The sequence below is a fragment of the Chenopodium album genome, chromosome 15 (genome assembly GCF_948465745.1).
Source record: "Chenopodium album chromosome 15, dcCheAlbu1.1, whole genome shotgun sequence".
Classification (NCBI taxonomy): Eukaryota; Viridiplantae; Streptophyta; class Magnoliopsida; order Caryophyllales; family Amaranthaceae; genus Chenopodium; species Chenopodium album.
In genome coordinates, this window is record NC_137848.1 from 45,468,667 (window position 1) to 45,529,614 (window position 60,948).

Genomic DNA, 60,948 nt, shown 5'->3' on the forward strand with positions numbered 1-60,948 from the left:
TCGAAGAATTTTTTTGAAAACCGTTAGATTTAATGGTTTCTTGACAGTAGGTGGTAAAAAACAATTTTTAGAAATTTTTTTGGTGGTAAAATAAAACTTTAAAAGTTTTGGTGGTAAAAAACAATTTCTTAATTTTTTTTTGGCGGTAAAAGTAAAAAAATCCTATAAAATATTCAAAAGTTGCACATAATATTTAACAAAGGTAGTAGAATGAGAAGAGGAAGAAATGAAGAATGTAATACCGTTCTTCACCAATGTATGTCACAAGTAATGAAAGGGGAATCATTATCATTCAACTCAAGAACTAACAAAGAAATGTATTAAAACCTCCAAGCAGTACTAAAAATATATAACCATGACCGCTAAAACTTAACGTAAGTGTCTCGTTTTTACAATTGTAAATTGAGCTCGGAATTGGCAAAAACTTAATGTAAGTGCCTCGTTTAGGAAAAAATAGTTGCCCACAAATCAATACATTTTTGTTACGCAAAACGAGGCACTTGCGTCATTTTTTTGCCAATTCCGAGCTTAATTCGGTTCTTTAAGACCTAAAATGGCACATAAAACCTTAAACGAACATTTTTTAACACGCAAACCGATGAAAAAATTAAATTAGGTTGCAATTTACAATTTATAGCAACTTTTGGGCTGCAATTCGCAATTTTTTTTTAAACGGAATTTTCACTATATACCACTGAGTTTTCAATTATACCATCGAAAACTTTCTAATTCACCCTATACCACTGAGTTTCACAAAAATGTCACAACATGCCCTTTTCCTTAACTCCGTTAGTCATTCTTAGTTAATTAAGCCACGTGGCAGCCTCTAATTGGCTCTTATTTTAATTAATTAATTAAGAAAACCTTTTTACAAATATTATTAAAAAAAGAAAACCACCACCATTTACTGCCCAGCCACCATCCCGACCACCCATAACCGCCACTTAGCCTTACCCATCGTCGCCGGCTCCAAACTGCTCTCCCTACCGCACCGGCACCGCACAACCTCTCTTCCCTACGCCGGTGCCCGCGTCCACCCCTAAACCACCATACCCAACTCGAATTCCCCCTCCTTTCCCGGCGAACGAACAAGCAGCCAACCAAAATACCTTTGCCGAAAATCACCATGCCGAAAACCATCATGCCGAAACCTAACGCCGACGGCCCAGATCCCCAACCCTCACGTTGCCGCCGCCCGATTTAGCTGCAAACAACCAACCCAAAACCCAAAATCGAAACCCCAGCTTTTGATTTTGAGGTTTTAGGGTTTTGGGGTGGTGGATTAAGGGGGGAAAGGGGTGGAGTTGGAAGAGGGAGGGGTGACGGCACGGGGAAATGGTTTGGGCGCCAACGATTTGTGCGTCGGTGGTTAAGGAGTGAGAGTTTTAAGGGAGACAGAGGATTTTAAGGTGGTAGGAATGTAGGATAGTGGTGGTGGCTGGTTAGTCGGATTCCACGCCGGCGGGTGGTGTCAGAACAGGGTGGCGGTTGGCTGGGTGGACGTAGGTGGTTGTTTTTTTGTTTTGTTTTGTTTTTAATTTTTTGTTAATTAAATTTAACAATTTTAAAAGGGAACCAATTATATATTGCCAAGAGGCCTTATTAGCCTTAATGACTAACGGTGTTAACATCCGTTAGTCATTAATGACATGTTGTGACATTTTCATAAAATTGAATTGTATATGGTGAATTAGAAAGTTTTCGATGACATATGGTGAATTACGTGAAATCTCAGTGGCATGTGGTGAAAAAATTGTTTTTTAAATGACTGTAATTTGCAAAATACTAACTTTAAATGGCTACAATTTGCAAATTTTCTCATATAATATGTGAAGTAACACTCAATTAATAATACGGATTATTAAATATGGCTATTAAGAATAGGAAAATTTGATTTAAATAATCCAACCTTTAACCGATTTATTTTTATTAATCCAACCTTTTGATTATTGTACAATAATCCAAGCTTTACGCCCCATCTTTTTCTATTAGGCCAAACCGGTCACCAACCTACAACAATAGGTTACCTTGCCACGTGTCATATTTTGATTTGTCTAATTTTTTTTTTCAACCTTTTTTTTTATTTTCCCTTCCCCTTCCTTCATTTCCTCCATAACTCCCGACCACCAACACCACAGCAGCCAGCCTCCCTCAAACCACCACCGGAAGACTCACCACCAGCAACAACGCCTCTATTCCATCACCCTTTCTTCCCTAATTCCTCACCGTCAACCTCCAGTTGCCCACATTTCCGGCCAGTCTCCCTTTATCTAACCCAAGAAACTCAGAAAAACACTCACCTCCGTCGAAATCCACCCACCTGCGCGAAACCCAGTCGAAACTCGAAACTTAGAAAACACTCACGTCCGTCGAAACGAAACCCAGAAAACCCACCCGCCCACTCTCGAAATTCAAAATCGCCGCCAATTGAGGAGCATTTCTCCAATTATAAGGCAGCCATTAAAATTAAGGCTACCCGTTTCAGCAACGTTCAAACAATGGTGAAGATCGAAAATGTGGGTGGATCTCTGTTTATTATTATCCTGGTCAAATTAATTTCTCAAATATATAAATTGGGGATTGAAAAAGATGAAGGGGGAGAAGAAAAGAGGGGGATGAGAGAGAAAGAGAAAGTGAGTAACTAATTAACTATGGGTTGGTGGAAGAGTGTCGGCTCAGTTTAGTTTTGTGAGGAAAATGAAAGAAGAGATGGTGACGTGAGGGGAGGGGAGGGGGAAGGGCGGCAGAGGGTTGGAGGGGAAGGAGGAGAGAGAAAGGGGTTTTTTAATTTAATTTTTCCTTTATTTTTCTAGTTTCATATGAAGAAAAAAAAAAAACCTTACCTGTTATACAGGTAACTGGTCATTTTAGCCTAATAGAAAAGGATAGGATGTAAAGTTGGGATTATTGTAGAATAATTAAAAGGTTGGATTAATAAAATTAAATCAGTTAAAGGTTGGATTATTTAAATCAAATTTTCTTTAAGAATAAGGAACAAACACTATTTTTTTTTTTTTTACAAGAAAGGAACAAACATATTAATGTCACAAAATCATAAGATCACCTCCATAATAAAACGTAGATTATATTAATACTAGTACTTGTAGACCGACATGCACCTAATATATTCTTATTCATCTGACATAGATAAGAGAATCTCCTCATAATTCAATAAAAATCCAGTAACCCCCAACAAAATTACACTCTACTTTTTGTTATAGATCTACTAACACTTTTTTTTCTTTTTTTGAGGTTCTGCTAAAGTGCTCAACAGTCAGTCAACGGCGGTGGTGGGGACAGAAAGTGACCAAATAGTTAGCCCTAGTGCAAGTAGCAATACTGGTGGGGTCATCATACGCGTAGGAGTAAGCGCGTGGGCAAGCTGTCTTGAATATTTTGGAGTACACTGTTGGCTTACAAGCTTGAGGACTACCAAATGTGCCTGTGCAACAATACCTTGGGGAGTTGAAGGCTGAACAAGCACTCTTGCAAGCTACTACACCCCCTCGGGCGCCTCGGACTTGGAGTCCGGTCGGGCACATTGTGTTTAAGTCGCTTATGCACCCTGCTGGCGCACATTGTCCCGATGCCCCTTTGAATGGTACCATTGAGATTGCGAGGTTGTAACCATCCACTAAACTTACGTCATAAAAGTCCTGTATGTTTCAATCAAATATTAATATTAACGCGTCAATAATGTAACTTTCATAGTAATAGACAAGGGTTCAAATGTACACTTATTACAAGAGCATGAATGCATCTAAAATGAGTCTGTCTCAATTAATTCTTAGGGTTGGATGGTATAATTATGAATAAATTCAGGCCATTAAAGGTAAAACCTTAACATGTTCACATGACCAACTCTTTAATCCTATTTCTGTAAATGAAAATAAGACCAAGAATGCCAATATATTAGGTGGCGTACTTCAACTCACATTCAATGCAAAAGGACTTTAGTACTCCCGTATCAGTACCTCATGAAGACATACTTCAACTCTTCAACTGAAGTTAACTAAATTAACACATCCAAATTTTTGGAGTTTTGTTCTGGTAATAATTCCAAAGTATAATCATCCTTTTCATATAATTTTGACATTAGTACTATAATATTTTTAAAGTGTGATATATTTCGTAATAGTTACTGGAGTACTACACTAATTAAGGTATGTATGTCAATTAGTTTAGTTGGTTAAAATTTTAGTAGTGATGAAATACTCCCTTCGTTACATATTATTCGCAACAAAAGAATATTTTATGTCTCATAAATAATACCTCTTTGTTGCGAGTGATAAGTAATGGAGGGAGTATATAATATACAAGTATAAAATAGTGACTACACTAAATCAAAATATAGATGTCAACTAATTTAGTTGGCTAGAGAGATTAGCGCAAAACTTCAACAATAATTAATAATTAATTGACAGAAACTACTAATATAAAAGCACAATACCTGCTCTTGTCCAAGAGTAATCTCAGCTAAGGTAGCAGGAGGAGCACCACCAGCACCAGCACAGTAAAGGGTGCCACCACAGTCACCAGTAGCGCACGTACCGTGACCACTAGCATCAAAGTGGCATCCGTGGCGGCCCCAAAGCCGACCGGACCACCCGGCCGGAAGATTAAGGACGTAAAATTTGTTAGGAAGCAGCTGAAATCCACCACGAGCTAGGATTTCTTTGCCAGCACTTGGCTGAATCCCTGGCCACACTGTGTACCTACATTTGTTCACTAGCACCATTTTTGCTCCATTTACTTCCCCTGTTCACATTTCCAACCAAAATATAAGGTTATTAATCCATCTTAAAATGAATTAATTAATTGTTGTATTGCTATTTTAAATATATTATCCGTTTCTAAGTTAAAGTTCATCTTATTTGGATGGTGATTGTGTTCCAAAAAAGTCAATACATAAAAGAAATTTTAGAGACGGAAGAGTATGATATACTCGTATCTAAGAACAATAATTTCAAACATAGTATTATGTCTCCAAATCTAAGAACTTATAATTAACATATATCACGGTTTAACAAAGTTATAAAAGTTTATACAACATACTCTATAGGTCCCATATTTATAAATTGATTTGACTTTTAAGGTTAATAGCTTAAAAAAAAAGACCAATTTTCTTTAAATATACAGTTAATCTTAGTAATGTTCGAACTAAAAGTAACAAATCTCAAGACTACACTAAAGTATTAATTCATCAAACAATGAAACTTAAAATTGTCATTTAGATTTATTAAAATATATTCACAAGCATGTGAAAGTAATACAGAGTAATCCTGTTGAAAAATAGCTTTAACTACAAATGTGACAACTAAATCCGAACAAAAACACACAAAATTCTATAGTTAAAACTGATATAAAAATGTCATTTACATGTAGTACCCTGTATGTTTTGATATTTGAAAATAATAGTCATGTTAATAGTATACTTAGGGGTCGTTTGGTTAACATAGGAAGTGAAAATTCCCATGAATTTCTAATATATGGGAAATAAATTCCATAATCAAATTCACGGGAATTTCTCAAAGTTGTTTGGTTAGTAATGAGGGAAGTTAATTCCCATAGGAATTTCAACTTACCTAGGGGGAATAGGTAATTAAATTCCTACATTTTGTGGGAATTGGAAATTCCTAGGAAGTTCTACTTCCTCCATTGCACCAAATTTCATTCAACCAAACAACTTACTCATTTTGCAATTCCTAGGAATTTCCAATTCCCATGATTTTGTATGTAAACCAAACAACACCTTAGTAACATTTAAATTACAGAGAGCCTATTATGTAGGCTCGGGTCATGTGCTCCTTTAATCAACAAATGAGATATTAAAGGAGCAAATGAACCCTGTACGGTACACCGGATGTATATAACAAATTCTATAAACTACAAATTTGACAACAAAATCCGAATGAAGCACACAAATTCTAAGGTGAGTGAAACCTAAGCATAAAATAGACATTTATCTGTATTTAAATTACACAATTAAATACTAACAACATACTTGTAGAAAATAAGGAAGATTAAGGCATTACATGAGTGCAATATGCATAATATGCATCAGAAAGTGTAAAATTTATTACCTGGAAGAGAGGTAAAAAAGAGGCAAAAGAGGAGAGAGAAAAGGAGGTTGAAAATGGGAGCCATAGCTGAGGCAGAGTTGGTGAGTGACTCAGTGAGTTAAAGAGAGCGAGTTTGAGTGGAAGTACTGAGCAAGAGAAGTGGAAATATATTGCATCTTATTAGCCACAACTCACAAGCATTATATAGAAACAAAGAGTACGACCCAATTGAGTACACAACTTAGAAAAACAAAAAGAAAAAAAATGAAAAAAAAAAGGGAGAAATTTAATAATGGTTAAAAAATGGAAAAAGAACTAGAGTAACGGCAATATTTTTTTTGAAAAAATGTTGGGAAGTGAGGATATTTGTGCCTGAAAACATGTACTGTAGTCTGCCGATCAAGAACTCAGAACTTTGCATGAAATTGTGTGCTTTATTGACATTATATACATGTAGCATATTGTATTATTGTACACTAATTGGCTTTTTGATTGTAATTTCCCATGATAATTGTTTAAGTATTTTTCCAAATTTTAAGTAAGATACATTAGAATTTTTTTAATCTCAACTAGTTAAATCTGCACTCATATACTCATACATACAAACAAGAGGGGAGATTTCCGTTTAAAAACTAAGCTTCAAAGCTTTCATACTTTACCAATTAGTGATAAAAGGAGTAACCCTTTTAGGTTCCATACTTTTCGTTAGTATAGTATATCTTATTTTAATATCATGTACAAATTGATCACAGGTCATCAGAATCACACAATCAATTGCTACGAACTGAATTGAGCAACATGTACACCTCCCAAAACTTAAAAAAATCGTATATGAACAAACAAGCAAACAAACATGTTATTATCCAATACGAGTAGGGATGTCAATGGGGCGGGGCGGGGCGGATGTTGCCTTCCCATCCCCATCCCCACCTAACATTTTCATCCCCATCCCCATCCCCATCCCCGCGGCGGGTCTAATATTCATCCCCATTCCCGCCCCGGCGGGTACAACTCCAAAACCATCCCCGCCCCACCCCCCTTTTGGATATCCATCCCCGCCTAATCCCCACCAAATACCCGCCTAGTCCCCACCCAAGACCCACCAATTTTCCGTGTCTCAAATATACAATCTTACATAATTAATACGGATTATAATATTAAAAGAAAAATTCTTAGTATTACACACATTTTTGTTTATAATATAAGTGTAGTACAAAATATTATAATTAATATTTATTTCACGTAATTATTTTATAAAATAATATAAAAGTATATAGATGTGGGTATGAGGTGGGGATGGGGCGGGTACGAAGTGGGGCGGGTGGGGCGGGGCGGGGATGGGGCGGGTACAACTTAAAATCTACCCCCGCCCCATCACCCATGGCGGGTATCGTTTTCATCCCCATCCCCGCCCCACCACCCGCCAAACCGAAACCCATCCCCGCCCCACTGGGGCGGGGATGGAGCGGGTCTCCTACTTGACCCCGTCCCACTGACATCCCTAAATACGAGAAACAAATTATTGTGTGGAAATTAATCATCCTAACATAAGCCAAGAAGTTTTCAACCACTCCATATAATCGTCAAAGTAGCCATCTATGCAATTGACATGTGCGAAAATTTCAAAAATTACTTATGTTTTGCCACTCATTTACAATGAGAAAATGAGGGGAGAGGGGGAGTTGAAGGCAATTGATCACCCTATATCCTTACAAAATGAGATAATTGTGTATTACTACATACGTGGTGGAGGATGGAAGGTTGTGAAAAGTACTCCGAATGAAGAATTTCGGGAATTAATGAAATTAGTTTTTAAAAACGGAGGGAGTATCATGTGACTAGTCACATACTTGTATAAGCTTATTGATGAAGAATGTAAATCGAAAAAATCAGCTTTTTTTGGGTGTGTCATCCTCTGCAATTACTCCTCTTTTCGACGATTTTCAGCAAGTGTTATAACAATCAGTTGGACGAAGTTGAAACAAATTGATAGATTTCCATCTCCACTTGGAAGTAGGATTGAGGTGGAAGTCACTAAATATTTAGATAGTTCATCCTAAATGAAGCAGTGGGAATAATGTAGCTAGAATCCTTGAAGAAAAGGGACAAGGTTCCAATTTTCTCAATAAAGTTACAATATATGTCCATCAACACGGTACGGTCCGTTTGATAAGTCCCTAATTCATAACGATAATGATTATGAAAATAAAGTTCTACATATATTTGTATGATAAATTGAATTCCATTCATATTGTAATAATAATAAAGCAAACAAAGCAACTTTGGTGAAGTCGGGTGAAATTTACGGTGTGACTTTGAGGTAACGAGTTTGAGTATCATCAACTACATTTGTTTTGGATCAAAATAGAGAGATTCTCTTATTTCTCTCATAGGTTAACCTGTGAGAGGAGTCGGTTTACTAAGATCCTTCATCTTACATTTTAAAAAAAAAGTCTCATGGTAATAATAGTTTATCCAACATCTATATACTATACTAAAATAGGGTACATTAGCTCTACGGCTGCCACGTGACTCTGTCTTAGTTTTTTAATTTTTTTTTTTAAAAGAATAAATAAAAATCATACTAATAAACCGTCTATGTGTAATTGTATTTATTATGGTAAGATTGATCATCAAATAATATTATTCATATTATATTTTTATATAGTTTAGCGAAGTATATGTAAAGAATATTTTTCTTTACTAAAACAATAAATTACTATCCGCCCACTTTGGACATAACATCAAAGTATTTATCTTATATTCTTATATATAGTTTTATGTTTAAATTTCTTAACAAAATTGATCATCAAATAATATTATTCCTATTATATTCTTATATAATTTAGCATAGTATATTTAAAGAATATTTTTTTTTTTACTAAAACAATAAATTTACTATCTGCCCACTTTGGACATAACATCAAAGTATTTATCTTGTATTCTAATATAGTTTTATGTTTAAATTTCTTAACATAAATGATCATCAAATAATATTGTCATGTTAGGTATAATATTGCTCATGCGTATGTCCAAATGAATCATATTATAGTACCCATGCAATTATCTACTCAATATATAAATATTTGAAAATATATTGATTTTATCTTAGCATCAACAATTTCCTTTGTAACTTCTATATACTTACGTGTATTGATTTTATATTATAGGGTGACAAAATTCAAGCCAATATCAAGATGTCTCTCATAAAAGATATGGAGTGATACATATAATTCATAGAAAAGATATATTTATCTTATATTTTACCACTATATATATAAAATCTATGCATTAAAAATCTGTTACAGTTTGGTAAAAGATTGACAAGTGATATTTTTTCCTATAATGATAGTTAGTAATAGATTTTGGAAAAAAAAAAAATCTTTAAGTTAGAGGGTAAAATTTTGGAAAAAACAATTGACAAGCCTGAACATCAGTCCGAGATTAAAATTTTGGAAAAAAACAATTGCAAAGCCTAAACATCAGTCCGAGGTTAAAATTTTGGGAAAAAAAAACTTCGTACTAAGCTTTAAGTTAGAGGCTTTGTAGATTTTTAGTTGTAGAAGGAGCAATAGGTGTGTGGTGATGATCAGGTGAATTCATCATGTAATAAAATTAAGGTAGTAAGTGATGGGATAAAAAATCCTATTTCAAAAAATTTCATGTTAAACTTTAAGTGTTTTTAGAGGTCATTGAGGAGAAAATGGATATGAAATTATTTGTGATATATGAAGTAGAATATATAAAGATCATACTGTTATTATAATGGTAAACTTTTCCAAATATATACTTCGTATTAAGTTAGAGGACAGAGATAGCCAATTAAAAGGCAACTTTTTATATGCGGCTGGCCACATCGTGTGAAAGGGGTTAGTCGAGTTACTTGATCAACAATTACTTAAGGGGTTCAGTCAGGGGTTAATTAAATACCCGATCATGGGTTGATTAAGAGCTTACTCGATCAGGGGTTACTCAAGGGGTTATTCGGTCAGGGTTTACTTGAGGAATTCGGTTAGGGGTTACTAGAGGGGTTCGGTCAAGGGTTAGTTACTCGGTCATGGGTTACTTAAGGGGTTACTCGGTCAGGTTTTACTTGAGGGGTTACTCGGTCAGGGGTTACTGAAGGGGTTACTCGGTCATGGGTCACTCGAGTTACTCTCTCAGGATTTAATTTAGGGGGTGTTTGGTATGGGCTTTTCATAGGGAAGGAAATGGAAACAGATTATCGTTTTCGTTTGAATTCGTTTGGTTAATCACTAAAGTAACACAATCCGTTTCTTGGTGGTAACCCATTCCACCACTTCGTTTCCGGTGTAAAAACTGGGGAAACAAATCACGTTAATTTCCTGTAACCTCAAAAAAAAAAATTCTTCCCTCTTCTCTCTCTTCTCATTCCCTAATTCTCCAAAAAATCCCAAATTGATCGATCGAATCTCCAGATTTCGCTCAATTAGATCAATTTTCCTACCTCAAATTTCCTGATATCAACTATCTCAACAAACAGGTTTGTTATCTATCAATTTTTTTGTTAACAAAACCCTAGATCTTGAATTTGTGTTGAAATTTTGTTGAATTTGTATAATTTCGATTTTGATTGTTTGTATTTTTTTTTTTTATCTTGAAATACATGGATTGTTATTTAATTTGCATATTTTCGATTTCATAATTACTTGTCACTTCTCTTGTTCAAAAAAGTTGGTCAAAAAAGGTGGTTTATACCAATTTTGCCTTGATCTTATCCACTAAAACAAGAAGAAAAGCAACGTTTCGAAATTAACTCCACGAATCAATCTCACAATTAATTTTCTTAAACTCAAAAACATATATTATATTAATGAAAATAATCATATTTATAGGCATACAATCCCATGCCCGATAGGATAACTATAACTAAAAAGATAAAATTAAATCCTAACAAACTCTAATAATATTAAACCAACTACTAATCGGGATAAATAAGGAAAAATAAATCCTAAACAAAATAAATCTAGACCAAGATCCTTGATCCGCATCACCTTCCAAATATCTCTCCATTATTGTTGGAGAGATCAAATTTTTACAACTTAATCCTTCCCTTTCTCTCCCCTTCATTTTCCTTCCCTTCTCATTTTTTATACAAATGAAAGATAATTCATCCCTTCATTTCCCTTTCCTTCATTTCTTTCCTTCCATTTCCTTCAATCCAGACTAAGTGTTACTATACATTACCACGCAGTTGTCTACAAATATACTGTGAGAGTGAATGCCTATGAGTGAATTTGATCTCGCAACTTTATTAAACCTTTAGTGCATGCTTAGTATGAATATTGGAATGGAAATGAAATGAAAACAATTACACTATGTTTGGATAACAATAGTGAAGGGAAAGAGAGGGGAAGGAAAAAGATGAAAGGGAAAGGGAGATGAGGGGAAGGAGAAAGAGACCTTCCATTTTCCTTCTAAATCTCTACAACAAGGAAGTGGTTTGATTTATTAAAAGTGGAAGGAAAATGGATTCTTCCAATTCCCTCCCCTTCCCTCCTTGCATTAGATATCCAAACAAGGGAGGATGCATCCCTTCATTTCTCTTTTCTTCCTTTCCCTCCATTACTCTCTATCCAAACATAACGTTAGAGAAAATGAGTATTATAAAGTGGAATGGAAATGAAATGGAAACAATTAGTGAAAATGAGTATGATAGAGTGTGAGTAATTGTTTATCTCACATTAGAAAAAGGAAGCAAAGAGCTTTTAGTTTATAAACCAAGGGGGTTAATCCCTCTATTACCAATTGATTTTTGAATGGAACCTCGTTGTGGGCTTCTCAACTTCTCTTTGTTGTATTCTTCCCGTCTATTATATAAAGGCCTTATGGCGATAAGCCGATAAGGCCATTTGTGAGTGTCACCTTCTAGGATTCAGGAACAATTGAACATCTAGATTATCTATTCCATGATCCATATATAGTAAAAATTTTGATTTTGAAATAGCATTGTACGTACTCCGTAGTAGGACTGACCGTAAGCAGGGGCGGAGCCAAAGGGGGTTGGTGAGGGCCTTGGCCTCCCCTTTGGCTCAAGATAATAATTAAATTTGCTCAAAATTGTCATAAATTTTGGTGTAGAGGAGTTGGTTTTTTCCATGTGATAGTATGCAAGATGTCAAGAGATCAAATCTTGTAGCTAACAATTTTTTTTTTTTTTAAAGTAAATGTAATCAATTCAATAGTTGCGAAATTATATATACGTAGGTATAATCTTGGCCCCCCTCACTTGGCAATTCCGGCTCCGCCACAGCGTAGGAGTATCTATTCACATGATTTGTTCCTAAAAGCATTAGTCACACGTGGGTGAGACTTAACTAGACATTCGAAATTAGGATATGACTCATGTAGAGTCATGTTGCTTCTCTATGCCATTGTGCAACTACATTGTGGAAGTTGAACATTTTGGCATTTTTTACTTTTACTTTTATTTTTTGTAAGGATATTGGCATTTGTTTGTTCTTCATAATTAATAATAAGCGCAACTTGGTTTCAAAAAAAAAAAGCACTGTTACAAAATATATTCAATGTGGGTGTTCATTATCATTTGTAACTCCCTAGTATTATGCCACCCATTGTAACCCCTATATGTAATTACCTCTATTGTAACCCCCACTTAAATGAAATCTTAATTTCCATGAAGGTTACATACTTACATTATGTATATATATATAGCATGGGCAAATCAAAGTAGATACAACACAACACAATCTACATCTCTCTCTCTAATATTCTCCCTTTCCCCTTATTTTATAACACGTTATCAGCACCATGCTTTAGTCATCGGGAATCAGAGAAAACATTAATCAAACAATATAACAAGGAGGATCAACCGAGTTACTGACGAAATATACACTACTTCGTACACATTATTTTTTTTGTCCCGTTGAGGTAAGTTTCACTTTGTATTGATTAAGCTATTTTGTTCTAATAGATTATTTTATCATGTATAAATATTGTATGAGTTGATTACAATTATCATTATTTTATCATAGATACAATTATCATTATCATGCGTTGATCATAATCATGAATTTTTGGTCCTGGTTGTTATTTTGGTTGATGACATTTTATTCCAATAGGTGTAGTGAGTGTTAATTTGGATAAAGTTACATATTCGTGTTGAAGATTTTGGTTGTTCTTTGTTGGTATCTTAAATAATTATGAGTTGAATAATCATGTTAATATTCTGGATGAATTATTATGTTTGACTTGTGTGCACTAATAATCTGATTATTTGTATACATTGTGAATTAGGCAATTTATTCATGAATTTAGCAATACAAGGTTCTGATTATTAATGAATCATGTCTATGAATGCAGCCGTAATATATTCATGAATCATTTAGTATTCATTACAATGATTTTGGAATTTTGGAGGTTATGCGTAAACAAGTTTTATAATAAACATTAGTATTTTATTTTATTATTTCATGCTTTTATTCTTATTTTAAGTATTATCCTTATTTTATTTGTATACACTTTTATTATCAACCATTATGTTTTGATATGTATATGTTTGATATTTTATGAGATCTAATTTTGAACAATATTTTGTATAGTGGAAAATGCCGAACCTTGCCAAGCTTGAATTTGTGGCCCTTGATATTACTGGAAAGAATTATTTATCATGGGTGTTAGATGCTGAAATACACCTAGATGCTAAAGGGTTTGGTGAAACAATCAAAGAGGCTAATAAGGCAACACCTCAAGATAAGGCTAAAGCCATGATTTTCCTTCGCCATCACCTCCATGAAGGGCTCAAAAATGAATATTTAACTGTGAAAGACCCACAAATGCTTTGGAGTAATCTAAAGGAAAGGTATGACCACCAAAAAACAGTGATACTCCCTAGAGCTCGTTATGAATGGTTGAATTTGAAATTGCAAGATTTTAAATATATTAGTGAATATAACTCAGCTATGTTTAAAATAACTTCTCAATTGAAATTATGTGGAGAAAATATTACTGATGCAGAAATGCTTGAAAAGACATACTCCACTTTCCATGCTAATAATATTGTCCTGCAGACACTATATAGAGAAAAAGGCTTTTAAAAATATTCTGAATTAATATCTTGTCTTCTTGTGGCTGAGCAAAATAATGATCTGTTAATGAAAAATCATGAATCACGTCCTACTGGCTCTACTCCATTCCCTGAAGTGAATGTGACAACCCATAACGGGAAAGAAACTAAAAACAGAGACCATTCCAGCAGTAGTGGTCGAGGTAGAGGTCGCGGTCGTGGCCAGTGGCGTGGTCACGGTCGTGGGCGTGGTTTTAGTGGATATGGTAGAGGTCGTGGAGGTCATTTCACAAACTCACATTCTCACCAGAAGTGGGAACGTAGGGATGATAAAGAGAAAAGTGAGACCAATATATGTTACCGTTGTGGAGGAAAAGGCCATTGGTCTCGGGTTTGTAGAACTCCAAAGCATCTTGTTGAACTTTACCAAGAATCATTGAAGAAAGGAAAGAAAGTTGAGGCAAACCTTGTTCTTGAAGATGGTGAAGGTGATTTTGATTTTGGCAATGCAAATCATTTCGATGTTGCTGATTTCCTTACTTCCCCGGAAGGGAATAATTTTGATTTTGGCAGTACAACTCACTTAGAAGTTGCTGATTTCTTCACTGCCCCAAAAGGGAATAATTAAAATTATATTGTTTTGTGTCAGTTTTAAGTATTAGACTTATGTTTGCTTATTCTAATGATTTACTTAAGTTATTTTCTATGGTTGTAATAAGGACTTTATATGTTTTATGAATTTATGAACTATTTGGGTGTTTTTATTGATTTATTATTTTATCATCATTATTTGTTTTTTTTATGCTTAATTTTTTGACATATATTTTATTTCATGAAGAACATGGATATTACTCAAGTTCAATTTGCTATGAATGGTGAAGAATTATGTCTTGCTGACAGTGTAACTACTCATACAATACTTAAAAATAAAAAAATATTTCTCTCATTTGATGATGAAAAGGATTAATGTGAGTACCATATCGGGTAGTACAAATATCATTGAGGGCTCCGGAAGAGCCACTATAAAATTGCCTTGGGGAACTGAAATTAAAAAAATTGATGCTTTATACTCCCCATTGTCTCAAAGAAATTTATTAAGTTTTAAGGATATTCGCAACAATGGTTATCATATTGAGACAATTAATGAAGAAAATAACGAATTCCTTCAAATCACGAATATAAATCAAGGCACAAAACATGTTTTGGAGAAACTCCCTACATTCTCCAGTGGTTTGTACTATACAAAAATTAATACTATTGAAACTCATGCTATAGTTAACCAGAAGTTTACTGATAATTTTGTTGTTTGGCATGACCGGTTAGGCCATCCCGGTTCAATAATGATGCGAAGAATAATTACAAATTCATGTGGACATTCTTTGAAGAGCCAGCAGATTTTTCATAATAAGTTTTCATGTGCTGCTTGCTCAGAAGGCAAGTTGATAATTCGCCCATCACCAGTTAAAATTAATTTTGAATCAATTAGTTTTCTGGAACGCATACAAGGAGATGTTTGTGGGCCCATACACCCTCCATGTGGACCATTTAGATATTTTATGGTTTTAATTGATGCATCAACTAGATGGTCACATGTGTCCTTGTTATCAACTCTTAACCTGGCGTTTGCGAGATTACTTGCCTAATTGATTAAGTTACGGGCACATTTTCCAAATACTTCTATTAAGACTATTCGGCTTGATAATGCTGGTGAATTTACATCTCAAGCTTTCAATGATTATTGCATGTCCATTGGGATAAATGTTGAACATCCTGTAGCACATGTTCATACACAAAATGGTCTGGCAGAGTCATTAATTAAACGTCTTCAGTTAATTGCTAGACCATTGCTTATGAAATCCAATCTCCTAATTTCTGCTTGGGGACATGCTATATTACATGCAGCAGCACTAATTCGCATCAGGCCAACAAGTTATCACAAGTTCTCCCCATTACAATTGGTTTATGGTCAGGAACCAAATATTTCCCATCTAAGAATTTTTGGATGTGCGGTTTATGTTCCAATAGCTCCACCACAACACTCTAAGATGGGTCCTCAAAGGAGGTTGGGAATATATGTTGGGTTTGAATCCCCGTCAATAATTAAATTTCTTGAGCCTACAACAGGGGATTTATTTACGGCTCGTTTTGTGGATTGTCATTTTAACGAGTCACTTTTCCCAACATTAGGGGGAGAAAAGAGAGAGCTGGAAAAAGAAATTAAATGGAATGAATTATCATTATCTTTATCTTGATCCTCGAACTAAACAATGTGAACTGGAAGTTCAAAAGATAATTCATTTACAAAGTTTAGCGAAACAATTGCCAGACTCGTTTCCTGACCCAAAAAGAGTGACCAAGTCACATATTCCAGCTGTAAATGCTCTATTTAAAATAGATGTCCCGGAAGGATAGAATAAATTTGCTAATGAGTCTAAACCACGTCAGAAACGTGGAAGACCAATAGGTTCCAAAGATAAGAATCCTCGGAAAAGAAAAGGAGCATTGATTGATGATGGTCAAATTGAAGAAACAATTTTCGAAGGATCTCCAGAAGAGAATTTAGACATGATACAAGAAGAAATTCAGGTACTTGATAATGAAGAAATTTCAACAAATTATATCATGTCTGGAATTACATGGAACCGAAATCAAATCGACTTCGATGATGTTTCTGCATGCAATGTAGCATTAGATGTTATGGGTAATAATGAGGATCATGAACCAAAATCCATTGAAGAATGTAGACAAAGAAATGATTGGCCAAAATGGAAAGAAGCAATTGAAGCAGAATTAAAATCTCTTGAAAAAAGAGAAGTATTCGGACTTGTAGTTCGTACACCTGAAGGTGTAAAGCCAGTGGGATATAAATGGGTCTTTGTGTGAAAGAGAAATGAAAAGGGTGAAGTAGTAAGATATAAGGCACGGTTAGTTGCACAAGGATTCTCACAAAGACCCGATATTGATTATGAGGAGACATATTCTCCTGTGGTGGATGCAACGACTTTTAGATTTTTTATTAGTCTGGCAATAAGAGAAGGACTTGACTTACATTTGATGGATGTAGTCACTGCTTATTTATATGGCCCACTGGATAATGATATTTATATGGAACTCTCAGAAGGATTTAAGCTGCCAGAAGTAGCAAAGTCTGGTTCTCGAGAACATTTCTGTATTAAATTGAACAAATCCCTTTATGGATTGAAACATTCTGGGCGTATGTGGTATAACCGTCTAAGCGAGTATTTGTTAAAAGAAGGTTATAAGAACGATCCTATTAGCCCATGTATTTTTATAAAGAAATTTGGATCGGGATTTGTTATAATTGCAGTGTATGTTGATGATTTGAATATCATTGGAACTCCTGAAAAGATTTCGTTGACTGTCAATTATTTAAAGAAAGAGTTCGAAATGAAAGATCTTGGAAAGACAAAATTTTGCTTGGGGTTACAAATGGAGCACCTAGAAAATGGAATCCTTGTGCATCAATCAACATACATAGAAAAAATTCTTAAAAGATTTTCTATGGATACAGCAAATCCATTGAGCAGCCCTAAGGTTGTAAGATCACTTGATGTAGAGAAAGATCCATTCCGACCTCGGGAAAATGATGAAGAAATTCTTGGTCCTAAAGTACCATATCTTAGTGCAATTGGAGCACTAATGTACCTTGCAAGTCATACACGACCCGACATATCATTTTCAGTTAATTTATTAGCAAGATTTAGTTCATGTCCAACCCGAAGGCATTGGAATGGAATTAAACATTTACTTTGTTATCTTCAAGGTACGAAGGATATGGGTTTATTTTTCCCAAAGTTGTCCAAAGAAAATTTGATTGGTTTTGTAGATGCTATTTATTTATCAGATCCTCATAATGGTCGATCGCAAACTGAATATGTGTTCACACATGGTGTTACAACCATTTCTTGGTGTTCTATGAAACAAACCATTGCAGCTACTTCTTCCCATCATTCTGAGATTTTAGCAATTCACGAGGCTAGTCGTGAATGTATATGGTTAAGGTCGGTAGTTCAACATATAAAAGGAGTTTGTGGTTTATCATCTGGGAAAGAGGCACCGACAACTCTACATGAGGATAATGCAGCTTGTATTGCTCAACTTAAGGAAAGATACATCAAAGGTGACAGAACAAAGCACATCTTACCCAAATTTTCTTCACTCACGATCTTCAGAAGAATGGAGATATAAATGTATTGCATATTCATTCAAGTGAGAATTTAGCAGGCTTATTCACTAAGGCTCTTCCGACCGCAACATTTAAAAAGTTAGTTTATCGTATTGGATTGCGTCGTCTCAAAGATCTTCAGTGATATAATAATGAGGGGGAGTAATTGCGCGCTGCACTCTTTTTCCCTTATCCATGGTTTTTTCCCATAGGGTTTTTCCTGGAAAGGTTTTTAATGAGGCAGCATATATGCGCATTAAATCTATTTTAGATAATGTCCATCCAAGGGGGAGTGTTACAAAATATATTCAATGTGGATGTTCATTATCATTTGTAACTCCCTAGTATTATGCCACCCATTGTAACCCCCATATGTAATTATCTCTATTGTAACCCCCACTTAAATGGAATCTTAATTTCCATGAAGGTTACATACTTACATTATGTATATATATATATATATATATAGCATGGGCAAATCAAAGTAGATACAACACAACACAATCTACATCTCTCTCTCTAATATTCTCCCTTTCCCCTTATTTTATAACAAGCACAACCTTGACTTTGGATTATTATATCATATACTTCATACTAAATTTAACTACTCTTCCCGAGTTCCCGTCCCTAAATTACATTCCTACTTCTAGCATTATTTATTCCTCACATAATAGAGAGAAGTAGGAATGTAATTTAGGGACGGAAGGAGTATACTGTATGTTTTTTTTAAAAAAAAAATACTATGTAAAAGATTTAACTGCCCTTACTTGATTGAACACGTATACCCAATATAAAGTTTTGACTAATAATATCTTAAATTATTAATAATAAGGGCCTGTTCTCTTCAGATTATTTTCAGTTCAGTTCAGTTCAGTTCTAATAAGTTCAGTTCAGTTCTTAATTTCCTTCTCTCATAAAATATTCAGTTCAGTTCAGTTCAGCTCAGCTCCAATAAGTTCAGTTCAGTCAATCAGAATAGACCCTAAGTATAAATATAAAAAATAATTGATTTGAAAACTATACAGTGAGACAATTTTAACAAATACTAACTTGACTATATTTTTCTTATATACAAAGTATTGCTCACTAACATTGGCTAAAGTGAATTACAGAGTATGTGAATAGTGTAAAAATTCAAATCGAGGCACTTAAAAAATGGAGGCCAGGGAGTACGTATAGTATTCAATCAGTCCTGTAATGTAATGTTCATAATCATTTTTATAGTCAAATTTTAAAAAGGTTGACAAAAAATTCTCATTAATTTAATATATTTTATAGATGATTAATTAGCTTATTTGGTTAAAGTTTTGGTGGTATATACTCAAGACTTGAGTACATCCCTTGACACTTGCTCTTCTTGCAACTCTCTATATCACAAACAAAAAAAAAAAATTAAAAAAAAATCAAGAAATTGAAATACAATAATCATGTGATTTTACTATCTCCTTTTCACAATATAGCACAATTTTGACTTTTTAGGTTGTTAATTTGTTAACTTTGACTACTTTAACCAAGCCCGTTGTATACAAGAAGAATAGAAAATACTAAGGCCTTATTTGGTAAAGAAAGTTTGACAGAAAAATAAAATATAAAGAGTTGATTTAACAAATTAGAGGGTTACCTCCATAAAAAGCAATTTTGATCTACTTTTGAAAAAAAAAATCAACAAGTTGATTGAACTTATTAGCTTAGCAAATTTGTGAAAATTTGAAAATTAGAGGTTTTCCTTACTTGCATCGTGTTTCCATGCATTGTCATAGTTTAACTCTGTTAAAGTATTCATTCATCTAAAAGAAATCCAATCAGACCAAGCTGTACAGTTTTTCCATGATGATTAGACAAAATAGCTTATTTATTTACAAATATGCCATGATGACTAGGCAAAATTGTTGATTTATTTACAGTTTTGCCATTTGATAAAGGAGATAAACCGGGGCTTCCTCGCTAAAAATGAGAAAATACAAGTAAACAAAATACTTCCTCCGTTTTTCTTTTATTGCACCATAAGGACTTTTACACTATTTACTTAATCTTCTTTGACCATCTTTTGTGATTTATCTATTAGGAAAAACATAGTCATGTAGGATCTAGTTAGATTCGTCTTGAAATCTACTTTTCAAATATCAATTTTTTATAATTTTTACAAAAGTATAATTAAAGATATTAATAGCCAAAGTAATGCATTGACAAGCGTGAAACCTCTTATGGTGCAATAAAAAAATAATGGAGGAAGTATGTTTATCAAATGGCAAAATTGTAAATAAATCAATAATTTTTTAATAAAGATGGATGCCACAATAGTTGATTTATTTACAAATGTGATATGATAACTTGAAAATTGACCCCATAGTAGTTGATTTATTTACAAATGTGTCATGATAACTAGACAAATTTGTTGATTTATTTATAGTTTTGTCATTTGATAAACAAATTTTGTTTATCAAGGAGATAAAATAGGGCTTCCTCCTAAAAAATAAGAAAATTACTCTAAGAAAAAAAAAATCCTAAAAAATTCTTTGTTCAATATTTTCAAAGCTCACCACCATAGTAAAACTTAGTTCTTTATCAATCGATTATATAGATGGTAAGCCCCAAATTTTTCTTCAATTTAATGTTTTTAGCCAATGAAGAGCACCAACAGTATGGTGATTATAGTGGGTCCGATCCCTCCATGTAGCATTAAGTCGGTTCCCTAATGGTGGGATTTTTAGTATGTTTGTTTGTTTTTCGTGTGTACAGGTATACAAATTTGGAAAATTCTTCTGCAAATTAGTAGAATTGCGGTTCTGTTGGTATAAGGGTGCATATTTAGAAGATTCATCTTGCAAATCTGTCGATCTTGATTATGAATCAAGTTTTATCACTTTCGCGATATATACATCAATGGAGCTACATCGAGAACGATGGAATAAAGACATTTTAATTTATTTAGGTTCAGTTCAGAAGTGATGTCATTAGTTTAGTGGTGTTTAATAGTTATATTGATAATTTAGATATCTTAAGGGATGATTGTAAGTGTTGAATGACTTATAATTATTTAATGAAATCACCCTTCCCTATTCCATTCAAAAAAAACTTTAGCTAATAAATTGTTTAAATAGTTAGATCTGAATGAATAATCATCTCATTTCAAATTATAATCTACTTAATTAACTCTGGCCATGTCTAAGGTAGATATCAACCTAAAAAATGTGTATGCTACGATAGATCTTGCAAGGGAAGACATTAATTAAGAAATATAAAATAGAAATATCGATTGAGAATTTGGAGAATAATAATCTCCGAATGATGCAAGAAGAAAAACATGAGTTGAAATTAAACATGGGCAACGGGCCGTGCCGCGGTGGGGGGCGTGCCGTGCCGTGCCATGCCGGCTCCGCGGCGGACCTAATTTTGGCACAGCCCATCCCACGGCACGGCACGACCCACGTGCCTAGCGGGCCGTGCTGTGCCGGGCCGCGGGCCAAACCGTGCCACTTACTTTTTTTATTTTTTTTATAATAATAAATGTAAATAAAAAACGATATATATATATATATATTTAGTACAACTTAATTTTATATAAATAATGTGATTAATTTATGTTTATGTTAATGTTAATATATTTTATTTTGAACAACTTTATTTTAATTAAGGTTATATAAATTATATATCTAATTATGTTTAAGTTTATATAAACAAATAAAAACAATCTTATTAATTTAGCAAAAAATAACAATGCATATAATAAAAAAAAAATTATGAGTGCGATAATCCGAAAACACAAAAAATTGAAGAATAACTTATTTTATTATATACCGGTAGCCGGTACGATAAATCGATAATACAAATAATTAATGATAATTAAAAATCGTACAATATTTGATGAATAACTTCATTTATTATACGGAATACGAAGTTCGATAATACAAAAATTGTACAATAGTGTATAATTTAAATATGTAATAATGTAATTATTATTGTTCGTCTCCGTCTTCGTTTTCGTCTTCGTCTTCGTCTTCTTGTAGTTCAAGTTCATTGGCCAATTGAGTTGATTGAGAAGTATGAGAACTAAAAGAAGTCGACGTTCCTTCATCGTCGTCGTTTTGTGCATAAGTACGATCTTGAGAACGAGTTTCGGCATCCAACCAATCCTTGAAGCAAACACACATTTCAAGTGTTTCGGGTTTTAGTCTTGTTCTTGTATCGTCTAAAACCCGTCCCGACGCACTAAAAGCTCTTTCGGAGGCAACGGAGGAGACTTAGATAGCAAAAATATCACGAGCCATTGCCGACAAAATTGGATGTGTTCATGCTTTGTGATTTCCACCAATCAAGGATGTCGAGGCCAAACTTCTCTTCATCGTCCATGCCTTTCATGAAGTCGTAACTTAGGTACATTTGCAATCCGAAACATCGCTTTGTGTTCTCCTAGTTGATGATGATCCCGTACCTGAAAACTTGGACATCATGTTAGCAGCTTGTGCAAATAAACCTTTGGCCTATTTACTTACGTTTTTGGATGTTTGAGAAGGGGCAAATCGAGACACGGTTCCATATTTACTTTCATAAACTCTATATAAAGAGAAAAACTCATTAGTCACCTTATTTTTAAAAGTTTCAACATCATCTTCAAAATTCATGTTACTATAATAAATATCAATTAATAAAAAAGTGTCATCATATTTTTGCCTAGGATCTAAAATAGAAGCAAAAATATAAATCATAGGAATATCAGTGTAATATTTACGCCATTTTTCCTCCATAGCTGGAAGATATCCATGATAATCATGTTGTGATCGGTATTCGGCAAAAAGTTGTGCAAGTAAACATGCATTGCTAAGAAAAGAATGGGAACAAGGATTATATACAGAAGAAAAACAATGTGTCATACTATATAGTAATTGTAAAAACTGCATATATTTTTCACAATTAGCCCAATCATCTTCTAGTAAAGCACATTGTGGAAATTTCATATTATAAAAAAGTGTTAAATGAACCTTGTACTCGATTGCCGGACTCAACATTTCATAGGTGGAGTTCCACCTAGTTGGACAATCCGGTGCTATTTTTATAGTCTTTATCCTTTGTTGCCTGTAAAAACCTTTCCATTCTTGATATCTCAAGTTAGAGCTATTAATAGACATAATAGAATTCCTTATTTTGTGATAAAATGGACCAATTGCTTGTGTTCCATCCTTCACACACAAGTTAAGAACATGACAAATGCATCTAATATGAAGTGCTTCTCCATCTAATACTAAATCGGTCAATTGGGGTTTAACCAAATTCGCACTATATGTCATAGAAGTTGCATTATCGAAAGTCATGGACATGATTTTATTCCTAAGACTATATGCATCAATGGCTTCCATTAAATGATGAGAAATGTTAAGACCGGTATGAGGGTATTCAAGTATTTTAAAATGAATGATGCGTTTTTGTAACAACCAATCATTATCCAACCAATGACAAGTAACACATAAATAGTGAAGTCCGTATCCACTATCCCATGCATTGGCAGTGAAAGAAACTCTACTAAGAAGATTAGCCAATTCATTTACTAATTTCAATTTATACTCTTGATAATTCTTCATGGCAGCAGATCGAACGGTTTTTCGGGAGATTTTTTTGTGTTTGGGTTTTAGTGCTCGGTTAATGTAGTTGTTAAAGGCATCATTTTCGGCGAAAAGAAAAGGTTGTTCGGCATGTACAATCATTCTCCCAAGTTCATCCCTATCTCTCTCATAACTGTAAATGAAGCCTTGTGGATGGAATTGAGAAATTTTAGGTTGGGTTGGATCATTAGATGGTCCACCACATCTTTTTGAATGTCTACTAAGGTGTCCCGTCCCTCCCTTGGTATCGGCCGAGAAAATTTTACTACAAGTCCGACACCGGGCTTTGGTTCCATTTTTACTCAATTGATAATGTGCCCAAACTTCATTCTTTCGGTTGGTTTGAGCAAATTCCTCTTCAGTACACCACTCTAATATGTTAGGATTTTGGGTGTTAGGCATTTGGGTGGATTGTTCACTCGACCCGGAGGCTTGTGTTTGGCTACCTTGGTTACTAGGAATAGAAAATTCATGTTGTGATCCGTATAAATGAGGTGAGAATTGGGTTTGTTGAAATCCCGAACTAGGCATAGTCCAAGGAGCCATATCATCCATTTGTCCGTGCTCTTCCGTGGTTTGGGGATGAAAGAAAGAGGTGGAAGTGTTTGGAAATGCCATGTTAGGGGAGTGAAAGGGCATGTTAGGAGAGGGAAAGGTGTTAGGGGGGGCATTGAAGTGTTTGGGTTTGGTGATTCCCTACGTTTTGACTTGGCTTTTCTAGAGGAGGAAGAAGTGTTTGGGTTTGATGCCATGATATTTAATAATAATAACAACAACAATAATAATACAAATAACAAATTAACAATAACAATAATAATAACAATTAACAACAATAAGAATAACAATAGCAATAAGAATTAGTAAGTAGTTTTTATATAAATTAAGTTTTCAAAAATAATTATAATAATAGTATATACTTAGGTCAATGAGATCCCAGGTACGAGAGGTTAGGAACGACATTGTCCTGAGCCCAAGTCCCGCCTTAGAGAAATTTCACTAACAATCTAAATTATCCACAATAAAAAAAGTAGTTTTTATATAATTAAGTTGTTCCAACTTCCAAAAAAACAATAATAACAATAATAACAACAACAATAACAATAACAATAACAATAACAACAACAACAGTAGTAGTAGTAGTAGTAGTAGTAGTAGTAGTAGTAATAGTAATAGTAATTAATAATAATAATAACAACAATAACAATAACAAATTAAAATAAAGTTGAGTTAGATCTTACAATGACGCTTCAATCGCTTTCCCAAGTTTATAATTTCCCGAACTTATAATTTCCCGAGTGTAAATAAAATAATTTTTTTTTTTTTTTTTTTTTTTTTGGTAGTAGTAGTAGACTAATAATAGAGAGCAGGAATTTTTTTTTTTTTTTTGCACAAAAGAGAAAGAGAGTAAGATTGTAGGAATTAGAGAATAAGAAAATTAGAAAATAAGAGAGAAGAGATGAGTTGATGAATTGTGAAAATTTTAGAGGAAGAAATGGGGTATTTATAGGGATTTTGGGTAGGAAAAATGGCCAAAAACTAGCCGTTTTAGTCCTGTTGGAAAACGACTACTTCCAACGGCTAGTTGGCACGAGCCGTGCCGTGCCGTGCCCAGGCGTGCCACGTGCCGTGCCGGCGGGTCGTGCCGGGCACCGTGCCGCCCGCCGTGCCCCGTGCCAAATCTTGAATTTGTGTTCATGGCACGGCCCACAGGTGGGCCGCCGTGCCGGCGTCGTGCTGGGCCCGTGCCCACCTTTAGTTGAAATAGAGGATCTTATGCCATTTAATTATTAATTTATTACTTATTCAATTAAAACTCACAAGACTCACTAAGTTTTTATTTTGACAAGGACTCACTAAGTTAGGTTACGTATAGTTTAGTTTGACAACATGAATAGTTAGTAGAAATGAACAAAAATATCGTAAACCAAAAGATATTATCAAACACATGTGGAATAAAATCGTGTCTGAATCATTATCTTATGTGAATGTCAAAAGGAACTTACAATAAAATAAATCAATTAATGATAAAGTTATTTAGTCTAGAGTTAAGTATCACCACTAATACGAATAACTTTAATAGTTTAATTTTACTTAAGTTTGTTTGATAATAACTATGGTTAATATTTATCTATTTGTTAGAGGACCAACTCAATTAAAAGCTTAACCTGATGGTTGTGGCCCACGAATATGTTTTATACTTTATCACGCCCCCTCATACGAGATCCCGTTTGGGCTAGAATTGTGGATGCAGCATGGGCCCTCTTCATACCCAGCGCTTAATATTCAACTTGAAAGTGGAGGGGTGGATGAGATTCGAACCCGTGACCTGTGTCACGCTGGCTTTGATACCATGTTTGAGGACCAACTCAACCAAAAGTTTAAGCTGATGGTTGAGGCCCAGGATTATGTTTTATACTCTATCACTATTGCTTCATTTTAAGAAATTTATCATATCTGATCATTTTATTTTGCAACTCATGAATTATGATATTTAGGTATGTAAAACTAATTATGTATTTATTTTTAATTTTTGACGCATGTATCACGTGAATATAAAGGCTGGTGTTAATATAATATGAGTTGCTGAACATATTTTTCGAAATGTGAACTTACTGTAGGTACACATTTAACAGTATGTTTTTTCATCTTATTTTCTTATTTTATTTGAAGTTTAGGTAAAATAATTTTAGATAATATAAGTTCAGAAATTCAAATAAAACAACTAAATAAGTTTAAATATAATAATAATTTATAAGTTTAAAAAATTCCATCAAATACGGAGGAAAATAAGTTTATAGAGTAATATGTATAAAATAAATTAAGTTATGTTAAATAAGTTTAGAGAAAACACTACTAGAAAACAACTGAATTCCGACGGAAAAAAATTCGTCGGAAACACCCCGTTTTCCGTCAGAAAACCCGTTTTCGACGGAATTTCTGTCAGAAGCGGTTGTCGCAAAAGGTGTTGTTGGAAAAATGACCTTTTTCGACGGAAATTCCGTCGGAAAGAAATTTTATGTCGGACAATATATTCTGGCCCGGGGAAAGTCCGTCGGAAATTTCCGACGGATATTATTCCGTCGGAAAATTCTATTAAAAAAACTGCACCCCCACCCTAGAACCACCAGCCCCCACCCTGGAACCACTAGCCCCTACCCAGAACCACCAATCCCAACCCCAGAACCACTGCACACCGACCCTAACCACAAACCCACCCTTATCCCACCACCACACACCACCACCGACATTACCACACCAAAAATGAACCCCAAGAAAACCATAACTTAGCCCCAAAATAAAAAAAATCAACCCCAAAAACACGAAAACACCAAAAAAACGAAAATTAAACCCCAGTAAATTAAACACCAAAAAACGAAAATTAAACCCAAAATCACGAAAATCAACCCCAACAAAACGAAAATCCCCCAAAAAATCGAAAATTAACACCAAAAAACGAAAATTAGCCCAAAAATCTTAAAATTAACAAAAAAAAATTGAAAAATACCACCAAAAAAAAAATCAAAACCAGTAGATCTACATATTTAATCAGAATTTCATTAAAAAAAAGATAATTTTATTACAGGAAATATATAAATATACAATTATTTAATAAAATTCATAAATTAACATAACAATTACAAAAAAAATTAACTAGATCTACAATCTAACCTAAATTAAAACTAGATCTACAAAACAAAAACCTTGAGAGTGGGTGGCTCAGGACGGTGGTTGTCGGCTTTGTTATTGTTGCGTCGTTGTTGTTGTGGTTGATGTTGTTGCGGTCGATGTTGGTGGTGGTTTACGTTATAGCACTGTTGTTTGTTGACGGTGCTTGATGTTAGTGGTGGACGGAGAGAGAAGAGGATGACGCAGAGAGACAAGAGAAAAATAAGAGGAAAGGGAAGAGGAGAAGATCGAGAAAAACAAAAATGACGGGCAGAGGGAGGAGAGGAGAAAAGGAGAGGAGAAGAGAAGGAGATGAGGGGTAGAGGAAAAGAGGAAAGAGGAGAGGAGAGAGAAAGAGATTGAGAAGGAAAAAGGGAAAGTGAAAAGAGGCAGAGAGGAGGTCTTGATGTTTAGGTTTTTTTTTGAAACAAGTGATTTAAAAAAAAAAAAAAATTCCGACGAAAATTCCGTCGTAAATTTCTGACGAAATAATCCGTCGAAAAGTACATATTTTCCGACGGAATAATTTTCCGTCGGAAATTTCCGACAGAATTATTGTTTTCGTTGGAAATATACAACGGAATATAATTCCGTCGGAAATTTTGGTTTTTCCGACGGAATTTCATGTCCGTCGGAACCTTTCCGTCGGAATTTGACCTGATTCTTGTAGTGAAATTAGATGAAATAAACCGACCCTAAGACCCTGCTCACTTTACCTTAAAAATATAACAAGTTTAGAGGCGCACGCAATGCGTGCACGACTTTCTCCTCCAAATTTACTTACACAGTTCTTTATATTTCGTTCATAAAGTTATTTTATATTATATACTTTACTTATTTGCATAAATGACATAATCTATTACTCCCTCCGTTTTTTTTTTCTTTGCATCACTTGGGATTGCACGGAGTTCTAGGAGAGTAATATAATATTATGAGTGGGTAATAAATTATTATAGTAAAAGTAAGATGGGGACAATGAAAGAGAAAATATATGAGAGATGATGAATATTTTTATTACTTAAGTGGGGACCATAAAAGAGAGAGAAATGATAAAATAATTTAAGTGGAGTTTAAAGTAAAAGAGAGAAATGATAAAATATATTCCCTCTGTCTCTTTATTAGAGCCCATATTCCTTTTTTAGCAAATCAAAATTAAAGTCTCATTATAACAATCTTTCCTTTTTTTAGTAAGTGATTTTTTACAATTTTAACCTTATTCTCCTAATTTAATCCCCAAATTATCCTCAAATTTTTCTGATTTTTTGTGCCAAATGTTCCTGTCATTTATGACACACTAATTATTCCCTCCCCCCTTTTTTTCACTAGTTATTTAATGCAAGTAACGTACTTTGGTAATTGTTTAAGGAATCTACCAAAAATCTTAATTCCCGTGAAAAATGAGAAAGGAAACTCTAATAAAGAAAAAGAGGGAGTAGTATAAAGTTACCAAGAATAGAAGTGATGCATTTAAAAAAAAACACCCATAAAAGAAAAGTGATGCAAGTAAAAAAAAAAACAGATGGGAGTACTCTGATTATTTTAATTAGTTGATGTAAAAATCCATTTAAGGAAAGGGCTATAAGAGAAAAGCATAAAAAAAAACTCCTACATTTTACTTTTATACGGGCTTATATATATATATATATATATATATATATATATATATATATATGTCTTTAAGCATTACATAGACTTAAATAAATTTCATTGTATTTATATATCATAAATAATTACTAAAATAAGTTTCATTGCATGTATTTATATGAATTATATCACTTAACTTGTACATACTTGTAAAATATGTGCACAATATTAATATCCTAACTACTAATTAAATTATAGTACGTTGTGTTATACTTATAACAATTGAAAAACCATATGCAAAATTACTAACACTAACAATTTTTTTAACACCAAGTTTCAAATTTATACTCCGTATCATCAAATAAAAATTCTCAAATCAAACTACTTGTAGTATACTTCGTATAGTATAATATAACTACAGTTGAAGGAATTATTTGATTTTAGAAATTAAAATAACTACCATGAGAGAAGTTATCTTTCTAAATTAATGGAAAAGTTAAAAATGAAAATTATAATAAATTATTTAGAGAGGGTAAAGTGGTCCATTCAAAAATTCCCAACCAAAAACACCTCTTCTCTTTATATATTACATAGATAGATATGCAGTAAATTAATTTTAGTTCATTATATATAAGTTCAGTTCTATAAAAATAAGTTAGTTTAATAAAAATCAGTAATTTCAAAGAAGAAATATAACAAACAATCAGTAATAATAATTTCAGTTCAACAACAATAATTTCACTTTACTAAAAATAATTTGAGTTAAGCAAAAATAATTTCTGTTCAATAAAAATAGTTTAACTTTTGCAAAAGTAAGATAAAGTGAACCGGGCCTAAATCTGATGATTTCAATTAATATATTTTAGTACGGAGTATAAAATAGGATCATAGATTCATAGATGACTAATAGTACTTTCTAACTAAAGTACAGAAACCAGAAATCTCTAGCAATCACAAATTACATAAATTATCCGATTTCTTTTACCACGTGGCACAAACCCATTGCATATCTTCAATTTCATGGACCCCTTTTCCATAACCGTTAGAGAGAGAGACTGAGAGAGAGAGAGGAGAAGATAGAGAAAGAATTTGGCAACTACGGAGTAATAATCGAAGGAGTTTCTGTCAAACTCCTCTTCAATGGCCACATTCAACTACTCTACACTGCTCCCTCCTCGCAGGTATCCCCCCTTTCTCTTTATTCTCTTTATTTTCTTTCCATTTTTAGTATGATCATAAAAATAATTGTTACTTGTTACACCATTTCAATTTTATTTGTACTATTGTATAATTTTAACGAGTAAGTATTAAACAATCACCGGTATATGTAACAATTCTGTTTTTTTTCGGGTGTTAGTGAAGCGCAACCCTGCCCTGATGGCGCAGCCTTAATTTATCAGGGCTGCGCTTCACTAACACCAACAAAAAAAAATATGTTATTGAACACATATGGTAAAACAACTATAGAGTACCTGTGATTGACCAATTATTGTTGGTAACTTCAGAGTTTGTTTAAATATGATTTAGCTAGCTTAAAAATACAGAAAGTGACATATCTTGTCAATTTTGAATGAGAGCTTAAGATATATGTTTTCAGTGATTATTTTCGAGCATCTTGCTTGGCATTCCAGAGTTCTGGTAAATCATGGGTGGTGCTTCCTAAGAGATCATTTCGTCGAAGAAGACAATTTGGGATTAGAGCAGAAATTAATTATGTAAATGCTGATGAGGCTAAAGAGCTTGTAAAAGCTGATGGGTATGCAGTTGTGGATGTTCGAGATAAATCTCAATTTGAGCGTGCTCATATCAAATCGTGTTATCATGTTCCCCTTTTCATTGAAAACCAAGACAATGACCCTGGTACACTTATTCTTTATATAATGCGAATATATGATTGCGCTTTATGTCTTTAATTAGTGCTCATTTGCTTAATAACTGACACATTAATTATCAACTATGTTATTCGAACTCTTCATTTCATCTCTAAAAAAAACGTAGTCTAGTTTGACACTTGTTATTTTGACGAAAAATTGATATCATGCAGGCACAATCATAAAAAGGACTCTGCACAACAATTTTGCTGGCTTGTTCTTTGGATTGCCTTTCACTAAACAGAACCCTGATTTTGTGCAGTCTATAAAGAGCCAGTTTTCACCTGATACCAAGTTATTACTTGTATGTCAGGAAGGATTAAGGTTGGTATCTGTAGCATGGTTTGTCATTGAATAACTATAATCTCTAATATTGTATCTAGCTTACTTGTGCCAATTTGAAACAATTGTTCATTAGGCTCAAATTCAAGATTCACTTCTGAGTTCGTATTATGTATACAGTTTTTCATGTATTGCCACATAATGTTTCATTCGATTCCATTACAAAGATCAATATTTATTTGAACTTGGAATCATGGGCTATAGTTTTAGTATATCATAACAAAAGGAGTTCAATTTAGAAAATGTTTAATTGGACTGTATGTTTGATTGAACCCTTACAGGTCTACAGCTGCTGCTAGGAAGTTGGAAGAATATGGGTTTCAGAATGTAGCATGCATAACATCTGGGCTTCAGTCTGTAAAACCAGGTACTACACGAATTTTACTTATGTGCCACGAAATTAAGGTATCAGGAAATGACAATTGACAAATTTCGATGCTCTTAACTTCTATGTAGGAACATTTGAATCTGTTGGTTCCACCGAATTACAAAATGCTGGTAAAGCTGGGTTGATTACAGTTCAGGGAAAGATTTCAGCTGTACTTGGAACTATTCTTGTTTGTAAGTCACTCTTCTTTTCGGCCTTTAAAGTAAGGAATAATCTCCATATAATGCTAACTTTTCCTTGCTACATTGGTTTCTTATTCGAAATACAGGTGCATTTCTGTTCGTCACTTTCTTCCCTGACCAAGCAGAAAAGCTGCTACCCCCAAGCTAGACCAACAATGATGAGGTGAACGCAGGAGAAAAAATAGTAGTAGAAAAGAGTTTTTGTTGCTATTTTCTGTCACTATACAAGTCTAGTCTAAGATTTATTTGTAGTGTTCTTGGAATCACAGGTTTCACTCCAATTTTTTATAACGAGCTTGAAATTATGTAAAATGCATCTTTTTTGTTGCATTTGTATCGAATGTGATGGCTATGGAGGTCAATTCCTGTCATGTTTGGTTTGCAGCATGCATATAGTTGTTACTTACAATCTATTTCCTTAAATTCATAATGATGCATAATCTAATTAAGTATTGCATATGCTATGAGGCCCTTAACCCACTTTATACAAAACATAAATATGGCCCAAATATATTTGTTAAATCTAATTACATTATTAATCTCCTAATACCCTTCAAGTTGTAGCAGGTAGATCTTGAACACCCAACTTGCAAAGTAACTAGATAGCCTAAGTACAAAATATTTCTTTTCCTAATGTCTTTGTACCATCACAAAATCAACTCATAGCTCGAGGATGAAACACCCCTGGGTTGTCGCGATGCCCTTACAACCACTTCAATATTGATGTAGTGTCTTCCATTGTTACTTCTCACCAAACAGTAACTTCAAATTGACAATCAACAATAGCAAAGAAAGAATGGATCTTAATGCATTTGAGTTTTAGTATGCAACAAATACACCCATATATACAGTTCTAGAAAAATCATCCACAAAGTGCAGAAGATAGTGTGTCTTATATATATATGAAGAAGTTGTCTATAAGACTTATAAGTTACGTCACAACAGTTCAAAAATTAATGCTAGCTTTATAGTCGCTAACAAAAAAAACTCTCACTAACTAGAATATTTACTTTGTACAAGCGTGTAGTCAGTAAATAAAGTATCAATCTGATATAAGAACATTGTTTGTTGATAATAACATTTTTTTTTTCTTTTGTTGGGTGAAAGAGAAGAAACAAAATAGAGAAACTGAAAATAAACAAAAGAGCAAAAGAAAGGAAACACACCAAATAAAGAAAAAAATATAGTTAATGTCGGCCCTCTTTAACACTAACTCTGACACGTTGCCATCCCACTAAGTTCTTCTAATAAAATAACTGAAAATCTTTAGCGACCACCTTGAGTAACACAAACTTTTGATCTGACTTAACTCCATATATATTAGCTAATCAGTCTAAAACTTGATTAGCTTCCTTATAACAAAAGTTTATTATAATCCTTTCTCGACGAGTAATATGAGCTTTACATTTTTAGATGATATGAATATAGTGATTTGGACTATCTTATGACCATCATCTCAAGCAACTAGCCACCTAGCAATCCATGCAAGACTCCATTTAATTCTCCCTTAGTACAAGTACAACTTTCACAATTTAGAGCAAATGCTTTGCATAATTTGCCATGTTGTACCCTTATATATACCCCTGCTCTCCCCTTACTTATACATTCGATATTCAATCGAATCCAATCCTTTCTTGGAAAACACCACCTGATATAAGCTTCTTCTCACCACTCTTTCTTACCATTGTCCTGATGTTCTTCATGCTCCATTACTCATTTTATCACCTCAACTTATGCAAATACGAAGCTCACTTGGTCCATAGTAACATTTAGATTGCTATGGAAGGTTGTTGCATTGCGCCACTTACACAACCACCAACATGTATTAGCAAAGTCCTCGGCCATTCAATTATCATATTATCACTTTTTTAATCTATATTCATCAAGATACATATTTCAAGAGAAAAGTTGCTTCTCACATTTGTCGCTCCAAGATTTGCCATAAAAGTTCGATATGTAATTTGCATTAATTTATTTGTACAGCCATATGCGCTCATTGGCCCAATCAATTCGATCTTGCAACGTTGTGAATTAAAATTATCGTTCGGTACACATAAAATCCCCCAAAAAAAAAAAAAAAAAAAACCCTATGTTGTTGATATTTGTCACCTCAAATAGATAATAAAACAGCTAAATCAATTGACTTAAAAATTCCAATTTCTTAATAATTGTTCATCTTAATCATCTAATAATCCATGTCAAAAACATTATCCAACAATGACTCACATCACAATAATGTAACCTAGTCTAATGTAATAATCAAAAACCATATTAAATTCATAAAAATAGAATTTTTGTAAGATTTTGCATCAACTATTATCACAATTTTCATAAATAAACACAAAATCTAAAGAAACGATGAACCAACCACCGTGATTAACCATCATGTGGCGGAGCTAACACCTCTTTACTATTCTCTCTTCCTCTCTTACCGCCACTTCTCACTCTCTTTTCTCTTTCTCTCTCCTCTTTTTAAAACTTCCTTCGTCATTTTCTCGATCCAAAAAATCCCCCCATTTTCTCTCTCTTCACCTCCATTTTCTCTCTCCTCCATTTCAATGGCGGAAAACACCGACGCACCACCTTCATCGTCTCCGCCATCAACGCCGACCAAAGATCCAATCACACTCCACACTCGTCGCGAACCCTTCGAGTACGGCCTCCTTCCAATCCCTAAGCTCATCTTCTCCGACGCCGCCGTTTCAATCGGATCCCTCAAGGAGAAGCTTCTTCAACAATCTGATTCTCTCCGAGTTAATCCGTTGATTGTTGCTGATGTTCTGCAAATCTCCGAGGAACATTCCAGGCTTGTTATCGATACGATTGCCGCTGTTCTTCCGAATGATTCTGATCCTCTTGTTGTTGCGAAGCCTGATGATGTGCCGGCGATTGGGGTGAATGTGTATGATTTGATCTTGTTTTTGTATATTCAGAGTTATAAGAGGCTGTTGCCTAGGACTCATAAGGATTCTGCTGCTGTTGCTGATGTTTGGCCCTCGACTTCGGCGTTTGATGGGTATTTGTCTGCTCTCTCTCCTCTTCAGGTAAATTTTTAGGTTTTAATTTTCTGATTTTTTTGATTTTTATTTATGATTTGTGCTGTGAAATGAAGAAATGTTATTGGTTGTTTTTTGGGTGAGTTTTGATTGATTGTTGATTGGCATTAGCTAGAAAGGATGTTGTCTTGTTGTAACTTATAGGGTAGCACTGTCGGAATCGAGAATTCGAAACTTAGGTGCTTGGTTATTATGCTTGAATTTGATTGGAGGTTTTGGAAATTCAAATGGGAGGTATGGCAACTTTGGTATAAAGGATGTAATAGTTAGGTTAATTTTGTTTTGTGATTCGAAACAGTTCTGTAGGGAAGAAGGTTTTGGTGGCATTGTAAGAAGAGAGCAAGGATATGGAGTTAAATCTTGCTTTTTTATGAGTGCAATGTTATATGCCAATTAGAAGATTATTCCTTGGAAGTAATTCGTCAGGAGTGTTATTTTAGCACTATCGTGGTCTAGAATTAGGCTATTAAGGTAAGACCTATATTTTCTTATCTAAACATAGGTTTAGCTGTCTTGATATCAATTTGATTGTGGAATTGGAATAGGCTTAATTTGACTCAAAAGAAAGGTTCTCTGAACTTTGTAGTCTACCTTGATTATTGGATTGGGACAGCCAGTTGCACATTCACATCTTTACTCACTTCAAGTTTTTTGGACGGGTTTGATTCCTGGTGCTTGTACGGGGTTTCAGGTGCAACTAGGGGATGTAGAACTTCCTCCTTCTGGGACAAACGATGAAGAAAATGTCAGCCTGTCAGCTTTGTACAAGAGAAGTTTCTTTGGGTAGGAGTGATTCAGATTGCTTGTGCAGGGCATTAGGTTATATGTTGTTGGATATTGATAAAAATTGGAAGGCTTTGGTGATTACTTGGCTTTAAATATTTATGCAATGTGAAAATAAGTGTGAGGAGGCCTTCAGCTCTTTGTAATTTTTCCCTCTTTGATGGTATCCTATGGGGTCTAAAGAGTAAAGGTATGACGTCATACCTGCAGAAGTTTGCGCCTATGCTTTCGTTTGATCACTCATGGTTCTTGTATATCTGTAATGAATTTGTTCACGGGTTAGAGAAGGATTTATTTATTTATATATTTTTTACTCCTCCTCATCTTCCATCAGGTTATTAGCCCTGTATGAGATGAGGAGACACCTTGACAGTTAATGCAAGGAGAGTTTTTGGTTAGGATAGGATCGAGGCTAGATAGATCAAATAATACGTCGATAAATGTGTTATTGCTTATACTGACTCAGGATTCTGCATGTAGGTACAGTCATCATTTTAATTATGCAATTATAATTGGCTCTAAATAAGAGGTATGCTGAGGACAGGGTGTTAGGGTTTTTTAATCAAGTGTGATTATATCTTTTGAATATGGTGGATCCTAAACTCTAATATTAGTTTTTGTTAATATCTGGTGGCTATGATAATGTTCAAAAAAGCTTTTCTTCTTTGGAAAAAAGTTAAGAGTCTAGAGAAAGAAACTTCTTTGAGTTAGTTGCACAGGGGAAGGCATTGTGAACATAATAATCTGCGCTAGATAGTTTGATGAAATGGAATGAGACATTAATGGCAACTTTGTTATAGAGGATGTAATAGTTGGGTTAATTTTGTTTTGCGGTTTGTAATAGTTCTTCAGAGGAGAAGGTTTTGGTGGCATTGTAAGTAGAGAACAAGGATATGGAGTGAAATCTTGCTTTCTTGTGAGTGCAATGTTATTTGCCAATTAGAAGATTATTTCCTTGAAAAACAAGTTATGGTTATTCGCTAAGAGTGTTAGTTAGCACTATGCTGGCCTAGGATTAAACAGGTAGGTACTGTCATTAACTTAAGAATGCATTACTATTGGCTTAAGATTAGAGGTATGCTGAGAACAGGGTATTAGGGTTTTTTATTCAAGTGTGATTAAAATCTGGTGGCATGATAACGTGCAAAGAAGCTCCCTCCTCTTTGGAAAAAAGCTAGTCTAGAGAAAGAAACTTCTTTGAGTTAGTTGCACTGGTAAGGCATTGTGAAGATGTGAACATACTAATCTGTGCTAGACAACAATCTTCTCCCTTTGCCAACTTTCCTTACAAAAAAATTGCACTAAAGGATGATTAGCTTTGGATTTCATATACCATTATAACCACAAACTTGAGTGAAAGGGAAGAGGAAGCATCAGATGGCATGTGTTAGTTTGAAGTTTTCTTATTCCATTCTCACAAGCCCTCTTTGCCATTATCTCTCATAATTATCCCAATCATGCATTCACACTAAATGGCCTTGGTCTTTAGTTTATTTTAAAACCAAGCAAACTTATTAAAGTTAGCTAAGTTCAAAAAGGTTAGTAAGGGTTACTCAAGTTTAATTTACAGCTTATTATGCTCATATAAATGAAAAGCAAGTGAATCAAAATACACCCTAAAAAGAATAGATCTCACATCTGTCAAGCAAAGGTTTTAACTCTAGATACGTATATTTTTATATCTAATCAGTTGGTTTAGAGACATGAGCTGTAGCCTATCAATTTATTTATTTATTTTTTTATTAACTTATTCTTCGTAAATACTCCACACTTGGCTAGGCTTAATTTAACAATAAATTTGTCTACATTATATTGAGTTATTTATTTAGCTTAATTTTCTGGTTGAGTACTTTCGCTAGATTATTTATTTGAAATTATAACCTTATTATTATTTTTTTTTAATCTTAAAAGTCAAATGTGGCACATAAATGTAAAGGCAACCGTACTTGTTTTTGAAAGGGAAAAGTGACTGACAAAGGAGTGCGTACTTTATTAATTTTTAGACACGTTCATGAAGAAGGGGAGGCAGATATCTCCTCCCTTATACACATATCCATCTTACCTAGCACCCATGGCAGGTATATATCCAATGTCTACATCCTCCCAATTGGGTATGGACATAGAATTACACTTGGCTCACAACCTAAGTGTATATCCACTATCAGCTTATATTGGCATACCTATTATCCACCTGATTAGGGATGTCAATGGTCGGGACCTGATGGTTTAGAATTCAAGTTGATTAATTATCAAGACTCCAAAATCTAGTCCGACTTGGGATGCGGATCCATAGAATAAAAATGCGGTTTCGGTCGTGATCGCGGAAACGGTCGCGCTAATGTGGTAACGGAAATGATGCGTTCATTGCGGACTGTGTCATGGCCGTCGCGGTAGAATTTTTGTTTTAGACTTTTTGAAGTATTAATTTTTATTTAATAATAAAATTATTTTTAAAACAGATTTTCAAATATCCATGAATTTTCTTTGTAATTGAAAGCTAAAAATAAGTTTTACTAACAGTTAAAGTGTCAAAAGTAAGTTTTACTAGTAGTCACGTGATTCCAAGTCAAAGAAAAATGTAGAGAATGGTGGGGTCAAAGTAAAATAAAGAAGAAAAAAATGATGAGCAGCACTTTACTTATAACAACCGCCGGATTGTTGCCAGCTGTCCCACTATTCCCACCCATGACCCATCTTCGCTTAACCCCTGCCTTTCACCTTTTCCCTCTTTCAATCTATAGAGCAGCCGGCAAGTCGGCAACAATGGAGTTTGCCATGAAAATCTGATAAACCAACGAATATAAGCTATTTCTTGAGCAACCTGGAGGTTTATCGGCCGAAATTCGGATGTCGCGGTTAAAACTCGGTCTTTTTTAAAAGGCCGTTACAAAACGGCAAATCTTGTAACGGTAGCCTGAATTTCCGTTACAAATCGTCCGCAATGCAACATATCGGCCGCGATTTTATACTATGTGCGGATCTGAAACTACCAGCTTTGAATTCATTTCGAAAAGAAATCTACAACCTATGAGTCCGACCAAGTCTTTTTTTTCTTAGTACATTTATTCCTTCATTATACCCATTATCAATTTAGATTGCAGACCTTTAAAATGTAAATGAGAATGTAAGTTGTGAGAGGAGTAAAATAAGAAGGTAAGAAACAAATGAAGACAAATGTTTGTGACTTGGTCTCCTTTTCTCCCCTAACTTTGGTTACTAATACATGTAAAAAGTTTATTTAGGTGAAATTGATTTGGTATAGGTCCAAATATTTTGGCAGTGTGTAGGACTATAGGTAAAAAGGTGAAACGTCATGAACAAACATCCCCAAACCTATGGTGTCATGGATGAAACATTTGTGAGGTGTAATGCCAAGTGTGTAAATGTGTTCATTATTAGGCCTAGAGGTGGCACAAAGGGATAGAAAGAAGGGAGATATAGTTTAGGTAAGTATTGTTGGCAAAAGCTTTTGTGAGGTTTAAAGCCTTGGCTTCAGCAGCTGATCTCTCTCTCTCTCTCCACAACCAAAGGCTTTGTGCTATCTTTCGCTTACTTCAAGTCCCCAATCAATGGATGAGTGAATATATAAGCACTTGCTCATTCTTTTTCTGGTTGGAGAAATAGAAAGAGGACGTAGTAATGTGGAAGGCAAAATTAATCTTATAAATAACATGGGAATGGAAAGTTTTAAGGAAAACAAGAAGAAGGAGAGGGATTATGAAAAGTAGTGGAGTGCTCCAGAAAAAGGTGGATTTGTTTTTTTTTTTTCTCTAATCCTCATTAAGGCTTCTTTTTCAAAATTTTGAGACACTAGGTGTTGTTCAGTTGGTCCATTTGTTTCTGTTCTTGTTTTTGAGTTGATGCTACATAGGTTACTTAAAGGAGATTATTTGTTGTGATGACATTGTATTGTCATTGGTTTTCCCTTTTCATATCTCCTTACTAAACCTTGGTACCCAAACACTGTTAGAATGCTGGTGGATCTGTTAACGGATGTTTCAGGATACTCATGAATTTGTGTCTTCTGAACTTTTCATAAGTTACTTTTTGTAGGTTAATTTTGAGCTTAATCCTGCATTCTGTTAGTTTCTGTAAAAAAACACCTAATATTCAGATTTATTTAACACATGGAAATCTTGAACGAAGGTGGAGCTGAATGTTTATCTTTAGTAATTAGAATCAGCAAATTAGTACTATTGCAGTTTTTGCTAACTACTTTGGTTGCTACTACCCCTCTGTGATAGGAATGATACCATCAACTATCTGCTTTTGGCATCTGACTCTGCTAGATGTCTACTCCTTTTGCAGCTTGTACGCAGTAATACTCGCAAATTCATGCCATCACAAGCAGATGAAGAAGCTCATCAATTATCTTATTTGCAAAAACACTTGGCAAATATCCTCACTCTCTTAGCAGAGCCAGTTGAAGGGGAAGGTGACGAATCTCTGGTTAGTTGCAACTATCATCTACAGTATCATATAGAGTTGTTTATTCCTGGAAGAATTATTTTCTCACTCAACCAGAGCGTTTATTATCTCATGGTTCCTTAACACTAGTGTGAGGGAGTGACGTGGGACAGATACCAAGACCACTTTGTTTCTAGTTGTGATCTTTGTAGTAACAGTGCAGGTCAAGACTTATAATTGAGTCTTTCTTGAACAATTTTATTGTCATCATGCTAACTGACTGATAAGATTTTCTGTGGGCAACATGCCATTTGTCATACACGTCATAGGGAAAAAGAGAAGCAAAGGGGTAATTTAACCATCCATGTGGTACATTGAGTAGTTAAAGTTAGTAATTTTGCTTAGCTGTCCAGAAAAGTTGATTTTGCATTGTTAAATAAAGGATTTATACGAGATTGTTAAATTTTTTTGTTTCCAATTTAGATAAAATGGTATATCATCTATTAAAAAAAAAACGGGTTTGTTCTTGGTCATTTTTATGGTGCTTGTAGTGTAGTCCTATTGATGCTCTGTGTTTAGCTGACCAGAAAAGTTAATTTTGCAATGTTGCTTGCTAAAGGAATTATATGAGGTTGTTAATTGTTCTTCTAATTTGGAAGAAAATGTTATACTATCTGTAAAAGTTTGGTCTTTGTCATGAAAAAAAATAATAATTTGAGGAACCTGCTATGTTTAGACCCCCTATATTTCTTTCTTTGTTGTGCCTTTTTATTTTTCTTCTCTCAACTTTTGTTGATTTATCTGACTACATTATATGACAGGTATTGCCAATGGAAAGGTTCGAACACCTTGGCTTTTTGATTCAATTTGGTGTGAAGGGTTCTGAAGTAGTACCATTAAGCCAAGCAGCACCCTTTTTTGCAAATTCAGACCCTGATATGCCTGCTGCACCTGTACCTGCAGCACAAGTTCATGATTGGCTTCTACAGAAGATAGCTGATGCCTTGGAACGTATAGCTGAGAGGGCCACTGCAAAAGAAAATGGCTCTGATCAAGACATTGCTATGTCTGATGCCAATTCAAACTCAGCTAAAGCTTCAACAAGCTCAAGAGGCCTGACTTTTATTGAAGGGATTTCTAAGTCCTCTTATGTGAAACAAGCAGCTGATGTGAAAGGTTCTTCTCTTAAGGTTCTAAATTGCCATGATTCTGTTATCTATATTTTGGCACCCTTGAGATATGCCACCATATATGGCTGCTCTGATGCAACTATAGTTCTTGGAGCTGTTGGTAAGGTAATGATCCATTTGTGGAATAAGTTATATGTCTCATCTTTACTGACCCAGATGATCCCATGAATTTCTTTATTTGTTTAATTTAGTTGGAGACGCCTAAATGTGAGTTCTGAGTTTGATGTGAAACTGACAGCACAGTTGTTATGACAATGATCATGTCAACAGGCTCTAAGAGTAGAACATTGTGAGCGAGTTCATGTCATCTCTGCAGCAAAACGAATTTGTATTGCCAACTGTCGTGAGTGCATGTTTTACTTGGGAGTCAATCAAAGACCTCTTATTATCGGTGATAATCATAAATTACAGGTATGTCACTGTTATTTGCAACTTCACCATCAGTCTCCTAATATGCCCCATATTTCTCTACTTTTAAAAGTATCCACTGTAACATTTTTGCAATACATTGATCCATCACCTTTTTGTGTTTGATTGTTGGTTTTTGACTGATCCCCCCCCCCCCCCCCCCCTCTCTCTCTCTCTCTCTCTCCACACACACACACACACACACACACAAAGCCATCATATCTTCTGTTTCTAAGAATGAGTTGATGGCCAGAGTAAAGGAGTAGCTGACCTATTGAAACTAATGAGGCCTTGATCATTTTAGCTCTTTATCATGACTGTTTTGTAGCCTCAATAGAATATTAGAAAGCAAGTCAATTTTGTCATGCACTGTAGTGTTTGATGAGTTAGAAAATGCTGCCAATAATAGCCAGCTACTAGAAGTAACTTCTCTGCAGGACAGACTTAGTTAAATGTGGGAAAGATACTCAAGTATAAAAATGTCGAGGCATAAATGATATTCATCAAAATTGTGTGAGCTTTTGGTGAGCTAAGAGGGTAGGTTTTATAATTGTGAGTTGTTTTGTACTACAATTTTAAATATTCAGTTATGTAAATGAATTGTGTAGCTTAATGACCATGTAATAAGGGATGAATGGCTATCAACTAATGGCTGAAACCTCAATTAGGAAAATCACGCATATGGATGATAGATGGTTTTCTTTACTTATATGGTCACTTGCTCAGAATTAGGGGTTGAGGATGGTGCCAGTGAAGTTATACTGAAATGGGCAGACAGCACTGTGACATGCTTCACTAGAAAACAATTTACGGAAAGTTGGGTCTTTTGCTTTATTGCTGTGCGCTTGTGATAGTAAATAGATTTTTGTGGACATAGGATTTATTTCGTATTCTTCATATAGTAAGTGCTATAAATTGTTCTTTTTTAAGTAAAAAAAATTGCCCAGAATAATCCCAACTTTGCCTCATTTGTCCAAAATAATCCCAACTTTGGATATTTTTTAATAATCCAAACTTTAATGTGAATTTACTTCCAACAGTTTACGTTGCAAGTCCCTTTGTAGCCTTGCGCTATGCCATAGATCTTTTCTTAATTTCCGGCCTTTAACCTCTAGATAATTTTTTTTACTAAATTCACTTTTGTGAGCTTAAATATTCCGATTCTTGGATTATCATTCAAAATATAGTTTGGGTTACTGACTATACATGGAATTTATGGTTCACACCATACCCATTCTATTGGCAGAGGGGGTGTTTAATTTTCATGCGTGTGCATTTTAATTCTTCCAAATGATTGGTATGATACAAATCAATGATAATCTCTAGTGCATCTTCAGCTGATAATCCAAGTGAGAAATTTATCCACTTTTCTCAATGTTATTAGCCATAGAAGATTACCTGTGAGGTTACTGAACAAAATATTAATTTAACTAATGAGAAGCAAACAGGGATCTGATGCTCAAGCACAACATAAAGAAACACATTTCTTAGTTTTAAAAAGCGCGCCTCAGGCACACAAGGCTCACAAAAGCGCATACCAGTGCGCTTCAACCATAGCAGGCGCAGTGTCCTACAAAAAGCGCGCGCCTTAGTGCGCCTCTGCCAAGGCGCAAGGCGCAGCGCCTACCGCGCCTTTTGTTCAGAGAGCTGAGAGAAAGAGAAGATCTAAGTTGAAATTATAGAAAAAACCAAAAAAAACTCCAAAATTAATCTTACCCAGACTTTAATTCACAATTTCGAGCAAAAGCCCTAAATCAATTGAATCAATTAACTTTAATTCAACCCCCAAATTGAATCCCTAAATTTAAGAAACCCTAATTCACGATATGTTAAGCAATTGGAAAAATAAATCATTGCCTCAGCGACAGGGGTTACCGGCGAGCCTTCTCCGGTGGTTACCGGCGAGGGTGGTCGTCTCTCCGGTGGTTCTTCGAGGTAAGTTGGTCGAATATGTTTTTTTCTTCTCGTCTTGAATTTTTCTTCTCTCTCATTTCAATTTCTACCTTTTCTAATTTATATACTTCCTCCGTTTTTTTATAGTTGCAACAGTTTGACTTTTACACTATTTATGTGTTTCACTTTGACTAGCTTTAACAATTTATACTTAAGTAAAAATATAGTCATGTGGGATTTTGTTAGATTCGTCTCGACATATACAATTTTAGTATCCAAGGTTTATAATTTTTACATATTGGTAATTAAAGATACTAACGATTTAAAACATGCATCGGCAAGCGTGAAAAGAGAAGTGTTGCAACTATTAAAAAAAAAAAGAGGAAGTATATATATATATATATATATATATATATATATATATATATATATATATATATATATATATATATATATATATATATACACTCTAGATCTTCACGTGGGTTTCCTAGTTTCCTCCCTTCTTTTGGATTCTAGCAGCCTACTCATCCTGCAGTAATAACGTTCTTCTCCACCTTTTTTTCCCAAACTTTTTTAATGGAGATTAAATATATTTATATATATAAAAAAAACAAAAAACAAAGGTGCGCCTCATATACAAAAGGTGCGCGCCTGAGCCTTGTGCCTAGGCTCCAAGGACCTTTTGCGCCTCGGTGCGCCTCTCGCCTTTTAAAACTAAGACACATTTGTCAAATTTTTGTTTGTTGCCTGCATAATTTCAGCATTGATAATAGCAACTTTGAGGATTGTTCTCTCAGAGGTTTGTGCAGCCTTTTTAAATATCGAGTCTGCTGAGAAATGACTCCTACTGAGAGTACTTCAGTAGTTCAGTTGGCACAACCTCAAATTGATTGATGGCTTTTGGCTAATTACTAATTAGGTCTTGGATTGATGGGCATGGTTGGTTTTGTGGAAAAAATTGACTATTAGCTAAATTAGAAAATCAACCCCTTCTTGTGACTGTGATTTATTTAACTGCTCATGTATGTGGCTTAGCATTTTTCCAGTTTCTGTGAACAAATACTTAAGAATGGAGGCCTGCTATTGGTAGGGGTATCTGGTAATTTATGCTAATAGAATTTGAAGTGACCTTAAGCCTATTTGTTTAAATAATGAATGTAAGGCCTCTGGTATCAGGCTTTCAGCTGTGCATACTAATTAGTTAGCTTAATTTGGTTATGACTGTTTGACTGCTTACATCAGATTTTGCTTAGATATGTAAGTTTTATGAGGGAGGCTTTTGTCAGACCTTGAAGTACATTTTAAAATTCTTTCTTTTGCTTTCTAATGGCCTATAATCGGTGTTGGTCTTGGCCTCAACTCCTTACCCAATTCCCTATGTGCACATTTTGAGGATTTAGGTGGCAAACCCCCTTTTAGGCCATAGATATCGCTAGTGAAGTTTATTTACTTATTTTTCCCCACTAGGGAGCATGCAATCTTTTTTAATTTCTTTTCGTCCTATGATTTTTTTACTGTGCCGGTGTATTGTGAAGCTTTCCTTGATTCTTTTTTTTGCATACTCCTGTTGTCTGCTTTTTTATGAGTGATGTTTTATCCTTGATGAATTTTCAGGTGGCACCATACAATACTTTTTACCCACAATTGGAGGAACACATGAGTCAAGTTGGTATTGAGCCCACTATCAACCAGTGGAATGAACCTTTACCATTGGGTGTGGTTGATCCACATGATTCGTTATCACACCCTGCAGGTGTTTCTGATGCTCAAGCTGAGACAGCTGCACCGTTGGATCCAGATCAGTTTACTAACTTTTTGGTAAGCTTAAATTCCTTACAACCTGCTGCTTCTGTTTATGTTGCTTTATCTGTTCAGTACTAGGTATTTGTTATCAGTCTCTGGTTACACATTTTCACTACTTCATATCTTTTCATCTTTTGAATATGTATGCGGAATTCCCTCCTCTTTAAAAGAAATTGTGCTGGAAATGTGCCGGAGGTTATGTGCTTCATTAAAGGCAGACTAGACTAGTAGACTATGTATTTGTATAAATAAAATAGGTTATTTTGATGGGTTTTCTTGATGAAGTTTCTTTGAACCACATATATTAGCTGGATCTTAACCAAGAAATAGACTCATAGACTCGTTAAATCAAATAACCAATGATGACCTTCCAGGGATTTGCCTATATAAGCTGCAGCTAAAGTTGGAAATATAAGAGCTTGAACACCAACTTTAGATAATCCAAGAAACATGACAGGTATAGGAATCATTAAAGGTACTATAGATTCAAGAACAACCACCATTAATTCGTTGACTAATATTTTTCCAAAAGGTCAAAAACTAAGTGAGTAGGGTTTTAGCGAAATCTTCTAAGATGTTAAAAAAAATGGAGTTGCTGAATGTGTTTACCTAATTAATTGGAGCTGTTAAATTTATTTACCATATAGGCTACTGACTTGAGTTACATACTCACATGAGTAAAGCTAAAGTAACAGTTGTATTTATATCATTTATGGGTGCGGCTAACTCCTGGTGGTCTGTAATATTTCCCCTAGCCCCTGACCAATTAGAAACAAAAATAAATAGAAATATAGTCCCAATAAAGGGGACCCAAGGGCTATATTCTTCTCCAATTTGAGTTATGCTCACGTCTGATGAATTGAAGGACATCAAAAAATTGACTGCCTGTCAGATTCATTTGTAGAATGAATTAGATTTTTTAGTTTATTTACTTTAATTATGAAATTGCATGTCATTGTTCAATTTGGTTGTGTAGATTCCGAACTGGTTTGGTGGTGAAGTACCTGGAGCCACTAAAGACAACCCATTTTCGTTGCCTGAGGCTTACATGAATTCTCAGCATAAGAATGTATGTTTTGAATTCTCTTAAATAAGTTTGACTTGATATTGTGAGTTTTAAATATTGTCTTATTAAATGACTCTTATCCTTCAGAACACAAACCTGGGGGAGGTCAAGCAAGTTCTGCAGGAAACTCCCCTAGATGAGAGCAAGAAGCGAGAACTGTCATCTGCACTTCATGTGTTGTTTAAAGATTGGTTATACGGTAAAGGCTTTACCTCTAGATATGTCGCTGATGCTTAGATTGTGTGCTTTTATCAGCTTTATGAACCAGATTATTGAAACTAATACATTATATGCTTAGGGTCGCTATTATCGCTGTAATTTTTTTGGTTTTTTGTTATTGAAAGTCATACGATGTATGTCATATAATCAATCATAATTAGTCAATCGTATTGAAATTATGATAATTTAGAAATTTGACAACATAAAATGTGAACCACTCTGGTTTTCAGTTTTTGGTTTTTGTTTAAAAAAATAACAAAAAGCTGGAAACAAACAAAAGATAACGAACAGGCCCTAAGTTTTTTGTAAGTATTTTTTTTCACAACTAGAGAAAAAAGAAAATTCTATATGAAGCAGAAGGGTGTTGGATGGATGGATTAGTTTTGTGCTTTATTTTTCTGTTTTTAATGGTTTCCTTGATACATGTTACAGCTTCTGGGAATGTTCGCCAACTATACTGCTTACAAGGAGACTAATGCAGTTTTTAGCCATTGATTGAGATGGTGTTGACGGATGTTTCTCTGTTTTTTAATCTTCAACTTGAAAGTCCTGCAATTATCAACACCTTTGAGAGTTGATAATGTACACAACTCATAACCAGGCTTACATAATAGTCTGAAGTGTTTGCAGCAGTTGTAAGTTAGCTTTTGGGCAGGGTGCTTGTTTTTGCACTAGCTAATCTCGTCCTCAATTTTTCGTGTAAGGAAATTCCCTGTAATTTTTAGTTTTTGTAGTTTTCACTCTGCTTTGTGAGATTTGATACTGCAGATTCTTCAGTTGTCTGATTGCATATCTTATTCAAATGGTGCATTCTTATTGTTTTGATTTGCTTTTCATATTCTGCTGGTGTGTTATTGTCTTGATGTTGTATTGTAGATTTGTAGCTTTGTTCCTAAGTCCCTAAGATATACTCCTAGTAATTTTTTAGTTTTTATAAAGACAATAGAAACTGACCATGATAATTGATAGGTAAGTTTGTAAAGAATTGTACTTTGTAACACTTCCTACTTTTTATTTTCATGATGATAAGAGAAATAAGTAAATAACACTTGATAAAAGTACCCTAAAACACACTTCCTAATATAAATTTCTGTTAATTGGATTTTATTTATTTATCTTTTGTTTGGATTCGTGGAAGCTATTTACAATTTTTTTTGACGAAATTTACAAAACTTGATCTCATGTCTTTGAGTATTACCCTCAAAAGACTTATTAGAAACACCATTTAGTTACCCCTCCTAATTTGACTGACAGATTTACTACTTAGTATGAAACAGAGGAACTATTCAAGTATATGAACGGTTTGTAAAATTTAACGACTTAATTATTAAAATAACTTGCATATGGACATAAAACTCCGTAGTAAAGCGTAGACAAGTTGTCATATTTTGACTCTTTTCATGAACCACCTCACAGTTTTACCATTTTTGGGCTTGGTGGTCGAGTTTAGGGAGCATATCTTGGACTAGGAATTGGAATGCAGAGACGGAGCTAAGGGTGGACCGAAAGAGGTCAGCCGCCTGTAAACTGATCTAACCAAGGGGTTCAAGCTAACCCGGCCAACGGCAAAGGCATCCTATGTTAAGATTTGTTAATAACTCTTAAAAAGTTGGTACTAAAAGTAAGACCAAGGAAGCAACAACAGATAATGGGTGGAAACCAGAGGCGGCAATCTATCCCATGTGCTAACCTCTTCCATTTTTAACTTGTCTTTTTCTGCTTGATTCTACCTCATAACTTCCATATATTGGCTTGAGGTTTAAGGACAAAAACAATTTCTCAACCCACCGGAAAAGTTGAGACAATACTACTTCCTCCCTTTCATATAGTTCGACCATTTATAAGGGCATAAAGTTTTAGGAGTATAAATGAATTGAATGTGGACATGAATAGGAGATAATGTGATATGGAGTATTATTTTGCTAGTGAGATAAATGTGGTAGAAGATAATCAAATTTTAACACCCTAATAAAGAATGATGTAATCATTAAAAAAAAAAAAAAAATGCGGTGTAGTAAACTCTTCTTAAGGAAGAAGTGTTCAAACTAGAGTTTAAAAAAATTATTGTATATATTCAAGGAATGAAGGAAGTAATATTTTTAAAAATAAAATAAATAAATAAATATGGTATAAAAATGCATGTTATCTAAGTTATGAATGATTCTAAAAGGTGCTCGCTAATTTGGTTAATTTATGATGATATTAGCAATTTACCTAAGTTTTTTTTAATGCTTTTATTTCTTCTCATGTTCGAAGGGTAGCTGGGCAGGTAACACGGTAGCCTACTTTGTGGCAAGATAAGATACGTGTGGTTATTCGAAATTTATTGTGTAGGCCCATTCCTACGTAGTCTTGTACTTTTAACAGATTCTGATTCCTACCTAATGTTTTTTTTAAAAAAAAAATAAAAAAAAAAATAAATTATTGGCCTCCCAAAAATATGCAGTTCCCATCTGAGTACTTGAGCAAATGCCCTAGTAAAAAAAAAAACAATCAGGTTTTAGGGGATGTTGGAGTGATATGCATAGCCTACAAATAAAACGGCAAACTAGCTAGATCTTATCCATTCAATATGCATATTCCCAAAAATATTTCATTGTGTGGTCTGTTGACTATCGACTTAAGTGTTGTCAGATTTCACAACCCTTGTAATTTTAGAAATCATATTATGTATATACTAAGGATACTCCTAGGGCCTGTTCTCTTCAATTTATCTTCAGTTTAGTTTATTTCAGTTTCAATCAGTTCAATTCAATTCCTAATTTCCTTCTCTCATAAAATATTCCGTTCAACTCCAATCAGTTTAGTTCAGTAAATCAGAACAAGCCCCTAGTCAATTCAGATGTTGGAGTCGGAATTATCTTTTTTTGTTACGTTCCATTTGTTTGTTAAATTACCCTATACATTTTAATAATTTAAATTAAAATATTTTTTTTTATCCATTCATACTTATTTTTACCTATTTTAATTTTTTTAAGGAAAAATTGACAAGAATAATCCCAACTTTGCCTCATTCGCCCAAAATAATCCCAACTTTGGATTATTTTTTAATAATCCTAAATTTGATATGAATTTGCTTTCAATAGTCCCAACCGGTAATCTAACTTGTTATAACAAGTTGTTTAACACATGTTAGCATATGATTTGATAAAAAAAAAAAAATTAAAAAAAAAATTTAAATATTATTGTAAAAATATTAAAACAAATTTAAGAATTTAGTTAAGCAAAATTTAAAAAAATAATCATCTAATTAACTTAATACCACCACCAGTCGCCGTCCAGACCACATTCCCGCGCCGACGACACCACCTCTTTTCTCTTTCCCCCATCCCGACACCCATACCGATCCCCTTCCTTCGCCAGTTCTCCATCAACCAAAGAACCCACCCGCAACCCTCACATTGTCGATCACGAAGCCTCGGCCTTCCCACGAACCGTGACCTGTCGGAATCTCACCCAAACCCCCCAGCCCTTTCCGGTTTCGTGGTTGTAGAAGGGGGTTGTGAGTAGGAGTTAATGGCAAACCTTGCGAGGAAAGGGAGCTAAAGAGTCGCAGTGGTGAGGGGGATTAGGAGTTAAAGAGTCGCAGCGGTGAGGGGGGACGCCGGCAGGAGGAGTCTAGGCGGTGCTGGGGTTCGGAGCAGAAGTGGAGGGCAGGAAAGGTGGCTGATGGTGGTTTTCTTAAAATAATTTTTAAAATAATTATTTTAAAATTGTTAGTTTTAAAATAACTTTTTTTTTAAGGCAATTTTAAAATAATTAGTTAATTATTGACCAATTATGTGGTTACATGTGTAAATTACATTGAAAAAAAAATTTAACCTTTTCAACAAGTTACTGGTCATTTGGGATCATTGAAAGCAAATTCATATCAAAGTTCGGATTACTAAAAATAATCCAAACTTGGGATTATTTTGAACGAATAAGACAAAGTTGGGATTATTCTTGTCAATTTTTCCTTTTTTTAATGCAACATCTTTTAAAGGATTTTTTTTTTTTTTTATTATTTATCAAAATATTAACCTACATACTCCCAAAGTAACTATTCTTTACTAATGGAGTATAAATAAAGTATTTCCTACTCTTATATGGCCATTAGCGGAGCCACCTTGTGCATGGTGGGTCATGTGACCCACCAAAAAGAAAAAAAAAATTTTAAACATAAAACATTACATCAAATAACCATAAGTGCTCACCAGTCTAGTGGTTAAGGGCTCATCTCTCATTATAGAAGTCATGAGATCAATACGCATGAGTAGCAATTATATAAATATTTATATATACATACACTAAGTAACTTGTTGAAATTTATTTTTTATTTAATAACTTCATCCCTCAAATTTTACCTTCGTAGTTCTCATTAGGTAACTTGTTAAAGCTCATCGTTCTAAATCTTTTTGGTAATTTTATTGGTGATTTGTCATTATCCGTCACAAATCCTCCTCTCCCACAAGATATTTAATACTTTTTGAGTGACTTTTTTTTTTATTAGCTTTTAGAATATATATGCATTAATCATTGATTTATATGCGGTCGATTGGTGATGGTGAGTCGGTGACCCAACACCCATAAAATCATGGATCCGCCACTGTATATGGCTATATACTCGTGTTGAAAAACCAAAACATAACAATAGATTAACGGATGAAGTTAAATGATTTCTCTCCTCTTTCAAATCTTATTACTCCCACGTGCCCTAAAGTTTGACCCCTTTGTTAGAAATAGAGGGTATATATTCCCAACCCCAATTCTAACCTCTAATCTATTAGATTACCAAACCCATAAAACAAACAAGAGTTCTTACTACTTGAGTTGGGATTAAGTCCATCAAGAGTCTCAATCCCACAATAAACACCTCCTATATTTAGTTGTCAGATTTCCTTAATTATGATGTCTTAATTAATTGATAAGTTTCTAATGAAAAAGGAACCATTTAATGTGTTACTATACTCAATTATTATTGGTCAAAGTAATTTAAAAGATTAAAACACAATAAATGATTTTTCCTTATTTTTTTTGTTACTTAAATACTAGAACCGATCAAAAGTTGCCATGCTTGAAAAAATGTCAGGTTCCGGTAGAATTTTTGGAACCAAAATTTGGACTCGATCCAATTTTTTAAAAAATTAGGGTTCTAAGAAACTCGAAATTATATTTTTAATTAAAGTTAGGCTCCACCTGATTTTGGCTTGAAAAGCCCACTATTTTTTTTTTTTTACCCAAAATAGGAAATTAGCCCAATAATTTTTATTTTTGAGATGCCACATGGCGTGCTCTCGCACTTCGAAAAATCCCTGCTATGGATTTATTTTATTAGATTTAGGAACTGATTAATATTTATATATATTCCTAAGGATTTCATATACATAAAACTGATTAATATTTGGAGTCTTTGGCACCCCCATAAACGTTGACATTATCAACACCGAGTCACCGACCATTATTTTGGAAGGACTACAACAACAAGGTTTATTTACTAAAAAAATGTGACAAGCATCTTAGATCCTTGCACTTGCCGAAGTAGGTTCCAGAATACCCTACGGAGTTTTTGCGAGCCATCTTACAAGATAATGGGTGTAATCTCTTACCAACAGTGGTACTAGTTGATGGGTCCTAAAATAAGCATACACATAGATCAGGAATGGGATGGTCGGTGCCAAGATTACACAGAGTAGGGTGGACAAAGGGTTTTAGAGGGTGCTTCATTTGGACTGACTCTACTGGCGATATATGCTCTATTGAATGCTTGTTAGGAAGGGCTAAGGTGGCTGGGCTACCGTACTACTACACGTTCTTTCACAAGATCTTGCCCTAATATATCAAGTAGTAAAAATAAGAAAACCTGCTAATCAAATAAGGATTGATGAGTCGGGGTAGAATAATCAAGAGAGGAGACGTAGTCTGCAGCCTGATTGTCTTCACGAAACACACGGAAAAACCGCTTACTAGATATTGTCTATTTGCTAGCATTTTAGCACCCAAACTCACTAATTGTTATATGAAATTCATGATTTAGTCCTGGTTATGCCTACTTCAACTAACTCGGCCGTCATAATAAGCCTAAATCACCCGCACTCTATCATCAACAGATAGGAATGCTTTTTGAGATTCATATGCTTTTTTTTGCATTTGTTATTAGGCAAGAGCGCATCACCAATATATAAAATTGCTTGCACTATTGTCGACAAATAAGCAAGAGCGCACTGCACTATTCAATGTCGAAACAAACTTATTATGAATTTGGTCCATGTATGACTTGTACAATCACATTTAAATAATTACTCAATACAACTTTAATTATTATTATTTTTTTTGACAAAGAATACAACTTTAATCAAATAAGAAGGGAGTATGATTTTCTGGGATATTATTCAAAAAAAAAATTAATCAAGGCTGTCAAGACTATAATAATAGTTCGTGTCAATTTTGTGTGGACACATGCATTTTTGGTGTCATATATAGTTATGAAACATTAAAAACATTAAATTCATATATCAATTTCCTCGTGAACACGTTGCAAACCAGCTACACTTACAAGTACACAAAAACCGCCACATAATTCTCATGGTAAAAAGGAAAAAGTAAAATAAAATTACGTAAGTAAATGAGCAATTTGTTAGCATACACTATTTGGTACATGAAGTTCTCATCGCAGACTATTCATGTGGTTGATCGAAATTGACTATCTTTAGTAATCTATGTATAAGAAAAAATTATCTATATATCTATTAAAACTCATGGCAAGAATTATAATCATGTCACGTGTCGTCATGACTTGATAAATGATGTGGGGTGATGTCATATCAAAACCTATCATCAATGTTTCCTTACAAAAAATTTATGTTCATAAATTCTAAATTGATTTCAATATAATCTCATTCTTTCGTTTACTCATCCATAATTAATATACTAGGTTATATATATTTAAAATATGTAACACAAAAATACATAGCATTTTCAAAACCACAACATGTGTTTACTTTGAAATTTTTTTAATGGTAGATAAAAATTCCTTTAACAAATAAAACAAACTATTATGAAGTATAAAAGTTAGGCTAATGCATATTTCGTAATAAATTTTGATAATGTTCAATAATATTTAAAAAAAATAAAAAATAAAAAATAATTTTTTTTTTAAAATTATAAAACCACCAATGGATTTCACTTTAATTTGTTATAATTTTTTTATACAAAAAATGATCCAAGGCATCGCCCGAGCCTAAAACTAGTTACTATTTGAAATCTTATTACTTTGTAAGTTTTAACTAGGGACATGTTCACATTTACTTAATTTCAGTTCAGTTCAGTTCAGTTCGAATCAGTTCAGTTCAACTCCTAATTTCCCTCTCTCATAAAATATTCATTTCAACTCAGTTCAGTTCAGTTTAGTTCAGCTCCAATCAGTTCAGCTCAGTTCAGTAAATGTGAATAGGCCCTAGGTTAGAATCCGTACAATGCACGGTTTATATAAAATCTATATTTATAATTTGTACGTGTAAAGAAAAATAGATAAATATAAATAAAAATTATGCACCTTGTACAAAAATATTTGTAATTTTAACATTTTAGATTTTCATCAAAATTATGACATAATACCTGTTCAACGTCGCCTAATACATATTTTAATGTAAGAGTTCATTTATTAGTGTGCTATTTACAATTGTTTCATTTTTTTAGGATAAATTGATAGGATGTAGTGGTAAATCTGGTAATGTAGAAGCTTTTAATATTCAAATTTCAAAATGATGACATCATCCTTGCATTTAGACGGGAAAATTTTTACTCCCCCTGTCTTTTTTATTTAAATGTATCACTTTGATTTTTACACTATTCACATACCATGGTTGACTTAATTTTTTCACTCCTATAAAATAAATAAATGTTATTATATAATATATCATTAGATTCGTTATAATGTCTTGTTTTCATAATACAATTTTATATAATTTTTAGTAATTAATAATTAAAGATATTAATGGTCAAAGTTATGCCTCGACAAATGTACCGGTCAAACTGATGCAAATAAAAAGAACAGAGGGAGTATTATGAGAGTGACATATGGACAATGATGACGTCAACAACGTTATGTTTTAGTAATAGTTAATAGATATGAAATTTAAACATCAAGTTTTTTTGTCTTCATAATTTCTCTATCAACATCGAAATTAATATATTAATATTTAATAATCAAATATATAAAATATACATTAAGAACTGCTTATGAAACTTTTTAAAAACTTTCTTTTTGTGTCAAAAATCAAAATAGTATCAAACTAGAAAACTGAAATATCGATTCGAAAGCAAAGGGAGAAGTACCAATTTTGATATGCAAAGGTATCAGCTATCAAGGGAGAAGTACAGAGTAGCAATTTTGATGTGCCAAGGATCAAGGTATCAACGTGAAATATTCCAAATTTCTCTAATATAACACCTTCAACATGAAATATCATAGTTTCCAACAATTTTTTTATTTTTATAAATATAATTAGATATTAACTCAAATGTTCGGATCGAGTTTGATAAAATCAGATCGGGTTCAATAAAATCAGATCGGGTTTAATTTCAAACTTGAGTCCTGATTATGTCCAAATAAGTCAAAATTTAAATCGGATATTATTCAAATCACTCGATCCGACTTTGACACCTATGTCCCCTCTTCAATTCAAATACTCCGTAAAAATTTACTGATACATACGTTAGGCAAAATCGAACCATAAGCAAGTATTCACGCGTGACACATCGTCGTGAATTGTTCGTGCTACGGTGTTGCGCCCACCACAGGACAAAACTAGCTAAAGTTGGAGAGAGAAATTGAGCTTGTTTTTCTGAATGTGACACATACTACCCATTAACCCACCTTTCTTCATTTCTCTCTTCCTTCTCTTTTTTGTGGGTATCCTTCTTCTCACATTCTCTCCGATTCTTCAGATCCCATTCTCCTTTTCCTTTTATCTTCTTTTTTTTATTTTCTAACTCTGTTCTTACTCTGTTTTTCACTCATTTTATCTGATTATTTTTTTGATTTTTTTTTTCTTTTTGAAATTTAAGTTTAAGGGTGTTGATCTTCAATTTGCTACAGTTTGATGAAACCCTTTTCTTGGATTCACCTAATTTAGGGTTTTTTCTCTTTCAATTTGGTGTCTTTTCAAGCTTCCAGAACTCAGGTTTGCTACCTAACTGTCCTTTCTTTTTTTTTTTTTTTTTTTTTTTTTTTTTTTTGCACTTAATTTTTAATTTTCTAATGTTAAAGTTCATTAATTTTTTGCGCATTTTCTAGGTTTGATTTTTATTTTAAGGCTTAGTGCTGCTTAAAATGTTTGTTACATAAAATCCTCTGTTTTTGTTTAACTTTTTTGCAGAGTTTGTTGCATGTGGTGGAATGTTTGTGCATTGTCATTTTTATTGCTGAATTAAAAATATGATTTTTCTGGGTATTTATTGCTTTGTTTTTTCTGGGTTTTTGCAGATTTGAGCTGTTGAGATCTGTGGATGAATGCTTTAAACTCAGGTCTTTTTTGGGGTTTTGCAGCTAATTTATGTTTTTTCTAAAAAAAAAATTGAAAAAAATGAGGAAAGAAATATAGTGGTTAGGTGTTGAGTATATTTAAGTTGGTGGGTTGAACTCATTTCCAAAATTTAAGGGTTGGATAACAAAAATTTAAATTTCAAAATTATATTTTCGGGTTAAAGTTTGAATTTTTGGTGGATTGTTAAGAAAAAACCCAGAAAAATGCAGAAACCTCCTCAAGAAGATTTCTCTCTTAAAGAGACAAATCCCCACCTTGGTGGTGGAAAAGTAACTGGTGATAAGCTTACTAGTACTTATGATCTTGTTGAGCAAATGCAATACCTCTATGTGAGGGTTGTTAAGGCTAAAGATTTACCTAGTATGGATGTTACTGGCGGTTGTGACCCTTATGTTGAAGTGAGGCTTGGGAACTATAAGGGTACGACTCGACATTTCGAGAAGAAGTCGAATCCTGAATGGAGTCAGGTGTTTGCCTTTTCGAAGGAACGAATTCAGGCATCGGTTCTTGAGGTTACTGTGAAGGATAAGGATGTTGTTAAGGATGATTTTATTGGCCGTGTGTTGTTTGATCTTAATGAGGTTCCGAAGAGAGTGCCACCGGATAGTCCTTTGGCGCCGCAGTGGTATAGACTTGAAGACAGGAAGGGTGATAAGGGTAAGGGAGAGTTGATGTTAGCTGTGTGGTGGGGTACTCAAGCTGATGAAGCGTTTCCTGAGGCGTGGCATTCGGATGCTGCTACTGTTAGTGGGACGGATGCTCTTGCTAATATTCGTTCGAAGGTGTATCTGTCTCCTAAGCTTTGGTACCTGAGGGTGAATGTGATTGAGGCTCAGGACTTGGTTCCGGGTGATAAAGGCCGATTTCCTGAAGTCTATGTTAAGGCTATTCTTGGAAGCCAGGCTCTTAGAACTAGAGTCTCTCAGAGCAGGACCATCAATCCTATGTGGAATGAGGATCTTATGTTTGTAGCGGCAGAGCCTTTTGAAGAGCCCTTGATTTTGAGTGTGGAGGATAGAGTTGGGCCTAACAAGGATGAAGTGCTGGGCAGGTGTGCAATTCCTCTGCAATACGTTGACAGGCGGCTGGATCATAAACCGATTAACACTAGGTGGTTTAATCTTGAGAAACATATTGTTGTAGATGGTGAGAAAAAGAAGGAAATCAAGTTTTCTAGTCGCATTCATCTGAGGGTCTGTTTGGAAGGTGGTTATCATGTTTTGGATGAGTCGACACATTACAGTAGTGATCTCAGGCCAACAGCTAAACAGTTGTGGAAGCATAGCATTGGAGTTCTTGAACTTGGTGTCTTAACTGCACAGGGTTTGATGCCGATGAAGGTGAAGGATGGCCGTCAGACCACGGATGCTTATTGTGTTGCCAAATATGGTCAAAAATGGGTGAGAACAAGAACTATCATTGATAGTTTTAGTCCCAAGTGGAATGAGCAGTATACATGGGAGGTGTTTGATCCTTGCACTGTCATCACTGTTGGAGTATTTGACAACTGTCATCTACACGGAGGAGGTGGAGGAGATAAAGGTAATGGAGCAAGAGACTCGAGAATTGGTAAAGTGAGGATTCGACTTTCATCCCTCGAAACTGATCGTGTGTACACTCATGCATACCCGCTATTGGTGTTGCATCCTTCAGGAGTGAAGAAGATGGGTGAAATTCAACTGGCTGTGAGGTTCACATGTTCATCGTTGCTGAATATGATGCATATGTACTCTCATCCATTGCTTCCTAAGATGCATTATCTTCATCCCTTAACCGTGAGTCAGCTTGATAACTTGAGGCACCAGGCCACCCAGATAGTGTCAATGAGGTTGAGTCGTGCTGAGCCGCCTTTGAGGAAGGAAGTGGTCGAGTATATGTTGGATGTGGGTTCTCATATGTGGAGTATGAGACGGAGCAAGGCGAATTTCTTCAGGATAATGAACGTCTTGGGTGGGGTAATTGCCGTCGGAAAATGGTTTGACCAAATACGCAACTGGAAAAACCCCATCACCACTGTTCTTATCCACATCTTGTTCTTCATTTTGGTCATGTACCCTGAATTAATTTTGCCCACAATATTCTTGTACTTGTTCCTCATTGGTGTATGGTACTATAGATGGAGGCCAAGGAATCCACCCCACATGGACACCCGCCTATCTCATGCAGATTCTGCACACCCCGATGAATTGGATGAAGAATTTGATACATTTCCAACTTCTAAGCCAGCTGATATCGTGAGAATGAGGTATGATCGTTTGAGGAGTATAGCCGGGAGGATCCAGACTGTTGTTGGTGACTTGGCAACTCAGGGTGAGAGGCTCCAGTCTTTGCTGAGCTGGCGGGACCCTAGAGCCACCGCATTGTTTGTTATATTCTGCTTGGTTGCTGCCATCGTTCTGTATGTCACACCATTCCAGGTTGTGGCTCTTCTGACTGGGTTTTACGTGCTAAGACACCCAAGGTTCCGTCATAAGCTTCCGTCTGTTCCCCTCAATTTCTTCAGAAGGTTGCCTGCTCGTACAGACTCAATGTTGTGAATCTTTGTTGAATTTGTTTTCCGATCTTTAGCTGGATTCATTTTGGATAGCACCTATTTTCTCCTATGTCATAAAGAAGCTGCTGACGCTCTGGTGCTCATTTTCTTTCGGTTAGTGGCGAATGTTAGATATGGGTATGATGTTTTACCCCTTTTTTCTGCAAACTGGTAGAATTGTGGTTCTATGTTTTGTGTATCTTGTAGAATCCGTGGCCTGTATGTTGACTTTATGGGAACCGTATTTATGTGTTGATTCTTAAATCGCGTCTAATATATATTTTGCTACCTTAATTGCCGCTTCTCGCTTATTATAGTGAAAAGAATCACAATTTCAACAGTTTTGCCCATGCAAATACATACCTTTTCCCTTAATTTTGGTGGGTGGTCATTTTGAATCTTATAATGTATCTTAGTTTTAATTTGTTTATTTAAATCCAACTTTAGTTGGTGTTGAAACATTCTGTGTTGTAATCTACCAATCCTTCAACTTAAGTTCTTTTCGGGGTGGTTGAGGATTGAGTTTTGGTAAGCAGGGAGATTAAGTCATCACGTCCCTTTCAGCTAAACAAGGTATGTCTTATAACCTTAGCAATGCAAGCTTCTTGCTTCTTTTGGTGTTTTTTGTTTTAAATTGGTAGATTCTATTATATATGATGATATACCCTAATTATAAAACAACTTGATCATGATAAACAATCAGTTTCTCTTTGACGACATCCTGCGAGTTTGGTGGAAATGCGGAATATGTCAGACAGATCTGGCTCTGTTTAATTTTTTATTAGCCGTGTTTTGTTCTATATGCTTTTGAACTGTGTTACAGTGATTTACGGAGTACACATGTACAATACTCCGTATTAATTAGTGGAAACTACTTGTTTTAGTTTAGTAGTGTAACATTGAAACCCTTGCACAAGTGTCATTTTGGACTTTGGTACCATGTTTAAGTTTGTCTTAAGCATCATAAATTAATTAGCTGTCTCAGTTAGAAATCATTTTTTAACACCTGCTACTTGTTTCTATTATTTGTGTGAAGAGTACAGACAGTGATAGCGCTCCGTAATAACTGGTTGTTGTCTTCTGTTGTGCTGTGGTTCTTTTGTTCATGTGAGGCATGAGGTAAAATCTAAACATCTCTGGAACTGTGTATCTTTGTCAAGTGCTTAATCCAAAAGTAAATATAAAAACAAGGGGTAAAAAGGGAATTAAATTTAATAATGCGAGAAAGGGGGGAAACTAGTGAGTTTATTTGGGAGAGTTTAGTGATTACTTTATTTGGGAAACTACTGAGTTGATTTAGTGATTACTTTAAGAAACCTCTTGTAATGGTGAAGCTTCTTTGTTTTGGTAAATTCTTTGTATTATTTTTGTTAAAGATGCAAGCTTGCTCATGCTTTACCATTGGGAACGGTTGTTATGGGTTTTAGCTCCATTTTTTATGGACAAATTTAGAATGATATTGCAGGCTTTCGACATTAACCCTCCCCTCCCCCGATATGTCTAGTTGTGTACCTTTTGCATTTGGTACAAATCAGGGGTTTAGGGCATGAGGAATAATTCCTACTATGAGTTCCCATCTTGTTTTTCTGTCTAAGGCTGAAAGTTACATGTGTATTGAACTATTGATTTTCTTATTTTATTGGCATGAAAATGTTCGCTTTGAACTAGTTGGTGCATTTCACCTATTGCAAAAGTACTATAGATGTTGAACACATGTTCACTTCTTTGTATGAATGAATGATTCAATGTACTGTAATTGTAATGGACAATAGAAAATTGTTACAAGTGCTAGTGTGCAAGTGATCCTCATGATTATCGAGGAACATATTCGAGTAATACTTGCATGCACTTCGAGTACCAAGTACTCTATCACATATGTGCCTTTGTATGAAACAAGTCATATTCAAATGCTTGGCTACTCTAGTCCCTTTAGTGGAAAAAAAAAATCCCGATGTCTTATCCATTTATCATAGAAGTCTTCTCAAAACTCTAATGATAAAGAGCAGTTCTTAGTACATGTTTTATATTGTTGAAGGTAATGTGTATTATTTTCGTCAGCTTGCAATCAATATGCATGTAGGAAGACAAGTAATCAATCTTTATCAATGAAGATATGTCCCGGTTTTCTTTCTAAT

At 34.4% G+C, this 60,948-nt stretch overlaps 4 protein-coding genes and 1 pseudogene across 4 annotated transcripts; 3 read left to right on the top strand and 2 right to left on the bottom strand.

Annotated features, from left to right (window-relative positions):
- Window positions 1-3,146: 3,146 nt before the first annotated feature.
- Window positions 3,147-6,241, bottom strand: LOC145583192 (thaumatin-like protein). The gene is made up of 3 exons (XM_081640374.1): window positions 6,084-6,241; window positions 4,451-4,758; window positions 3,147-3,656 (listed from the first exon to the last, which is right to left on the bottom strand). The coding sequence occupies exons 1-3, from the start codon at window positions 6,145-6,147 to the stop codon at window positions 3,279-3,281; spliced, it is 750 nt and encodes a 249-aa protein (XP_081496500.1). The 5' UTR covers window positions 6,148-6,241; the 3' UTR covers window positions 3,147-3,278.
- Window positions 6,242-30,167: 23,926 nt separating this feature from the next.
- LOC145582336 (rhodanese-like domain-containing protein 9, chloroplastic) lies at window positions 30,168-32,255 on the top strand. Its single transcript, XM_081639341.1, has 6 exons — window positions 30,168-30,323; window positions 30,740-31,002; window positions 31,187-31,337; window positions 31,637-31,722; window positions 31,812-31,916; window positions 32,012-32,255. Exons 1-6 carry the CDS (start codon window positions 30,283-30,285, stop codon window positions 32,071-32,073), a joined length of 708 nt encoding a protein of 235 aa, XP_081495467.1. The 5' UTR covers window positions 30,168-30,282; the 3' UTR covers window positions 32,074-32,255.
- Window positions 32,256-34,329: 2,074 nt separating this feature from the next.
- LOC145583193 (uncharacterized) lies at window positions 34,330-47,589 on the top strand. The gene is made up of 8 exons (XM_081640375.1): window positions 34,330-34,969; window positions 40,073-40,213; window positions 40,993-41,466; window positions 41,632-41,772; window positions 45,280-45,483; window positions 46,445-46,537; window positions 46,622-46,733; window positions 47,186-47,589. Exons 1-8 carry the CDS (start codon window positions 34,484-34,486, stop codon window positions 47,227-47,229), a joined length of 1,695 nt encoding a protein of 564 aa, XP_081496501.1. The 5' UTR covers window positions 34,330-34,483; the 3' UTR covers window positions 47,230-47,589.
- LOC145583407 (ATP synthase subunit a, chloroplastic pseudogene) lies at window positions 45,722-46,338 on the bottom strand (annotated as a pseudogene).
- Window positions 47,590-55,591: 8,002 nt separating the features above from the next.
- On the top strand, window positions 55,592-59,107 carry LOC145583194 (FT-interacting protein 3-like). Its single transcript, XM_081640376.1, has 2 exons — window positions 55,592-55,917; window positions 56,220-59,107. Exon 2 carries the CDS (start codon window positions 56,484-56,486, stop codon window positions 58,815-58,817), a length of 2,334 nt encoding a protein of 777 aa, XP_081496502.1. The 5' UTR covers window positions 55,592-55,917; window positions 56,220-56,483; the 3' UTR covers window positions 58,818-59,107.
- Window positions 59,108-60,948: the final 1,841 nt, after the last annotated feature.

Excerpts from the sequence above, each read along its gene's own strand:
- LOC145582336 (XM_081639341.1), top strand. The coding sequence starts at position 30,283 with ATGGCCACATTCAACTACTCTACACTGCTCCCTCCTCGCAG. Across the intron at positions 31,003-31,186 it reads AAACCAAGACAATGACCCTG|GCACAATCATAAAAAGGACT; the intron begins GTACACTTATTC and ends GATATCATGCAG. Across the intron at positions 31,338-31,636 it reads GTATGTCAGGAAGGATTAAG|GTCTACAGCTGCTGCTAGGA; the intron begins GTTGGTATCTGT and ends GAACCCTTACAG.
- LOC145583192 (XM_081640374.1), bottom strand. The coding sequence starts at position 6,147 with ATGGCTCCCATTTTCAACCTCCTTTTCTCTCTCCTCTTTTGCCTCTTT. Across the intron at positions 4,759-6,083 it reads CTTTTTTACCTCTCTTCCAG|GGGAAGTAAATGGAGCAAAA; the intron begins GTAATAAATTTT and ends AAATGTGAACAG. Across the intron at positions 3,657-4,450 it reads TTACTCTTGGACAAGAGCAG|GACTTTTATGACGTAAGTTT; the intron begins GTATTGTGCTTT and ends TGAAACATACAG.
- LOC145583194 (XM_081640376.1), top strand. The coding sequence starts at position 56,484 with ATGCAGAAACCTCCTCAAGAAGATTTCTCTCTTAAAGAGACAAATCCC.
- LOC145583193 (XM_081640375.1), top strand. The coding sequence starts at position 34,484 with ATGGCGGAAAACACCGACGCACCACCTTCATCGTCTCCGCCATCAACG. Across the intron at positions 41,773-45,279 it reads GTGATAATCATAAATTACAG|GTGGCACCATACAATACTTT; the intron begins GTATGTCACTGT and ends ATGAATTTTCAG. Across the intron at positions 46,734-47,185 it reads GTTTAAAGATTGGTTATACG|CTTCTGGGAATGTTCGCCAA; the intron begins GTAAAGGCTTTA and ends TACATGTTACAG.